Source organism: Pelecanus crispus, chromosome 3 (genome assembly GCF_030463565.1).
Source record: "Pelecanus crispus isolate bPelCri1 chromosome 3, bPelCri1.pri, whole genome shotgun sequence".
Lineage (NCBI taxonomy): Eukaryota > Metazoa > Chordata > Aves > Pelecaniformes > Pelecanidae > Pelecanus > Pelecanus crispus.
The window spans coordinates 42,852,115-42,924,203 of NC_134645.1; the positions used below are offsets into that span (position 1 = coordinate 42,852,115).

Below are 72,089 nucleotides of genomic sequence, written 5' to 3' on the forward strand. Positions count from 1 at the left end.
GCTTTTCTCCTAGGTCCACCTATTCTGGCTGACCTTTGAGCAGGGCACAGATCACGGTGCAGAAAGCAGCATTGTAGTTCAGCTTCCTTGAATCACTGGGTTTCCATGTGAAGTTTAACCTCATTATCAACGACTCTCACTGTCACACTCAAAAAAGGGCCCTTGAAATCCACAGGCTATAACTTAATCAGTGCTGCGACTCCCACAGAGCACTTAGTACTCAAACAAGGATGACTGCGTTTCTTTGGAACTTCGTCACATTTTATTCTGCAGATCAAAAAATTAAGCCATCATACATACCAAACTCACCCACTTCAGTTATTTTGCATTAAGTCTTGATTTCACTAGTTGTTCTGTATGCTGTATTCATTTTGTGCACAAAGATGAAAACCCCAGCCAGAGTCAGGTCCTGCTGAAAGTTCTGACTCATTTGTGTATTTCTCTGCTCTAGGGCCTTTCTTCCTAACCTTTATATTCCGTCTCTGTGAGAAAGAGAAAAAAAATATTTTCCCCCATTTACTGATGCTAGTGAGAGTAATGGCTTTTGTTCACAGTCTTAATATAGCATCGTCACCGTTCTCCTCCAGGTTCTCCATGAAACAGCCTACTTCATCTCATCAGTAGTCACCAAAGTCAGTTGAAACGTTTCTATGGATTCCAACAGGCACTGAAATAAGCCCTTACAAAAACCAACTCGTGCAGTTTTACTAAAATCTACTTTATACTAGGTGATACTTTTTCAGGAAAGATTTAAATACTCCAGTCGATTACATAAGTTACACAGCAACCCATAGCCCCACAGCTGCCAAAGTGAAAATAAATGAAAACAGTCATTGAAGTCACACCTGCAGCTCACACAACAGCTCTGTGTCTTCCAGTCTTCTACAACCAGGATGGGAAAGTACTTGTTGGGTTCAACAAATTAGTGACCAGCACCAAAAATCTTTAAGCATATTCAGTTAACCTGGTGGACAATCAGTCAGAAGGCAAAGGAGAAGACAGTCCTCTTATCAGTCTACTCTCTGTGGCATTTGCTGTCGTAGAGTCTAATCCTTGCCAACCTCTGACAGATGCATCAGCAGTCTTCTCCCGAGTTATGTGATGGCTCACCTTTGTTGTTCTTCACCCATTAGTCTGTTCTACGGACAATTGCGGCATTTCAGCTACAACACGCAAGAAGTACTAGGCTCACATGATGAAGTTTGTATCAGGTGAAAGCTCATGGAAAAGGGGGTTTAATTATCTCTTTTTCTTTTTTTAATACCTATTGAATTTCATCCTGTATTCTCAGGCAACACTTCTCACTCATGGTGTGCCCATGAGATGAGAACATGAACATTCGCCCTTCTTGCAAGTGTTCTGGTGCTGCTCTTCCTTCTCCCGGTTTTGAAAATCTAGTTGCCATTTGCAACACATAAACCACCTCAGCAGAGGATCAGCATTTCAAGGCAGCTCACATGTTTTTTAAATGCCGTTTCCTCACCACATCATAAAAGTACTTTTGTTCCCACTTAGCTTATCATAACTTTGGATATGGTATATGGTGGGATTGCTCACATGGCAGTGAGCGCAGAGCAAGGTGACTACATCTACTGGACTTAGTAAAACATAGCCTACTACTACGTCTAATAGAAACAAGTTTTTCTCAAGCAGGGGTTTATTTGGTTTAGCCATAGGCTCATTCATATCAGATTCTCTCATCACAGGGTCATGACGCAGCTGAGGTGACTTAATCTTGATCTACAGCTTCCAGAACCAAAATCCAAGGGAAAAAAAAAAGTCTTCAATTTCAAACTTCAATTTTCCTTCCTTCATCCCTTTTCCTCCTTCCTGGCAAGAAAACCAGCATCAGCTTCTTTGGGTGCAGCATTATGCAACCCCCACCCATAGCAGAGCCCAGGAGCCATCGTTTCTAAAGCATCAGGCTCTGTACCTCCCAACTTCACACTATTCCCCAGAGTCCCTTTCCAGAAGTTCTACCTACAAGCCCAGCCTAAGGCTGTCGGCCCTTGTTTTGTTAACAGAGCCCTCACTCAGATGTTCAGTCCTAATCCCTATGGATGTCCCATATCTCCTAGCAAGCCCATTTCCCTTCTCATGTGAGTTTGTCTGCTCCCTTCATCTAGGGTAAATAAAACAGAATTAAAGTTGAGCCCCCGTTCCTCTGAAGGGTCTAGCTCACCATATGACAGATGCTGAACATAGATCTGTACATGGGTGGTTTGGCCCGTCAGCATCGAAGTGCTTATTTCACCCGAGCTTCTGGGACATCGGCAGCAGCTCAGCAAAGCAGACTTGTTTAAACACGAGAACAGCCCCTAGGAATCAAAGTAGTGACATTGCCTACTCACCCACCTAAATGCTTAACTGCATCAGAGCTGACATGGCCTAGCTTTGGCTCTTGATTTAAATGCTGGAGGTTGAGTTTTTCACTTGCTCCTTTAAAGGAACATAGCAAGACTCCTTTTTCAGAGATACTGAACTCCAGCAGGTTTAGCTCATGTCAGGGGAAATCATGAGTCCTTTGGAAATCCCTGAAATTTAGGCACATAATGTGTAAAGGAAGATTGTACAAGCAATGTGGACAAATAAGTAAATTTTGGCAATAAACCAGCCCTTTACTGAGGAAACAGCATACAGGGAAGAGAAATTAACTGGGAAGTATTCTTTTGTAATATTATTTGCCCAATTTCCATGTAAACAAACTATCAGCAAATCTTGGAAATTACCTTGGAGATTTCCAGTCACTCAAGCACTGTTGCCAGCTCTCTATTTCCATGCCACAGACATAACGAAGACCCACTGAACAATCCTCCCTTGCTTACATACTGCTTTTAAGCAACTTTTCCACTATTTTTTACATGGTGACTTTTTTAAGCAATAAGAAAATTCCACCTGGCATGGCATGCTGTCCCTCTCCCTCTTTCAATTTCTGAAGCACTGTAGAATCTGTGATTCACCGTTACTACGTGCACAGAGAAAAGGGGCTGCAGACTGGCTCCAGAGAAAAACCCTAGACATATGAGTCCACTACTTTGAGACAAAAAGCCAACTCCACAAGCTCTGCACTGCCCCTGCAGCACACAATTCTTGGTGCAGTCATGAAGGCTTGAAGAGAGACCCTAGAAAGCTGCATTTCTGCCAGTCCTCCTAAGATTAACTGGAGCAGCATCATAAAGCTAGGTTGCTATTTATTTCTACATTAGCTCCACTGAATAGGAGTGGGCCAGGTACTAGCACTAAAACAAGAATAAGCCTGACCTTTAATACAAACCCTGAGACTTGACACAAGCATGAAAATGTAATAGTCAATATCTTTTTTTAAAAGGATCCATTTCCTTTGAATATATGGATGCACTTATCTCCAGACTTGCAGCTGCCAGCCAAAATCTATCCATCTCCAGAGATAAATAGTTAGTGAGATTATGAGATCATATCCTCTGAAATTAATTCCCTAGTATTCAGTTTGTCCAGCTTTGATTCATGAATTCTGCACAAAATGTTTCAGGGAACACAGTACATCTCAGCTAAAGATGACTTGTTAATAAACAAGATTATTTTATGAACACAAAAGTTAGAGAAGGTCAATAAACAAACCCTATTTTAATAGCATCTTTTGCATTTTTCCCCCAAGAGAACTGGAACAGCAAGTAGTGACTTTGTGTTTGTATGAAAACTCCAGCTCTACGCTCTCTGCTGCTGTTAGTCAGTGCTCTTAATTGCTCTGGGGCAAGCCTGTTTGCATGAGCTGAGGATGAGGCCTCCCCTGGATTTGATTCACCATTGGGTATCGTAAATAACTAAGCTAAAATGAGCAATAGTAATACTGATACCAAACAGAAATCAGGTGCAGGAGAATGCGTCCCTGTCCAAGAAGTGCAGAGCGCATCTTAGGCGGACAGGTTTTGTGTTTTTAGAAGTAGGTCCTAATTGAATCATCCACCAGTAAGTGGGTGAATGGTAATTTTTTTGGCTTGAGCAGTAAGCAGGATAGCTTAACAGCCTGTTAAAACATTTTATCCCCTGCATGACCATTTTCAGCCTATCTATCTATGGCCTGCCTTTTCATGCATCACTGTATTAAAAATGTTCTTCCCTGAAGGTATTTCCACACTGCAGCAGGTATCACTGACTTGGCACTCTTTGAAGGCTCTATTAAAAGTAATTACTTGGGTTGTCATCACGGCACTGCTTTTGAGATATTTCAAATGATTTATTATTGATAGCCTAATCCTGGAAAGTGCTGAGCACTCTCACACTCAACCATGGACACTGAGACAAGGGCCAGTGCAGGCTCCCCAGTCACTGGGCATCCTCGGGTCTCCTCCTGACGCTGCTGCTCTGAATGGCACCCAGCACAGGGCATGGTGCCACCACCTTTAGGAGACCGGACCCAGCAGCAGGCACTGTGGCCAGCCCTGGGTGGTTGGAGTACTGAATCCTGTATTAGTTGATGATCTGGGAAAGTGATATTGACCATAGCCTGAGGAGGACCCGCACCATAGCAGAGGACCATGACAAGAAGGGAGCAGCAGAGAGGAACTGCTAGGTGCTGACCATAAGCCCGCTCCCAGTTGCCTCACTGAAGAGACTGATCATATGTCACCTGTGGTGACAACAAGGCGGGAAGAGAGGAGTTGGGAGTGAAAGAGTAAAGTTGAGCCTGGGAAAGGGGGAAGGAAAGGTGTTTTCTCTAAGTGTTTTAGTGTTTGTCTTTTTGCTTTCCACTACCCAAATCAGTAATTAAATACATATTAATTGGCAATATATTAAGTTAATTTTCCTCAAGTCTAGCCTGTTTTGCCCATGATGGTAACTGGTAAGTGATCTCCCTGTCTTCATCTCAACACATGAACTTTCTCATTCCTGTTCTTCCTATTCTCTCTCCCCTTCCTGTTGAGGCGGGGAGTGAGAGAGCAGCGGGTGGGAGTTTGGCTGCCAGCCATGGCCATCCCACTGCACTTAGAAACCAAACATCTCATACAGACAAATGTTGAATCATGTGCAGGGAACTGAGAGCTACAGCTCTTATAGAAACCTCAGTGAAAGGTAGTGGCTCCTGGAGCCCACTGAGCACTGAACTCAGCCAGAACTAGAACACCACCTTTGCTAAACCGTCTGGCTGCATCTTATTTCTTCATGAGGAAGTGTCTCTTGGGTTCTGCTAAATTTCTGCCAACACATTTGACTTCCATCTTGGGACAGAAAACACAATATAGCAAAGCATCCTTGAAAAATTGCTGAGCTCTGCTCTGTGGCAATAATAACAGCATCTATTGCCAATAAAATGAAAAGGAACAAATTCTGGGAGGTAAAAAAAAAAAACAACTATAGGCATACAGAGGATAAGAGAAGTAAGAGTAATCTGCTGCCTGGGTCTCTAAAGCACAAATCTTTGGTTAATTTCAGTTGCTGATATTGCTGCTGTTTGTTTCATTTTAGACATAACACCAGCAAATGAAAAGGAAGTATCAGATATAGGGTTAGATTATAGAAAATAATTTACACACAGCTTCCTCTCAAAATCGGTTCATATCATCTCAGATATGAGTCAGGTCATGCAAACTAAGATCTCCCTAAACACTGTAAACAGAGTAAGAATAAATGAAATTTGAAAAGAGGGAGAAGTCCCCAGGCATCTTTCTCAGCATCCTCAATGATATGGAACACAGTCATTGGCACATTAATGACTGTCATGTACAGTATTAAACTAGAACTTTTCTCAAGCGCTACCAAGGGCTGAGAAATATTACAAGGGAAGTAATATAAGTGTGGTTAAAGTAGAAAGAAAATACAACACAAGCAGATTTAGGACCTCACCTGAAGTCTATCGAATTCAGGGTGGAAAGCCCTTGACTCAGTGATGCTTTAGATATTTCTTGAGTGGGAAGAATTCAAACTAGCATTTACTCTGCAGGAAACAAAGCTGCAGATAATCCTCTAAGACCAGAGACAAATCTGAAAAGCAAGAATAACAAAAGTGAACTAGAGTTGAAAGCCGGGAGCTAGCTAGGCACGCCTATGTCATGCAGTTTGGCAGCTATGCAAGCTAATATGTTTTCAGCTGCAAACACATACATACATGATGTGGTGCTGTGCCAAGGGACCCAGGCTAGCTCTGAAAGAGGTAGTTGTGTTACCAAGACCTCTATGGCTGCGTTTGCTTGGCACCCCATTTGATCTCAGAGGAGTAGGATGTTTTACCTCAGCAGCAGGCAGCGTCAGAGCAGCACGCGAGCGTGGCCAGCAGAACTGCATACTGGCAAAACCCAGGCTGACTAATTTTCAGCTACGATGCAGGTCTCAAATCCATGGAAGTCTTCCCAGCTGTTGAAAGAAGTGCTGTGGGGAAAAAAAACCCCAACACCCAGGAATCATCTATACAGACTGTCATGGCTGGCTGCACTCACTTGAAAAGCTGAAGTGTTCCTTGTAGCTGCTAGAAGATCTGCCAGATGCTGTCTGCTGGCCACAGCAGTGTCCCCCAATGAGGTGAACTCTCTCCTTTGGAACAGGAAAAGGCTGTACTTCATCCCAAAGTAGAGACTGTAGATGAACAGGCTAAACTTACCTCTGTTTGATCTCTGTGAAATTGCATGAGACATTCACCATTTGAGTGTCATTCTATTCTGCACTGAGTTCTTCCCCACCCCCCCTGCCCCTTCTGTGAGTTGAAAGAAATGGATTAACTGGAACTCAGTTGACCTTCTGTTGTTTAAGACTGAGTCTTACTTGTTATGCTCATACAAGGTGGCACAGAACTAAGCAGACATCTAACCTAGACAGGCAGGCTTTTATGTTATGTAAAGCATAAGCAGATTTCAAAGTAAAGCTACTATTAACCTCTGCCTAATTTCTTCTAAAAGGATTTTTTAAAGAATTTGAAAGCAGGGCAAAGTGAAAGCTGTGTTTCAGAGTAAGGCCTGTTAAACAAAGGCCAGTGAGATAATACAGGACTCAAGCATACTGCAATGCTTCCTTCACCTGTCTTTCCATTTAGGTTGAATCTCTTACCATCATGCAGCCCCTCTTGCTCTATATACTGCACACCTTGAAACAATGAACCCTTGATCCCTGGCACATCTGTGTATTTATGTAATAGTAATAATCAAAACTATTCTGAGATAGCAGAAGGTGTTACTCCAGGGAAGATTAGCTCATGGTGTAGGTCTTAAGAATCTACTCCTTAGTTTGGGAAACATCTGTTGAATATAAAGAAGCAATTGTAGTGCTACTTTCTTCTTTCTTAGTCATGTGCTAGAAGCTTCTTATTAAACACATTCAAGTGACCTGTGTGACAAATTACTGCCTCAATGCTTTTCCTTATGGGCGCTGCCACAATCGTGCTGTCACAAATCCAGCTAGTAACATTACAGTCTGTTCTCTGTAGGGACATTTCAGCACCCTGCCAGGAGCAGACCAGGGAATGAGCTGGGACACACAGTTTACTTCTTAGCAGTTAGCCCCCAAACAATGACACAGCCAGATACAGAACCCAAATTCCTCTCAATTTGTGCCCAATAGGAGGAACTGGGTGAACACTCCTGCTTTTCCCTTCCTATTTCATCACCTACCACTCTGAAGAGGGCTGACTATGGATCTCAGATGCTGGAAACCAGAAGACCTATCAGGTAACGTAGCACTTCTTTTATAACAATGAGATTATTTCCTCTAGGTTACTGTGTTCTAAGCATATATAATGAAGCTAATACCACCATATTATCTGGTCCTCAACAGTTGGGTGCTCTACTGTTGTCAAGTTCTCTTCCTTGTGTTTGGATCAATCCTGTCTTTTTTGAACCCTCTTTGAATCTTTCCTCAATTTCTGTATCAGTGACAGCTGATCAAAACTGAAGACTTCCATAACGTAGGGAAGTCCAATGATGATGGAGTCCCAAGACCCTACACTAGGATTTTTAACATTTCTAACAGTCCTCTAGTTCAGATTCAGCTACAGGCAGGCACATGAAAGCAGCCATCCATTAAAGTCTGACCAAGGTTAAAATAGACAGGCTGTACAGCTTCAAGGTGAATATTTGTTTCTAGTTTCTCTTAACTCCTGCAGTCTAACTCCTCCACCCAACTATGTAGGGTGCTGACCTCACATCTGCATAAGATACAAACCAACCTCAGGCAGTACTGACTTCAAAATAGACTTTCCACCCTTCTCTGGAAGACAAAACATTCAAATTTGCTTTATAATTAAAAATTACAAAAAATGGCAAAATAAAATACTGAAATTGCCTTTCAAAGTGCTTTGTACCAACTTACATTGTATGCAACATCTAACATTATAATTAGAATGAGATGCTTTTGGCTTGCCAAATTACAAACAGGTTTAAAAGCTTTCCTTGAAATTTTAAACAGAATGCATCTGTGTATGTGAAATGCTTCCATTTTTCTTAATCAACAGTTTCCAACACCAAACCTGTTTGCTTGAAAATTTTCAACTGTTTTGCTTTAGTAATTTTGCTCGTCCTCTGAACAGCTGATTATTTTCACCATTTTCTGTTCATAAGCAGCACTTAATTAAACATAAGCAAGGTACCACTGCACCATGACCTGATAGGAGAGGAGTTACCTCACTGGTACCATGCAACATATGCAGGGCTCTGAATTAGATAAGAATAATATGGGTTAGCTTTTCCTCCAGAGTTTTAGTGATTCTGGTCTCCCCAAAAAGACATGAACATAGCCAGTACAAGTATTCACACCAAAAAACTACATTGACAAAACAGCAAGTTCAAATTTAAATGCAAACCTTCCCTTTAATCAGCTATACTTTTTGTCTTTGTAGTCCTAGTATATTTACATGATGAATCACTCAGTCTTCTGGTGCCCCACAGAAGAAAACAGCCTTTAGACACCCATCTGCCCAAGAGGCTGGGCTGAGAACAGAGGTTCATTTCAAGCTACATTCTTCACATTTCATGGTGAAACCGTGATAAAATACCACAGAACGCCTATTTAAGGATTTCTTAAAACTGCACAAGTCTGTTTTATGCCCTTTGCTGTTCTTTCAGGTGTAAGTACTGAAATTTGGACTTAAATATATTTTCAGTACACATTTGTCTCTCCACATAGTTTTATTTTAGGGGAACAATCATTAACTAACTTCCTACACTACAATCATGTCACTGATTTTTTTGCGTGGTCAATTTTAAGTGGATTTTCTTTTTTCTTTAAATAGTTTTGCAAAAACAATCTTTATAACTATTATGCATAGTGAAACCAGTTTCTAAAAAGAATTTTTCAGGGATATTGAGCTTTGAAAGTATGGGTAGCTTGGAGAGGTGTGTGCTCTCTACCTGGTACCTAGTGGACATTTCCTGTATTAGAGCATCCTGGGCATGACTCTCAGAGAAGCAGGCAGACATTCAAGTATTCCCTGATCCCCTGCAGCACAACAGTGTGGCACAAAGGGCTCATCTGAACATACAGCTGCAATAACACAGCGCTAGATTTATGACAATGCTACAACATGAAAAGCTGCAGACATTACCAAAGCAAAAGACTTTGATAACTCATTTCCCCTGACTCCCCTCCTGACAGTTGTCTGCCCAAAATGGGACTTCACCTGGCATGGACTTAATCTGAGTAATAGGGAAAGAAGAGCACCAGAACAAGATACAGGGGATCTTTGGAAGTTGCAGCTTCCCTCTATTATTTCTTGCATTTTCCATCTTTGAATAGCTCTGAACAACCATGCAGTGAGCAGCCTTTGTCCTTTACAGATGGGACTGGTCTGGCCTCAGAAACAAACCACTTTGTGAACCGCTCTGGCACGTGGGTCCTGATTTCAACCTATTCTTTACAAGCATATAGGCAAACAAAGGAAGAAAAAACACAAAAAAGAAACCAGACTATCTAGTAAAGTCTCAGTTTAACAAATATGAGTGACTGCAAGAGCTAGGAACTTCTACAGCCAGCCACAATCCTAGCATCCCTATGCACAGTCGGTATAATTTGTAGTACATTTTATGTATCTTTCAGTAAGTCCATCTGTACGTAAGCTATAGTTACCAGAGAAAAGTTAAAAATACATCCTAGGTGTAGCAATACGTAAGGCAGATCCTCACCAGTAAGCTAGGAAATGAGCAAATCCCCCACTCTCCTGAACAATTCTTCACAATGACAACTCCCTTCTTCCCACACACGTACACTCTCACACGCCTGGAGAAGCCGGGGGTGGGGGAAAACTGAGCTTTGCAATGTTGTCTGGAAGCTCATCAGACCCAGGCTACTTCCAATTAAAGGAGGGAGCAAGTTCAAAGCCTCTACTGATCACTGCTGTGAACTGACACTATGCTTACAGACGACTGCGCTCACTGCCGAGACACGAGTCCGCTGAGCCAGAGAAGAGGGTGTATGGGCACAGCCTCCTTCAGGAAATAAAAACAGGATGGGAAGGAAACCCCAAACCTGCTGAGATGGCTTGCAGTACTGGAACACTAACTTGAACTGACAGGAGGCAATGGCAACCAAACCCAAGTGAACTGCAGTGTCTCCTGAGCACTGGCAGGAGATGCTGAGGGTGAGCAAAGACTAAAGAGAGGAGATGCACAGAGGGGAGGTAATCCTGGCGCTGTTGACATCATCATGCTGTATGGATCTGAAAGGTTCCCAGCTGAAGCTGTTTTACAGCATTAGCTTTTTCTTCCCTAAATGCACACACTTTTAAAGCCTCAGGTTTGTAGACCCTAGATATTGTACTGGGAAATTAATAAACAGCCTTCCAGAAGAAGATTAAGATATTTCAGCAACTAGCAGGAAAACGTGCTTGAGGAAGAGCTGTATAGTTTGTCACATCATTTCCCTTCTACCAACTGTTACAGGATTCCTAATTGAGATAAAAATTGCCCAGTTTCTCCCGTCAGCTTGGGCCTGGATTCTTTGCAGCATACATCAAGTCTAGAGAATCACTTCACTGACTCAAAATGGATCTACAAACATAGACCTTGCATTCACTGTGACAAGTACAGTGACAACAGTTGTGGCAGCTCCCCTCTATAAGCTTTATCTGGACCTTGAATATCATTATAGCAGGGAAGAGGAGGAGAAAACATGTACTTGCATGCTTCTGATAGAAAACAACTTTATGCAGAGGTTAGGTTCCTACTGCCCTCTGCTGTAACATGTTTATAAAACTTCTGAGAAGGAAGTACCAAGCAAGATAGCCTACTGTACACACTAGGCATTACATTCAGATGATATGAAAACTGTAAGAAGTGGAACAAGACAGCTAGAAACAATAGGCTTTGATTTCTTACTGCTTCTTTTAATTCCCCCTGAATTTTTTTCCCCCAAAATAAAACAGACATCAAAATGATGGCAGCACTACTGTAACATGGCAATTTTAGCTTGGCAACGTGCATGTGTGAAAGATTACATATATAAATCACACATGCAGAGGCTACACATAAATACAGAGGCTGAGATTCTCAATGCCATTTAGATATACGAGTACTGCCTATTAGAAGGAAGAGGAATTGGGTATTCAAATCACTCATGGATTTGAAAGCCTCTTCTGTGAAGTTTTGGATGCCAGCATTTACTCTTGCTTGTAATTTCATTCTTAAAGTCCTTTCAATACCTCTAAAAGCAGCTATATTTAAGGGGGAGTAGAATTCTAGGGCCAAGGCTGCAACACATGGACACTGCATGGGTGACGTACTGACCCACAGATAAATCCATACCTGCATGTATCTCCATCCTCATACAAGGCTAACAAGATTCCGTGCCTTTCTACCACTCTCCCTGAACTTTGGATCAAGTTTCCTGTCTGAGCTGCTATACCTTCAAAGAAAGGAAGGCACAACTACAGCTCTCAAATGGCCCAAAGCATGAACTTTTTTTTTTTAAAGGTTGCATTCAACTTTCATGCAAAGGAAAAACAGTAGCTAATGAGGTATTTGAGTTACAGGAAATCCTGGAAACAAACTGTAGAACAGAGCCTGCAGGAAACTGCACAAATGTTAGTGAGATCAGTAATGTACAGAATATATTGGAAATGGCTGGGGACACTCACCTATAGGACACAAGCACCATAAGCTTTGGAGAACATCTGATTCCTGTTCCATGTCAATTCTTAACTAGCAGTACACAAGATGAAATAGCCTACTACCCCTCTGTCACAGTATATACATGATCTTAAAACCAATGGCAAAACTTGGGGGGTGGCATAGTAGGTCAAAAGCCGCATTCTGCTTCCAAGTGCAACCATATCATTTTGCTGAGGTCAAAGAACACTGGAAAAAAGCCAGTTGTTTTGGGGTTTTTTTTTTTAATAAGAAGATATGGGTGGAATGTGTGACAAAACACTGCTTTGCTGAAACCTAAGGGACCAGGAAGCTTCTCAAGGAAGGATCAGACAGGTACAGGCTCAAATATTGACTGGAGAAAGTATACACAATCAGGATGAAGATGTGAAACAGTTAAGGAAAGATTAGGGCTGGCATTAATGTACTTTGCTGCCATGTCAAAGAGTCTCTGTTTATGATCCTGATCTGGGTAAGTGCTTGAACACTTCTGTAAAGTTCAGTATATAAGTAGTCCTAATGATTGAAAGGGAACTACTTCTGTGTTTACTTTTAGGTACACACCTAGGTGATCCACTGAATCAGTGTTTAAAAGTATTAAGGACTGCTAGTCCATATAAAGGCTTTCTTCTACCTTATTATATACCTGGAAGAACATGATTTAATAAAATTACCTGAAAGGCTAATTTATACTACTCTTCTACACTACTTTTCAATAGTGCAAAACTACCAAAAGATAATGCAAAACCAACTGAATCCTACCATGAGTAACACCTATTAGCTTTAAAAGCAGTACTCAAATTACAGCATGGTAGTACCACGTGAAGAGATGGAATGTTTCTGGTTTCACTTTCATCTTTGTTAATTCTCATGCTTGCACAAAGCCTCCTCTTTTGTAACATCTATTTTACCCACTAGAAAAGAATACATACACAGCAAAACATTTCAAATCTTAAATTATATACTATTACTCTTGGCATACAAATTATTTCATGGAGGTTGATTATCCAAGTGGAAGGAAAGGCCTGTCCTCTTCCTCCCACAAGCTATTCTGATTGATTAAAAAAGTTAGTCTTAAAAACTGATAGCTACTACTGCCTGCAGACTCTGCAAAAACAAAGTCCATTTGTAGAAAAGTCTGTAATTGGTGAAGTAGTATTGTGAAGTCCCCAAATCATGATGGGTGAAAGGCAGATGAAGCAGATCTGCTCTCAACTGGAAGCATCATAAGGAGGGAGGAAGCAGCATCACCTTATTTCTTCTTCAGCATGTCAAAGTATCTCCATGCGACAGCTCAACAACTTGAAGGTAGTCAGGTTTTTTTTTGTCAGGCTTTCTCCTCTTCAGAGAACAGTCTCACAAGAGAATGGCCAGTCGCCTGCTTGAGTGAGAATTCAATTTCTTAAAGCTGTGCTGGGGCTAGGCCCACATGGGCATAATTTTCCTCTTCCTCATACACCTTACACAGGTTCCAGCAACTAACAGAGTCCCAGGGGATGGAAGCAGCTTATCTCAGATGGATCCAAGCCACTCTACTGAGGGGTAAGGAGGCAGAGACTGCTCTTCCCATGTTTAGCAGAGGGTTCCAGAACACCACATGCATAATCTCCAAGTGCAGTTCCTACTTCCGCTAGGTCAGCTCAATTGCATGTCACCTGTCCAAAGCCACTTTCACTTCAAAGGAAACCCTTTCCTCTCAGGAGGCAGCTGGCTGCTCTCTTGTAAGGCTGTTCTCTCTCTTCCTTAGTAACAGTCTTGAGATAAACCTAGATGAAACGTCAGGATGCTGAGGTTTCCAGGTCACCTTTTCTTTCACAAATATAGGATTAGGCTTTGGGGCAACTTTCCTAGAGTTCATCCTATACAGCCATTAGATGCAGAACAGGATGACTACAACGAGAGGAGCCGTTGGTAAGGGCTTGATTGAAGTGGCAACTTAAGGGCAATTTATGACTAAACAGGTTGCATGGGTCATATCATACACGTTCCTTCTGGATGCATTTATTAGTCTTGCAGGACTCACAGCTATGTCAATATAAGTAAACTAGAGAGAGACACAGAGAATGGGGCCAAGCACTATCATACAGCTGCTGTACTATTTAATTTTTAGCATGCACCTTGACACAGTTTCACCCATGTCAAAAAGCCTTTTACAAGACAACATCTATATGTAACCTTTCCACACTACAGAAGGGACATCTTGCAGTGCACAAAGAGTTATACTGAGAGGGCAGAGGATTTTCATTATCTGGACTTGCTACATTCTTTTGTGAATAGTTGACAACATCTAAGACAATAGAAATAGACTGAGGTGAATGCTTGATCTGAAGAGACCTACTATGTACTAGGGATACCTTTTACAGGAACCAACTAGTAAGGTTAGTTTCTTATTTGATGGTTATGTAGTAAGTGCTAGAAGTTCTTCTCTTAGACATGCCATCTCACCAAAATCAATGGGGGGTGAATATATGCAAGAGGACGCTGACCTTTTCACTAGTAAGGTTATGTCTAAACTACTTTTGGTTTGCATCAGTGGAAACCTAAACAAAAAGGTGATAAGAGCAAAGAGTTAGCTGCAGCACTGGGGGATGCAACAGTACCTGCAGTAGAGAAGCAGCTCAGAAAGGAAGATGCTGTTGCCAGTGCAACAGAAGAGTGCTAAGGTTCTGGGCATCATCTCCTGAACTCCCACAGAGAGCTGGATTTTGCTCTGGCAGAGCCAGAGGAGGCACTACCACCCTCTGCTCTCCCACAGGGTGGAACTCTTCCTCTGGCAAAGAGGGCTCAGCTGGCAGAGACAGTGCAACACATCTCAGCTGAAGCCAGCTAGACCCTGTTTCTCTTTAGCAGAAGTTCCAGCTGCTTTCAGAAATCCCAATGGTAAAGTACAAGCCAAAGAAAGAAATCCAGATCCTATCTTTTAGTTTCATTCCAAATTAGCAACTGTAGCCCTTTAAATTATTGCTTTTTTGCCATCATCCAGGTGAAAAACAGTTTGTCATGCTTCAGTTAATACATGACCTGACAGGCTTTTTGTTGGGATCCAGTAAAGGCAGTTTGCAGATGATTAATCATCAGACAAGCTTCAAATGAGACTCAATAAAAAGTTGATTCCATGCAGTAGTAGATAAACCTTGAGCCCAAATAGATGGCTTTTGTACTGTGTGAGAAAGAACTTTTGCCCTCCTGTTTTTCTGGCTACTACTTGTTAATGATCCATGCAGGATTCCGGCCAGAAAGCTGACTCACTAGGCTGGCCTGCCTCAAAATACAACCATCACAGGACTGAAAGATTCACACTGGGAATGGTTAACACTGAAAATGAGCATTTTTCAGTGCCCAGGGCACTTTATGCAGCATTCACTTCAATTAGCTACTTTTTCAAGGTTTTCCATGTCCCTTCAACAGTACACTTGCTGTATGGTAGGGATCAAGGAGAGTTCACAACTTATCTCTACTGCCATGCCTTTCCATGGAAGTGAGACTAATTCCTCATAACTGCAAGACTGCTGTGCCTGGGGCTTCTGAAATGAGCTGGACACGTATGTTCCATCTGCTTAAAAAGTAATTACAAGTATCAACATAAGCTCCTTGCTTTTTATGGAACAACATTTGCTCTTATTAGTGAAATAGAATTTCAAGAGTCAATAACCTCAGAAATATATTGGTTGTGGATACAGCTATACTCTGTAACTACATGAAAGTTTTATGGTTTTGAAATCAATAAACATTTAATACATCTGACAAATTACAAAATTTTTCTCTGAAATATCTGCTATGACAGTAATGGTTTGAGTTAAAGTAGCATGTGATACAAGGAAATCTCCTAATACAAGGTATCACTTGCCTAAAAAAAATCAATTCACTGATGCTTTGTCAACAAATAGTGAAATCTCTCTACCTATCATACAATGGGCATTGACGAAGGGAATATTCAGAAACATGCTTGTATGCCCAAGAGGCAACAACAGATGATGCATGACTGCAGCTTATGTTCTAATCTATGAGAGTTTGGAGTTCTTAAAAAAAAAACAATCTTGCACTACCCCACATCATTAATAGGGTGTGAACTGTTAAAATAGAAGCATGAGGTGGTAACATCTTTAATTAGAGTTCAACTCTTCTGAAGAGGAAGTCAAGGAGGTTTAGAAATATGCTAAGTTCAGGGTACACAGACCAAACTATTTAGGTGTTTAGCCTTGTGGCTCAGTGCTCTCTTCTCCCTGCAGCATCTCCATAGTTCTTAAGCACATCACCCCAGGAGGAAGAAAAGTGTGTTTGATACACAGATGACCTGCCACTGGAAACAGCCATGTTTTTTCTGTTTCCAGATATTCTTACAGAAGTGACTATTTCTGTAGGACACGGAATTCTTGGGAAATACTAATTGTTAATAGGAGAGGTCAGCATTTCACCAGGTTAAGTCTTTCTTTGTGGAGAATAGAGAAAGAGACCCGATATAGATTCTATCAATATCTTTGCTACATATTACAGAACTCAACTGAAGAATTCCTTTTCGGCAGCAACAGAAACTTCTATATGCTATTCTCCTAAATTACTGAAGCTCAAATTTAAGTGAGTAAAGGCATATCCCTTTAACTCTTTGTGTTGAAAGGCCACTTTGTGTCTACTCTTTTGGCCAGCAGCACCACACATTTCAAAGATGTATTTGTTCTTGAGGTTGTTCGCACTGAGTTGTACTGTTTATAAAACAGCATTACCAATCATAACCACCTCCAGCTGAATATCTTTAAAAACAGGTAGCCTAGATACCAGTAAAACACTTGCTAAAGCAGCAGCAAACATGCAAACACCTCAGCTGGGTAAGTTACCTTTACCTTATGGTACTGCAATTAAACTGCTTAACACTTTTTAATGAGCTTGGGTGTCTAGTGGGATTCAGGGGTGACTGACTCTCAAACTGGAGTGAAAATTGAGGTGGCCAAAGAAAGGAGTCAGAAGATATATTTGAAAATGTATATATACATATACACCCCCCACCCCCATAAAAAGGGATGTCAGCAGAAGCCACAAACTAATAAACATGGAGCAGAGGTAACAGACAAAGGCAGATTTTTAGGCTGGAGAAAGTGGATACATAAAAATACAGAAGACCACCACAAGCAGGTAAGGAACTACACAAGCAGCTTATTTCCCACCAGGCCTACAATGCTTAGTACTCCCAGAATGGAAATACCAAAGCTGGTTGAAGTCATATGTGGACAATTTTCCTGCAAAAAACCAGCCTTACTGAAACAAGATGCAAGCATCAACTACAGCACACCACTTTTGTTTTTCCTATAGGGAAATTTATAAAAACAATTGACTTTCAAATGTTATTTCAGAGCAGGATTTTGAATAGTTTCCAGTAAAAGCTAGCAGTAGGCTCAGATGCCCGTTTCAAAGAACATGTGTATCATTCCAATGCTCTCCACTTTGAGGTTCTTGTTTCTCTAGTAGGTTGTACAGGGCAACATGTGCCATCTCCTACATGGACAGATGTACAATGACTTAATATCACAGGCTAATGCCATGTAAATTCAATTATAAATGCTGCTTTTCTAAGAAATAGGGACATATACAAAACAAATAGAAAAGTGGGTTTCAGAATTACAGTCACTTAAAAGTTTGTTGACAGGAACAGCAAGAAGCATCTCATGTAGTTTCAGGAGTCCAACTTACACCTCATGGACAACATGTTGATGTGGGATCTTCCACAGCTGCTAGCAGCCACAGGATACCAACAAATGGCTCCAAGAGGAGAATGCAGACAGATGGTTTCATCCCCAGTCTTTGTAGAAATGATCTAGCAAAGCCACATGCAAGATCACTGCAGCACACCAATCAATCAACCCAGCATAGCACAGGTCATCCTCTGGTATGTGCTAGTAAAAAAACCTGAGCAAGGATGATTTTTTTCTTGTCTCATAACGGTACTGCTTCTTTCTCTGTTGGACTGATTCTAAGAATTGCAGGCATCAGTTCAAAGTTCAAACAGAAGAGGTTATGTCTAGTAACAATCAGCATAGGAAGATGAGCAGCCAACAATCTAGGGCAATTAGAACACTGCACGCTAACCCTGCAGTAGGTCAGTGCTACTGTCAGTATGACAACACCATTGTGAAGGAGGGATTGCAGTGTTTTCTTCAGTTCCTGCTTTGAAGTGTTTTTTGTGGGTCAGCAAAAACACGAGAACAAAGCAGTATCTCCGATATGGGTGGAGACAATGTTTTTTCTTATTGCTCATTCTTTGAAAAGCTTAAAATGAAGGAAGAAATAAAAATCAGGATAAAACAAAGACTGAGAAAAAACCAAAGTTTTGGAAGAGTTCCAAGCAAAAAAATAGAACCCTTTATTAGGAAATGGTGGCCAGTGCTGCCAGTATTGTACACAGCACACAGTAATTACTGTCTTTAAGTAGGAATCTAACCCTGACTGCAGGCCTGAGTCAGGAACTCTCGCATCTTCACTCTAGTCCTCACAAGCACTCTATTGTCAGAGAGTCCTTTGATATTTTTGTTTTCTACCATGATACATGCTTAACTTGAAAGATTGTGAGGCAGATTTATTGCTTGGATACTTGTGGATTACAGACTACTTTAACATGAAAGGGGGATAGGAATGCATTACATTTGCAGCATAGAGCAAACATTTCTTGTTCATCAAGCATTAACATTATAAACTTCAGCCACTCAAGTTTTCTTCAGTTTGAAGACTAGGACACTAAAACCAGTGACTGAGGAGATCAGTGACCTACAGAAAACGTACATGCATAAATTGGTAACCACACAAACACAGTTGGAGTAATTGTGAACAAAAATAAACACATCCAATCACCCTAAAAATATCTGACCAGAACTGCCAGCAAATAATTAGTTCTTTAGATAAGTTACATAAAAATACTGCACTTCACCTACATAACAAAGCCTACTTATACAGACATGAGCAACTAACCAAGCACTGAAAAAAATACTCAGTGAACCAGTCTCCTTTAAGTACCACTTTGATACTCAAATGCTTCTTTGTGGTACACCGATGCCACCTCCTGGCCATTTTGATTCTGTACTAGTACTGAATTTTACCTTTTTTTTTTTAAAGGGAGAGACAGCAGTTTACGTGAGTGCAAAAATATTTAGTGCCATTAAAATTTCTCTATTACCAGCTAAAAAAAGAATATGCAGCACTGTATGGGAACAAACTCATGCCTGACTAGTATGTGACTGTCAAGTTCTTGCATGATTCCCAGAGGTGCCCAACAAGGTATGCTCAATCCCATCTCCACAAACTGGCCACAAGCTTCAGAGCTTCTCCATTTCCTCCCAGCCTGCTTCATAGCCTCAGGTCAACATCGCAGAGCCCTGAGGGCATAAGCCATTATTTGTTGTCAACTACCAGACACTACTATAACAGCTGAACATATATTTTATAACCAAACAGATAGATGCTACTCATCCCATGTGGATGTTTGTGCCAATAATTCAGCAGAAGGCTGAAGGCATCCATTTATTCTGAGCCTAGTCTTTGCTGAAGCACCCTTTTCAGACTTATCACACCCTTCCAGCTCGACACGTGGCTCACCCTGTACCTTAGAAAACCATAAATCAGGAAGTCAGGTAACTTGAGGTGGAAGCCCCAAAATCCGAGTGCTCAGAACACTTGAGTTGAACTGGAATTGCTCGGCAAGTGTCCAAACAAAACTGTATTCCCTGAGAAGTGGCCCATAATCCCTATGTGGATGAGCAAAGACAGGGCCCTGGGGGAGCTAGTGGGGCCTAGAACTTCAGAGATAGGAAAGATAACAGAAATGAGCAGGCCAATACAAACTCCTCCTAGGGGTTCACCATGGCCCACTAGGGACTAATAACCCAAACTTATCAGTGTGGCGTAAACAAAGGGGAAAGTATCACACCCCCAGTTTTAAGGAAGGCTAGAGGACCAGTAAGCACTCTGTATAGAGTCTGCTTCCCATGCCACATTACCTCATGCTCACCTGTGCGAGTGGAGAGGGTATCCGATCACCAGAGGTGTATGAATGTGGCTAGAAGAATCAAGCTGACCTTCACCTTCCTTTCTTCCTGCAGTTGGCCCATGACTCACTACCAAACAGCATGATGTGGGAACTCTGGAAGGAAATCAAATTCCTCCTGAAGATACTGGTCTTCCCACCACCTTCCCAGAGTCTCCTGCTCCTGGGCTTTAACATCTGGCACACAAGCTGCCCAAGAACTGCTGACAGGCCTGCTATGAGTCCTGGGTAACTCCTCAAAGGTTTTCTCTATTCCCTTCTCGCTTTTGCCTTAGACCACACAGCATGCCTTCCAGCATGTCCTCCCCTTAGCAACCAACCACCTGAAATTCTTGTGACATCCAAGCTTCTCTTCCTCCCACTAGACTGCTATGTATTTGGAACAAAATCATGCCAGCAAGCAGGACAACACATCCTTTCTCTCCTGCCACCCTGGGGGCACCTGGTCCACAACCAATCCATGACTGCATGTTGCCTACTGAAATAGCAGCTCTGTACCTTACATCCAAAGCCTCTGATCCTGAAGTGACCACAGAGTGGTATGAGGCATCTTCTCTAGGACAAACGTCACGCTGCTGCTCCCAGGGCCTGACTAAGGAAGGGCAGCCATGAAACCTTTCAGGCTTGCTGGAATGTGTTGGGGGAGAAGCATTACTGCAGTGTCAGCAGGTAACTGGCTTTCATTCCAAATAAACTGAAACCTCAACCAGTATTTGCCATGGCTACCGTTCACAGGGTTGTGTGTAGTGTCATTAGCTCATACCCTACAGCATTTATGGATGAGAAGAGACTGTATTGCCTCTTATAAGATGAGGAAGGTTACACAAGCTCATTACCCTTGTGTGCAGTTTGCTTAGTTCCTTGGACAGGCCTCACATGGCAGGAGATCAGCACTTTTGAGACAAAATTTTTTCATGGTAGATTTCTCCTACAGCTCACAGCCATATGGAATTGCTTTTAAAGGCCTAAAACAGCCCTCCTGCTCAGACTAGCTACTCACTGCCTCTCCACACACTTGAACCCATGCCCTAGTTCCACCTGAAGCCTAGCATGCCTGTCCTCCCCTGCTCCACCCTAACAACATGTATAGGAAAGCAGTACATTCACCTGGGTTGAATCTCAGTTGCTACAAGCACAGGACACTATACTTCCAAAGAGATCTCTTCAGTATCATTGTAGTAAGGACATATCCCATGACACCTCAAAATCTGGTTGTTGCCCCAGGCTTCAAGAAGACTTCTTGCACCTTCTTGAACTGTACACATACCCCAGTTGCTGGTCTTCTGGTAGTCAGTGACTATTGAGGTACACAGCCTCCTCCTACTGCCGCTAGGTTATCTAACCATCAAAAGTTTCAGCCCTCTCGTGACAGATTGAAAATTAATTATTTCCTTGCAGCCTAAGGTGCCACCATATTGGAACACCTGGGAAGCCAAGGAGACCTTGCCACTATTGGGTAGAAAAGCAGTTAGAAAAGAGACAGTAAAAAAAATAATTGGAGCAACAGAAAGTACAACAGAAAGAACAGAAAGGATACTAAGGAAAACGTTGGGTAGATTGTGGAATGGTAGCATAACAGACTTCGGTGTGACTCGACAAACAATGTCCAAAGTGCAGATGCCAGTTTACCTTTACACAGCATGGGAAGCACTGCAGTGTCACATAAACTCTTCACATTTTGATTCCATTCTATCTATTGGTGCCACCCATGTGTCACCCACCCTTGCTGGGGGACTTCACAGTGGTATGGCCCACTCAGTAGTTTAGATCATCGACACCATGGGCATACACTAGGAACAAATTTCTTTTGCATGGAACTAAACCAAAAGATCTAATTTGCATACAACAGCATGAGCTCTGCAATCCAAACCAGTACATGACAACCGTCAGGAGGATTCACTTCAAAACCACGTAATTGCTCCGAACTAACACACTAGTGTAGATACAGCTTTTCAAGAGCAACTCATCGTAGACAACTAGTGGAGACTGGATAAAGCTCATCGAATCAGGTCTAAACTCTACAAACCTCTTTTCAACAGTACATGCCTGTGATACCAATCCCATGGGTGGAGCAGAGAAAGAACTATTTATAGAATCATAGAATCGTTTAGGTTGGAAAAGATCTTTATGATCATCCAGTCCAACCATTAACCTAACACTACCAAGTCCACCACTAAACCAATTAAGGGAAGAGTAGTAATTTCATGTTTCCTGGCTTGGTAGCCGGATTATTTTTTAATGAAAGCAAAAACTAGGAATCATTAAGGTTGGAAAGGAGCTCTAAGATCATCAGTCCAACCATCAACCCAACACCACCATGCTCACTAAACCACGTCCCAAAGTGCCACATCTACACGTTTTTTGAACACTTCCAGGGATGTTGACTCCACCACCTCTCTGGGCAGCCTGTTCCAATTCTTGACCACTCTTTCCATGAAGAAATTTTTCCTAATATCCAATCCCCTGACACAGCTTGAGGCCATTTCCTCTCGTCCTATTGCTTGTTACTTGGGAGAAGAGACCAACACCCACCTCACTACAGCCTCCTTTCAGGGAGTTGTAGAGAGCAGTAAGATCTCCTCTCAGCCTCCTCTTCTCCAGACTAAACAACCCCAGTTCCCTCAGCCGCTCCTCATAAGGCCTGTGCTCCAGACCCTTCATCAGCTTCGTTACCCTTCTCTGGACACACTCCAGCAACTCAATGTCCTCCTTGTATTGAGGGGCCCAAGACTGGACACAGTATTCCAGGTGCGGCCTCACCAGCACCGAGTACAGGGGGACAATCACCTCCCTGCTCCTGCTGGCCACACTATTCCTCATACAAGCCAGGATGCTGGTGGCCTTCTTGGCCACCTGGGCACACTGCTGGCTCATGTTCAGCCGGCTGTCTACCAACACTCCCAGGTCCTTTTCAGCCAGGCAGCTTTCCAGCCACTCTTCCCCAAGCCTGTAGTGTTGCATGGGGTTCTTGTGACCCAAGTGCAGGACCTGGCACTTGGCCTTGTTAAACCTCATACAGCTGGCCTCGGCCCAGCCTGTCCAGGTCCCTCTGCAGGGCCATCCTACCCTCCAGCAGATCGACACTCCCACCCAGCTTGGTGTCATCTGCAAACTTACTGAGGGTGCACTCAATCCCTTCATCCAGATCACTGATAAAGATATTAAACAAGACCGGCCCCAAAACTGAGCCCTGAGGAACACCGCTCATGACCAGTCACCAACTGGATTTAACTCCATTCACAACTCTCTGGGCTCAGCCACCCAGTTTTTTATCTAGTGAAGAGTACGCCCGTCCAAGCCATGAGCCACCAGCTTCCTTAAGAGAATGCTGTGGGAGACAGTGTCAAAGGCTTTACTAAGTCCAGGTAGATGACGTCCACAGCCTTTCCTTCATCCACTAGGCAGGCCACCAGGTCATAGAAGGAGATCAGGCTGGTCAAGCAGGACCTGCCTTTCATGAACCCATGTTGGCTGGGCCCGATCCCCTGGCTGACCTGCACATGCCTGTTCAGCACACTCATGATGAACCGCTCCATAATCTTCCCTGGCACCGAGGTCAGGCTGACAGGCCTGTAGTTCCCCAGTTAATTAATGAACAATAATAATAATTTAATTAAGAGCAACACAAATTATGTAGTATTTGGGTAGATAAGGTACTCAAATTTAGTACCAGCCCTATTCTGACAGCATCCCCCAATTCTCCACAGCTAAGCCAGAACCAATTCTTCCCCCCCCCCCAGTAATATTGGTTTATACCAGACCTAAACATACTTTTTCTTACGTATTTTCTACCACTCCTCCTCCAGTCACTTGCAGATTTATACAAAGAATCCCACCTTACTTGGTTAGACTTGAGAACAGAAGATTCCAGAGTAGCGAAGAAACCTGGAAACCTTTGCCTAAGACAAAGCCTAACTTTTCAACGCTTTTCATTGCGGGTCTGATTTTTTTTTTCCTTCAGAATCCTCAGATAAAGTAATTTTAAGAGACCTCATGAAGTCTGCCAAATTTAAGGGAAATAAATTTGTGTATCTAACTGAGGTAAGCCTAGTTTCAATGCAGCAAGTTCTGAGTTATGAAACCATGCACTATAGATATATTTCTGTACTGAACAAGGGATAAGGTTTCCACATCAGACAAGTGCAGGATAAACATACATGCAATAAAATGCCAGTTCTGCAGTAGCAGCTTTTCATCCACTGGTCGACCACTAGATGGCATCTGCATGCTAGACCAATTCTAACATGAAGAAAACTTATGTCAACTGGATTGTGTCTTTTTCATTAAATAACTGTGTTGAATTATTGTATAGCATTAGTATAAAGACACCAGACCAAGGAAACCTTTAAAGCAACATGAACAGGCAGAACTCTCTACCAAGGGGAAAATCAGTAACAATTAATTATTTTGTTCTCTGCAAATGTGATCTACTATTTTTGAATATCAGCTATCTCTAAGACAGCAGAAAGACTGTAATCATAGAATCATAGAACGTTTTGGGTTGGAAGGGACCTTTAGAGGTCATCTAGCCCAACACCCCTGCAGTGACCAGGGACAGCTTTAACTAGATCAGGTTGGTCAGAGCCCCATCCAACCTGCCTATTTGCTTTACTTCCTCCATTTAACAGTAACTCGGGTTAAGTTAAAACACTGAAACTTAACATCTGGGAATGTCTATCATATTTTAAGAGGATTTTCAAGTGGTGCTTGTTTCCAGAGCTCTGCCTGGGAGCTCTCCTCATCTTTAATATAAAGCTTACATCTCCACCTCAAGACACTGAATAGCTTTTGCTGATCTTTACTAGCAGCTGGATCTAGTTAGCACCTGCTTTCTGATATGGTTGCTTCTAAGACTAAGTCTGCAGTAGGCTAAACAGGAAGCTTGGGCTGCAGATTCTGTTAACTAAAGCAGCAGGACCCAGGAAAGGGTCTGTGCTAGGCCACATGCAGTGCATATACTGTGTTTAAAGCTCCATCTGTTCTGACTGTTTCAGGCAGCAATAAGAGTTTTCCTTGTAAAGATTACTATAGCCATGTACTGGCAAGGGCTTGCGGCAAACAGTTATTTTGAATTATGTTTTTAAATTCTCATTTCTTGGGACATACAGGTGCAGAGATTAACATGAGCTCAAACAGGACACTGGGAAACAGAATGAAATTCTGTCCTTATTACTAATTAATATGTTGAGATCATTATTATTTATTTTAACAACGCACACTAAGATACAGAACAAGTAATCAGACAGCTTTGCTGCTTTCCCAACAACTTGAGGGATTTGCAAGGAAGATGCTCAGGCACTACTAGTTCCAGAAATCCATGGAAGACAAGAACCTGCCAGGCCCATAACACACGGTCCCCAAACTTGTGTCTTATCTTGGTAACTTACTTACTGTCCCAACATTGACTTACTTTCACATGGTTTCCCAGTGTTCAGTCCAACATGGCCTGACATTCCTTCAGCTTTGATCATCTGATACATGCAGTGAGAAGAATGCTTGGTTATAATCCCATGAGTTGCATGCAGCCACGTGGTTACATGCTGTCAGAAAAACCTTGATCAACCTTTGGAACAAAGCAAGCAAAATCAGTGTATGATCCAGGAGAAAAAAGGATACAGCTGCACAGAGAGCAAGCTTGAAAACTGCTGCTGCTAATCAGCAGAAGCAAACAGATGACAGCAGAGAAAAAAATCCAGGGCTATGCCTAGATATCCCAAGCCTGGCATTGATTCATTGAGTTCCTTTTTACTGACATGAATGACTATGTGCTTAGTGTGCAATTCTTGTGACAGTCCAGGGCTCTTCACATACACATGAAGAACTGGAATTTAAATATACACCAGAACACGAACTTCATCGGAACTCTTGTATTAAAAAAAACACACCGGTCTCTAAAGCATATTATTAGCCCATATGGACTTGGAGACACAGACATTTGACTATGCTGTGGTCATCTCTGCTCCAGCATCAGGAGACATTCTCTTACCCTTGCTTTTTCACCAGTTAATGTGAAGCCAAATATCCACATTTATCCTCATGTACATCACAAAGCAGATGGATGCCAATCAAGAGTCAAGTTACAACTCAAACAAATTCAAAAGCAATACAATATTGACAGTATCACTTCACTTCTGCTCTTTGCTAACTGTAACATTACCTGCTAGGTTTGTATAAAGCGTCTTCTTCTGAAACAAACCTGAGAGCACGGAAAGTCCCAGAAACACCAGCCATGGATACAACATTGACAGTTTGCCAGGAAGAAATTCAACACTCAGTTAAAGGCTAGGTTTTTACAACTATTATCTACATAAGCCTCTACAAAGCAGGTACCCTCTTCTGTTAACCTTTGAGCTTTACACCAAAGGCCACACGTGGGGTATTTGTGTTTGTCATCTACATATTCCAAAAGTTCCAGCTATCCAAAGCAGAGTTACTCTCAGGTCACCCTCAGTTCAACCCTATTTGATAGCAGTAGTGTCTTTTATAGTTCCATTACTACAGAGCAAAAAACATGTTTGCCAACCCCAAACTAACGACATACAGCTCCAGTAATTTCATCTGACAGCTTCCATGGTATGATGGCAATGTCCTCTTGGACTTACCAAAAGATAAGCCACAGACAGGAACACTTCCTCATACAGAAAAATACCTTGCTGCTCATCCAACTCCTATCACCTTTTGGCAGAAACACAGCAGAGAGATCTCCATCTTCAAACAACCTTACAACAGGGATGTAGGCTGTTAACAATAAAAACAACTTCCTTCCACAGATCTGAAGAACTTCCATCAGAGTGTCCCAGGCAAGTAAGTACACAGCAGTGCACTGCACTGGGATACTATAAACTGTCATACATACCTATTAGCTCCTCTTTTAACAGAAAATACAGTACAAATGCAAACTGCCTTCATAACAGGATCATGAAGCTTGGTGACACCTAGCAGCAGTACACTTGCAGTTAATCACACTAAGAAGCAAAAAAACCAACTCAGACTTCAGCAGCCACAAGTACTTCTGTATGTCCAGACGTAGCAAACTGAATATAATCCACTAGTGTAAGACCCGTTACGGTGTTTTCAGTGAATCTATTTCTACAGCATTTTTTAGAAATTGTACTGATCAGTACAAACAAGTCAACCTAAACAAAACAGTGTTCAAGGTATTAGAGCAGCACAATAACCACAACTATATGAAACACTTCTCTCCTTTAAAGCAGCAAGCAATTATGAATATTCCATGCATAGAAAACACTGACTACTATGAAGCATACCAAAAAGAAGTGATGTAAAACAAGAATCTCACAATCAACACAAAAGAGACCAAAGAAGCACTCCTTGCAGCAGTATTTTAAATTAGATTAAAGCAGGCATTTCTCTAGTGTTTGAGAATCACAAAATTCCTGTCAACCAAAAAGGAACAAAACAAGAGGTTATGTGCCATGTTGTACTCTATAATGAAATCAGGAATGGATATTACTGTCAGATAAAAGGGGGTGAGGGGAGAACATGCAAAAATATCCCTCAAATGGTGTAACATTTTATATGCCTCTTAACAGTTCACTTGAGAATCCTCCTGTTACTTCCCAGCACGCTAACACCGTGCTATTTAACAGCATTTTAGGCTTGCTTGGACAAGATGTTTACATGGAAAAATTTATTAGCAATTAGACCACTAGCAATTTCCATGGAAGAAAGAGTAGTTTTATCTGAGTATAATTAGATTCAGGTTCTCTCTTCTACCTCTTCCAGAACAGACAGTAGTAAAAATACTAAAGATCTATATTAACATTGTAAACATAAACTGAAGTGGTATGTCAAGTTCTGTTACGTATCTGATGCTCCTGACTCGCTTCTAGTATGGAATATCAATCATATCTGTAGGGGTAAGGTTATTAAATCATGTATTTTTTCCCCAGCATAGGATAATGAGGAATGTTAGCAGACATCCCAACTCCCCCGAAGTCAAAACAGCACTCAAACCCTTTGCAAGTGATTGCTGCTATATAAAAATAGCAATTCTTCAGAACACCACTGCCAGATCTGGCTTTCTAGTGCCGTAAAATAAACTAAGAATTTCCTGTTTCTTTAGGACACAAGGCGGCCTGAAGACTTTATTTTCCTTTTGACATAGCATCTGTAATACAAGCAAGCATGTTAGGTACTCACATAACATACAGCTTTACACCTGGACATTTCATGATACAGAAGACACTGTTCCAGAAACTAAGGAAAAAATGGAAAAGCATTAATCCAGATGTTTGGTAACATGATGCTTCTTATAATAGAGGCTGGCACTTGGTAAAACCCAGCATTTTCAAAACTCATAAAACTAAACCTCAGGTAAGCAATAACTTAGAGCAGGGAGTTACCCCGTCAAGGCTTACAGAATAGATTTCATCAATTATCTTGTCACAAACTGAAGTTACTCTCACTTACACAGCTCTCATCACTGACTTTCAAGAACAAGTGTCTTTGAGCAGAATCAGAAGAAATCTACTTCTACATTTTATTCTATGTATTGAAACTCTGCTGCTTGCTTCGAAGTTGGGTAAATTAAACCACTGTTCAAAACCACAGACCAATCCAATATAAATCAATAACAGATATATATGCTGTACGGTTTCATTGGATTTTTTGTTTGCGGGCTTTTTTTGGTTGGTTGGTTGTGGGTTTTTTTTTTCCCCAAAACCAAACTCCACACTTCTTGAGTAACAGTAAGGTATGTTAAAATAACCAGTCAGACTTCATTCAAATGAATTAGACAACTTTTACTAAATGAAAAAACCTACATTTAAAATATGCATTTAAAACAAAATGGAATTAGAAAAGAGACTTAAATCCATTTTAAAGAACTTGCTCACTGTGTCAGAAATCAATATAATCTCTTGCATTATATAATGTGCCAGTTCATAAAACGTAAGTTAACAGAATCCTCAGTTTAACATTTTCAAAGACAATACTGAAGTCAAGAGTTTTACATCTACTGATGCACATTTAGAATGGTATAAATCTGAAGCCTTCCCCCAAAGAATCTTATAAATTTGACAATATTCAGTAAAAGTTTTTGTAGTTATATCCAGTAAGTATTGCATCCTACAGCATCACAAATCTGTGCCTTTCATTTATCCCACTACAAATTTTGTATCTTCTCTGTATCTTGCCATTTGCCAATGTTAACTCTTAAGAAAGGAGAGAACTGAGAAGAAATACTGCATAACTCTTGATCATGTACAGAAATTATTGCTACTATAGTACACTACAAAGCAGAAGTCTATACAATAGTATATGAAATTTGATCATGAAAATCCAAAGGATATAATCTTTAGTGACATAAGCCTTATAATCATACTGGACATTCATATAGCAGTTTCAGCTCACCACTTGTTAGCTAGCCTATTGTCCGTTGATGAACATCCATTTAAACACACCCTCTTATGAAAAAGAATGTCAGCTTTCAAAGGCTTAGCAAATAAGGATCTTCATGTTCTGTGGAACTATGCAAGATGAATTTTGATGCAGGTAGGGAGTTACCTGGAAGCTAAGCATGCCAAAGGTGTTTCATGCTAATAAAACTAAAGCCAAGGTACCACAATCAAGTTACCAACTAATAGGCAATACCATTTTTGTCCTAAGTTAAATGAAGTGCCATAGCACAGTGTAACGTCAATAATTTAAAACAGTGTAGTGCACAAATTCATTGTGTGGCAGTTTAAGTTTAAAAAGTCAAGACAGGTTTTTCTGTCTCAATTTATGTTAGCTGTCAAGCTGTCCCATCTGGGCATTCTGGACTTCGTTTGCCTTTTAATCACTACCATACTATAAACTTTGCATTATAATGGGGCACACATGTGGGCGGCATTATTATGAACAAAGGGGGCTAGGGGGAGGATAAGAGAACAATGGCTGTTCTAAAAAGCCCCTTCCTCATTTTAATTTCAGAGAGAGAGCTGGGAAATAAGACTAGATACCACATGTGCATCATTCTAACTACAAAATAACCAAAGTAAAAGCAATCAAGCAACAATAAGACCACATTACACAAATGGAACATCATGCTCTCATCTGGTTTAACTATTACATCAAGTTTTAACTGGGATGTTGGTCAACTTTAAAAACCGTGGTAAATGTGAATATGTAGTTGCAATAGTTTTTTTCCTAATACTTTTTTTAGTCTATGCTGGATATTAGAACTTGGAGCTATACTTGTTACAATACAGTGTCGAACATCTTTCTACTAGAAAAAATTAATAAAGATCCTTTACCCGTCTCTTTAAGTTAAACGTGTGACATCATAAAGGGTGTCAAATGGCTGGATGGTTTTACAGTGCACACTTATTATATACTGTAATATGGAGTTTTGTCCTTGACAGATCTGATGGTGTTTCTACGTTATTCCTTTCTTCACCTCTTCTTCGGTGGATTAGCTGTGCGAGGTGGAGTGACTGGACGCCCAGAATTCAGTCCACCATACTGGTACTTGGCTTTCTTTTCAGATGGTTTCAGTATCTTAGAGAAAATAAAGAAGTTCTTTTGAGTCACTGACAGCTAAGAACATTTCAAATACTGTTAAGCCAACGTGAAATCTCATTCAGCCAGAACAAGAGGGGTGAAGGTGGTGGTGGTGGTAAGTCACATTACAATCCTACAAATTTCTTAATGTAGGAAGGGGAAAGAAAAGGGGCTTTAAACACATCCAAGGAGGAGTAGGGATTAAAATCTGATCAGAGTAACCACACTAAAAGGGTCCCAATAGTCCATTAGGCTTGCATAATTAGGTACTCTGATTGCTAGGTATGACTAAAAAGAATCACCAAACTGAACTTTCAAAAGAGCATCTGAATAGATGGAATAACTTAATATGCAGGAGTTTGGAAAATAGACAATCCCACATAGTTCTCTGGAAAACAGTTGGTTTGCAGTTCTAATTGTCCACAGACACCAGCCTGCTGTGCAGTCCTTTCTGTAGCTCAGGTATATTACCCTAGACTAACCGCAAGCATGTCAACAAGCAGACTCAACAAGCAGACTCAGTCTACACAGCTGAACACCTAAAGGAATACTTAATGTACAAATGTATCATACCTGAAATGAACACATCAGAGTTTCATCCACGCTCATCATGCCCCCTGCATTGTCAAACTCTCCACAGTAATTTGGAGCTGAGAATAGGGTGACCAACTGCCGTTTAGCAAAGAATTCATATCCATCTTCAACCACCTGTCAGCACCAGAGAAATCAATACAGCTCACATTTAAAAAAAAAAAAAGAAAAAAAGAAAAAAGCCAGTCTTGAGGCAAACAGGATTTCTATTAAAGAGATGACAAGAACTCATTAAAAAGGTATGTTATGTCTTGGCTTTCAGACAGGACAGGTTCAGTCATTTTGTCTTATCTGGACACTGCATGCCAAATCAGGTAGCTGAACCTGTCTGACACTTCCAATGTTAAATATGCATCACCCTGACTGTTTTTCATACTTGAAGTCTGATTATGCACTGCCAGTTTAAGGATTCCCAGCATTTTATGGTTTATACACAGAATTTGGATGTTTGACCCATTAGTTCGGGGCACATAAGGTTTGGATACCATCTTCATTACAGCTGTAACTGTTAAGTTTCATTTACACTGGTGTTAATCATACAAACCTCAAGTGCAGGCTTTTTTATAATTTTGATGCTCTAAAAGCAAAGTGGTTCTGCTGTATTTTCCTCTAAGAGCACAATTCACCTTTAAAATACTGCAAGTAGTATGATGCATCAGCTAAGGATGTTCCCTCTTCCCCAAAATAGAAGCCTCACATTATAATGTAGTGAAACCAGTGCACAAACTTCTCACTTCGGTCCAATCACCATGGTCTTTTAAAAGATGTCATACTACTTTTATAGAAGTTACTATGAACACAGGAAATTGGTAGCAATCTTGATCAGCAGTTAAGAAATCTTAATATCCATTCCACACAGACTAATATTCTCTGACATTTTAGCAGAAAAATTGCACAGAGAAATATTTAAGTGTTCTGATAGTATACCCAAGCCTAACGGTGACACAGAATAAAAAGCCTGTTTTTATTTCACAGCAGAAGAGCACTTTTAAAACTGACTAAATAATGAAACTTAAATGTTATACAGGAAATAGAAACCCAACGTCCACCTAACTACAACTCTTGCTTAAAGTAACTTAGTAAAAATTGCAAAAAAGTATACTTAAAGACTGACAATGCCAAAAATAACCTTGCTTTCTGCACATTTCAGTAAGTCAAATAATCTATGCCAAAGTACTCTAGATAGCTGAACCAAAATGAAGGCAATGGTGAAAGCTTTTACATACAGACTTCTTTGTAGAAACATTCAAAATGCATTTAATACTTCCATGAACTGAAGCAGAGAGTTTAAGCCACAACCACCAGAGAAATGACTACTACTGAAATAGAATAACTCAAACTTCAGTGTAAATCTTGAATTCAAGTCACTTTGCCACTTTAAACCTGGACACTTTACCTCTAATGTTCATATACAACAGCCTAACAGTAAACAGACAATACAAAAGAAAGATCAATGGCAAAATCTAGTGTTAGTATTTTACTTCACTGACATTAGACACTCAGTTCAATATGAGTCAACAGAAGGACACAGCCTTATAGTCCCTTTATTAGGAAGATCTTTCTTCCTAAAAGCAACATAATGCAAAGTGAATTCCAAATATATCCTGCTGATAATCAGCACCAGAGAGGCACAAGGTCTAGAGGGAGAGGTTTTAAGAAGCAACAGCAACATAATTCGTACCTGGTGAGCTCGACAGATCAAGTCCAGATCATGACGATTCAGAAATTTACTGACCACATCAGCACCAAAAGTGAAAGAGACCCCACGATCATTTTCACCCCAACCTTGCACATCTTTGTCTGGGTCAGACCACAGCAGGTCACACAGCAAGCCTTTGAAAGATAATACAAGTGAACATGCTAGTTTTAGGAGGTATAATTCTATAATGTAAAATAGTTTTATTGTAAATACCAGAGCAGCTCTCCTAAAGAAAATAAGCCTTAGCAGCAAATACAGCAATACTTAAAACTGCAACTCAGACAAAAGATACAGTCTGCGTAAGTCTTGAGATTCCCCCCACCACCACCACCGATAGTACCTTGAGATGAAACAAGTCAGAGCCAAATGGTTCTCTGAGATAATGTGTAATTGTAATATTCAGCATGTTTACAGGGAGCATTTGAGTAGTTTAAAAATACTGCAGTGGGTGCATTTTAAAAGGCAACCATCAATTTCACAGCTAACCAAGAAAGCTTCATTTGAAAGCTGCAGTACATTTTAAAATCCTATGCAAGGCCAGTTAAATATGGCAAATAAACTTATACCATGACCTTCTGAACACAGAACTGGTTTGATTCTTACCTTTGTTACCATACATGAAGAACCTTACGTGACTAATTCAGAATTTTGCCATGTTAAATTTAGATATATTGTTTCAGGTAGCACCTTCAGTTTGCTTGGACTACTTTGACTTTTGAAAAAGCCTAGTGCCAATCAGTCTGGAATCTAAATTAGAACCATAAACTTCTCTGGTGTTTTAGCACTGGTCAAGATCTTTTTTCTGCTCTCAACAAAAGGTCAGCTAACTCTGGAGTAAAACTGGATACTAAAAAAAATTCTCTACATCAACTGCAATGCCCTTATACATAGAACTTTCAAAGTGTTTTCACATGAGAAAAAACAGGCCAATTCAACTACAACACAAACAAAGCAAAAACATTCAAAATGTATTTCATAGTTTTCCATGACATTGTACTTTCTTTACCTGTGATGACTAACCCTTAAGCATTTAAATACTTAAGAGCATTGTTTCACAATCTGAAAGAGATGCCAGCAGGCGCCTTTATCTGGCACTCAGAAGTTTGATTTACAATTACATCTTGCTAAACAAAATATTGAAGATGCTATTTCTTTGATCCTTCAAGCTGTAATCAAGCAAAACTAATGTCTGAAACCTATTGTACAACTAAATCATTTTGTATTTACATACAGCTGTTGAATGGTCTTTGGTGTCAGTCACAGTTCCTCTCTAGCAGATGTTAAGATTTTATTTGCTTTTAGAAGACAATGAACAGAACAAGTACAACTGCATTTTAGATAAAATACCTGTCTAGAAATAAACTACTGAAGATAGATAGTATATGACAAAAATTTACTTTACTGAAATTTAGTTCTATATTGAATAACATGTTTTTCAAAACTTAATAGTTGCACTGCAATCCCTAATGGTTTCTTATTGTGAATTTCCAACAAGTGACAGAAGATGCTTAGGAAGCGCTTTCTCTTACATTCTCTCCCCAAAATCATAGAATCGTTTAGGTTGGAAAAGACCTTTAAGATTATACAGTCCAACCATTAACCTAACACTACCAAGTCCACCACTAAACCAATTAAGGGTATAGTAGCAATTTCATGTTTCCTGATGATCTTTAAGCTTATAAACAGCAATAGGCAAATCTGTCCTATAATCTTCAGCAGTGGTGTAACAGAACCCTGCAACAAGTTTGTCTAAACTAAGCTGCCCAAGTAGGTTTATATTTTAACATGCAACATCTACCATTGCAATAGCTTAGGTTGACCAGGAGCATACCATAACACAGGTGATACAAGGCATTCAAGTTTACACAAGAGGGAATTACAATTTTCTAATAACCAAATGGTTGGCAATGATGACCAAAACGCATCATTTACACTCTGACCTCACGAAATGCAAATACTTTAACAGTTACCAAAGGTAAGTGATTTAAGTTGGAATAGAGTCAGATTTGAGTGAACAGCTTCCAAACCCCATAAAAATGCCACCAAAACAAGAGGTCTTTAAATTGCAGTTGGGTTTGAAAAGGTTTTATTTCATCAGGCTAGAAGAAACCATCATAATGATCTAATCTTCTCAGCACAAGCCACACAAATCTACCAAGAATTTCTGTATCAACACAAACATTCACCAAGTGACATCCCTCCACAAAGGGATAGCTTTTAAGGACTTGTAACTTTCACAGAAGTGAGACCACTTCAGCTTATTTTTCATTTTTCCACAAGATTTACTTCCATTCTGTAATACTGGTTGCCTTAAGTAGGTGTAAAAGGCTAAGACCTTCTATGTCCCTGTACCATATGCACACGTGCCTCTGATGGGACATTTCATTTTACCTCTGCCGGTAAACATCCAGCTATTGCTTCTGAAAGCAAAATTAAGACTGCAAACGACTCCGTAGATCAAAAGCTTTTTTTTAAAAAAAAAACCTCTATACTTATTTTTAGGAGATACTAAGAATACATATGATTTCAGTGGAGTGTCCATGGAAACCAGAACTACATTCTGCAAGCACATTCCTGAAGTGGGTGTAGCTCAAGCAGTAGTATTAGCCTGTTGAATAGCACTACCTTTTCTGAGCACGCTAATAAATGTAAAGATTGATTCGTTTGTACTGACATTTATTTGGTTATGCACTGAGTGAATTACCAGTAGCATAAAAGGAAGAACAATGTAGTAATTTGTACTACAAAACCACCCATTTACCAGTCTAGTAATGCTTCTGAGTGTCAAGTGTGTATATACCAGCTTGCACAGAAATGTTGTTGTTTAAGGGACAGTAGGTATGTTAATATTAGTCCCTGAATTACTCCTATGCATCACCACTGTGGAACATTACAGAAAGTAGAATTCTTCTATTCCAAGGTTTACCTGTAATTGTAATTTGAGTTTCAAAAAAGGTTTAGATGTATTATCTCCTCTGAAAGTTAATTTCAGACCACTGTTGAGATCAACACTTTAAAAAATATCCCACTGTACTGCTTGACAGTCTTTTCAATCCACTAGTAACAAAATTTGGAATAAACGGAACACTGAGGAAGACGACTAATTAAACCATTCAAAAGAATATTGTACAGAAATCACTGGCAATTTGCACCCAACATCTATATACGAAGTATTAATAGAAGAAAAATTCAGGAGTAGCACATTCATACAAGCAATTGAAATCCCAACTGCAGTGAAGCAAGAGCTACACTTTACAGAGGAAGGAGACATGGCCCCAAGTAGAGAGAAGCCCAGATACTTTAAATAGTACTCATCAAGCTTTAAACAGTTATGTTCTTTGACAGACTACAAGGTTTGGGTGTGCCTAATCAAGGCAAGAAAAATAATTAGCTGTTTAGTTTCATTTGATCTTTCATTAGATTTCTAAGTTTGTTTTAGGGCAAACTTGTGGATAATGTATCCAAACTTGGATAACATATCCTACTCTTATGACAAGCAATAATAACATGGGCAATAGCCTCTAACATATCAGATAACTTAGCCATCATGAGGAACAAGACTCACGCCCTGCACAGACATCAAGGAATACTGTACAAGGAATACAGAACAGATGTTGCATGAAGTCACTGCATTGCCTCTACAGAAATTGATTAAACCTGTTTCATTATTAGAACCTATTTACAGTAAATTCCATGTCACTCACCTGTGTCAGGAACATCTGTAGGTCTCATAATTCTCCGGATCTGCTCCATTGACTGGAGATCCGGAGACAGGCCTGTAAGTACAAGAAAACAAATGACTTATCTCCATATTTTACCTGTAAAAAGGGTTCCAGAGAACACACAATTAGAGGTTCAAAGTCATACAGCATCCATTGTTTCCACTGTAATACAAACAAGAAAGTTTGCTGTAAGACAAGTTCCTGAACAGAGGGACAGAGAGTAACACAAGTGAAATTAGCAAGGGGTTTTAATTGTTTTTCTACCATCCTTTTAGCCACACAGCACAGAACTCTACAGTTAAGTATGTTCTCTTAAACAGCTTACTAGAGACAACCAGTGAAGGATGGCATTCCTATTATCTAAGACAATTAAACTGGATGCAGATGACCTTTACAACCACCTTACTTTAAAAGCTAAAAGAAAATCCCCTATCCAGCTTTAAAAGACTACAAGCCACAGCAGCCTGCAGATATGACTGGAATCATAAGTCACATCACTATTTCAGTGTTTTATCACACATCAGCTCAGCAGCAGTCACTGGATGCTGTAAATGAATAGATAAGGAGTACACAGGTGCTCATCTACTACAGCTCAGCTGCTTAGCCATTTATAAAACCATAGTACCTCAATTACTCAAAAAATAATTCACCAGACACACAGCTCTTTTTGTACAGCTTTGCCATATTAACACGTAATTACAGCCAAAGCACAGGATTCCAAAGCCCAAAGTATGATTCCAAAGTATGCACTCTAGAGCTTTTCTACTTGAGGCATACAGGCATGAAAGAGAGCCTACTAGATGCTCTAGCATCTTAACATGTCCTTAAATAAGGGTCCTAACATGATTTAAATTACTTAGACAAAGATTACCTAATTAAGAAAGCTGCAAATTTGGATATAGAGCATGAAAGCCTAGTTTGTGATGAAACATATTTCATATTAACAAGCCATATCTATTTGACTCAGTCCAGAACTTTGAACATGACACAAGAAACCCTGTCACTGGATAGGAGTCACTGCATAAAATAATTTCAGCTGACATCAGTTTGCACAGTGGCAATGTACGTGTTACAGAAACAATGACTCCAATGCATTTGATATGAAGACTTGAGGAACTTTTCTTCAAGTGTGAAGATTTTAGAGTATTTTTGTTGAAGCAGTCTTATGATAAAAGCCTTCTATCCTCATCACCTTGTTAAAGCTGCCTTCATGATATTACCTTGACATTGTGAAGGACGGCAGAAATTTTACATTAAATAGCATATCAAAGGGGTTTTAGTCAGTTCTACTTACACAACAATACAGGGATACTAATATAAATTCAGGCAGATAATCAGCTTTTAAACTCTGACCAACCTACCTCTTCCCCTTCCCCAGAACTCATCTATTTGCATGCAGATTACATTAGCACAAAGGCATGCAGATTCTACTCTGATTCTACTCAGCACCACACCCCAAGATAGTAATGGACAATCTCAGTGAAATAAGCACAACCATTCTGTGACCTTCTATGAGGTTAAAGCTCTCACCATTTCAAGTTGCACCCAAAACATGAAGTTCTTTAAAAGAAAATATGTTATTACAAACCATGTCTCAACCCTATAGCTGTTAATTTTTGTGCTATTTTACACCACTGTAAAATGGCAAAACCCCATAAATCTGCCCGCGTGTTTGTAACCACCCAAGAGGTCGTCTTTTCCCACATATCTTCCTAACTCCCCCTGCACAAAAAGAAATAGCTAATGTCTCAAATTCAGATCTACAGACAAAAATTGTGTATGACCAGCATTAAATGAAGAAAATAAGAATGCAAACACAGGCTACTGAAGTTCACTGGCAAGCTGCTGCCACTACAGCAATTGCCACAACCTACTGTGTACTGAAAGAAAACTGACAAGTATGCAATTGAATTAAGTTGTCTTGTCACATAATGACAACTAAGCACAGGAAAAGTATCTTTCAGTGTACTATCTTCTTGAAGCAGAAGAGCACCCTTCCCTAAGAGAAAACAGAAAATGAATTGTCATTACTCCTGGCAGACTCATCAAATCCAGACTCTAGATCTGAACCACTCCCTGATCAGGTGGAATTGGTAGAGTCACACTTATGATTACTTATTTTTATAGTGTAACCCAGGAAGCTCAGGAGGTCTCTTTGGATTCTACACAAGATTGTCAAGTACACTTCACCTTCAACGTACATTTCATCATCATCAATGCCACAAGAAAAACAGAATTCCAGAGCTTGAAAACATTACATAAATCCAGTACTCTACTACACTAACATGACTCCCACCTCAGAGCTTAAATCCAATGTGATAAGACCAATGTGTTCCATCAACATGACACTACAACATGGACTTAATTTATAGAAACTTGAAAGTAATCACATAAGGTTTCTAAAGATTAGAACCAGAGAGTGGTCTCAGATAACAGGACAATACTGTACAGAATACAAAGCAGAGCAAAAGGGAGAAGTCGGGAATGGTTATGGAACAAGCCTGAATGAAGTGAGATAAAAGAGCAAAGTCAGAAGTAAGTCAAAAGGACAGCCTTAAGAAAAGGCCAAAATATGACTTGTATGAGCAATGTGGAAAGACAGGGAAGAGAGGGAGGTGATGGGAAGGATACAGTGAAAGATCCTTTCAGCAGCATCAACATTTGGAGACAGGGATAGCGAGAGAGGTTTGATTTCTATTGTGAGAGAGAGAACTCAAAACAGCAGATGCCCAGAAAAGTCTAGGTAAAAAAAGCTGACTCCAGATTTTAAGCTATTGTAGATAGCCTACTGGGGTAAGTTAGGTGCCTTTTGTTTTACTATGTTATGCGGTTTTGCAAAGTTTTATTATATATCCCAGAGGACAATATTTTTAAAATAAACTATGCAAAAATGCGCAATATAGTAAAAAGGCACCTACCTTATATCTACATGCTAGCTTCAACCTCCAGCAGAGTTGGATGGTTTGTGTTGCTGCCTCAGTGTTTATTATAGTAGTAACATCATGAAAAGGCGTTGACAGTCCATGACTTCATGGGATCTGGAATGCAGTTTGGATAGGATTGGAAAAGAGCAGAAAAAGGGCAAAACTTATTTATGTGCTGAATGTCCACTTTCATTTATTAGGAGCACACAGCACATTTAGTAATCTTTTCACTTTATTTCACAGCCACATATCAGTTGTGAGTGACAGTAATTTCAGTTACAGATGAAGACTGTACAAGTTTAAGGGACAATTAGCATTCCATAAAGAAGTAAATACTGCTTTTCGTAAGAGGATCCTTAAACCTTAAATAAATCCTATGCACAAAATAGAAGTTTTCTTACTTGATTAAACAAGACGTTAATCTCCCCAATACATTTATAATAAACCTTTACTTTTTTCCCTTGAAAAATAGCTTTCTAGGCTTCTTGCTCATAACTCAGGTCTCAAGGGCATATACACACGAAACTATCAGTTCTGTCACAGAACACAGCATTCTACTCTACCTGCTTCCTCGATTACCTTCTACGACCCGCCTAAGCTTAATGGTTTGCCTGAAACACCACCACATTATTTTGTCACCATTCATTCTCTACTGTTTCCCAAATAAAACAAAATTCAGAGAAGTGTAATGGTAGTAAAAGAATAATTCCTTCACCACCTTTTTTGGAAACAAATTTATTACATGGTTTTAGCCACTGATAATTGCCTACACCTCAGTGCAGCAGTGATTTTGTATCTCACATTCTTAAAATTATGAGATCTAGCTTGTAAGATAGGTACCAGTTCTTAAAAAACAGGAAAAAAGACACCACACCACACCGATTGAGGAGATGAAAAGATGACCTGTGAAAAAACAAGTACTTTCTCTAACATGTCAATGCTACTTGGAGATTGGCAGACTCAACTGTATCACTGCATGAATTCTGTATTTACAGAGACATGACAATACATCAGAACGTATTATGTATAAGACTGGTAACTTATACTAGCAGGCACTGAAGGCAGAAGCTTTCAATACCAGCTACAGGAAGAGCCAGGATCATTTTTACAGCACATTCCATACAGGCAGAGCTCTTGCAGAGGTACCTGTAATTAATAAAGGCAGGACGACAGCCATCAATACAACTTCACAAAGTCTGGAAGAGTCTGCTCATGAATTTTGGGTGCACACTACTTCTAATTCCAAGTGGAGCTGTTCAGTCAAGCTAGAGGTTTCTGCAGTGCTCCCACTTCCACTGATCTCTAATTATCTCACTGACAATGCAGGTATGACACGTACCAGACCATCTCTGGATCGCTCAGTGCAAGGCAACAAGTTGCTTATTAATGGAGGTAGTTGCAAAGACAGCTGTAAAAAGGCAGCATGGCTCTTACTACAAGTAATTTGAAATTGTTGTCAATTGTTTGACTCTGCAAGGTCCCGAAAACCTGTAAGCATCATTGCCTGTTAAAATATGCAGAGTCCCCTTCTACAAAGAAGAGTGCCCAAGTAAGTTCCAATATTCAGAGAAGTCACAAGCCTCGGTCAGATCAACACCAAACACTTTCTCTACAAGAACAGGGCAGCACTGGCACAGGTGCCCAAAGAACATGTATCTTCCAACAGCAAAGGTTTTATGGAATCAGAGCTGACGATGGTTGACCTGCTTTCATGTTAGCAAATGTCTGTCTTCAAGCAGCAGACCTGAATATGTGACCTCAGAGGTTCCTTCCACCAACATCTTATGAAACTGGCTAAAGAGGCCAAGACTACAGAGCTGGTGTTCCTTGTGAAAGTTATTCTTTCACTTCACTGCTAGGGATGCCAATGTTAGCTAAGGCTGCGCTGATAGATGGTAACAACAAGAAGTCGTGTAGTGAATTAGGCAAGAATTCTAGCATTCAGTATCCTTCAGAGAGGGACACACTGATAGGAACACTTAAGAGACATGCTTGCCCCTCAGGCACAGAGGGCCATATGTATCAGGTAAGAATGACATCTCTCTGCTGCCAGGTGCACAGAAAAGCACAAGGCACAGCAGTGACCTTTACAGACAATATAAGGTTAAACATCTCCAGCTAAACATCAGGTATGCACATTCACACTCCATTTGGTAGAGCATTAATGTAAAGATCAGTTTAGACACAGCCTTTAAAAGCAGTCATCAGCTTACCTCCATGACAACAGAAGATCTTCTCATCCACAATGGCTGCAATAGGCAGACAGTTAAAACAGTCTGTGAAGGTCTTCCACAGCTTAATGTTAAATCTCCGCTTGCCTACAAGAACAGTGTGTGACATTAGGAAGAGAAGGCTGTTTTCTTAAAGCCAACCTGCAATATGTATCACAACCTGACCAAAAATGTTAGCAAACTGTCTTCACAAGGCTTTATTTCTGTTACTGTACTTAGGTTTCAATCTCATGCAACAGCATTTCAGGCACAGCAGAAGAACAAATAATAATTCTCTAGAGTGACTTTAACCTTGGTTTAAAATGTACTTTTAGAAAGTTTCAAAGCTGGTTCACAAAATATTGAAATCCTTGCAGTATTAAGGATCACTATTAGACATGTCTCCAAAACACAGTATTAGTCTGTAACAGTCTTTCAAAAGAAATAGGTTTTGCTTACATTCATCATAGAATCCATAGATCCGATTGATGCTAGCACACTCATGGTTTCCTCTTAAGAGAAAGAAGTTTTCCGGGTACTTGATTTTATATGCCAGTAATAGGCAAATTGTTTCCAGAGACTGTTTGCCTCTGTCTACATAATCTCCAAGGAAAAGATAATTAGCTTCTGGTGGGAATCCTCCATATTCAAATAATCGAAGCAAGTCTGTATACTGACCATGAATATCACCTGAATAAGACAATGTTCACCGAGGATTAGTGCAACAACGTAAAGAGTACACAGATCAAGAACTTAAGTCAGCTAATCACTTTTTATTAATTGATCTTAAAAAAGCATTAATATTTCATTTTAAAACAGACTGGCAATAGGTATCAGAAAAGTGAGAACCATGTTCATATTACAAACTGAAGTACCCACTAAATGTAAATAACCCACAGTATTTGCAGAACTGCTGTGTCAGTTATGAAACCAATCTGAAAACCAAAAGCTACAGAAGTCTTCACAATTAAGCTTAAGCTTTCTAACCAAGCTCTAATTTTTTCAAATTACAACCAGGTCAGAAAGACAACCTCTAACTGAAGACTTACATGGCCAGGAAGTCCATGTATTAAGAAAAAGTTAAGTCACATTATTTACCACAAAAACAGATCACTACAGAATCTAGATTGTCAGCACAATGTTCAGTTCTTCTCCAGTCTGAGAGCACTTCAAAGGTCAACTGCTTTTCCTCCCATAACACTGCTATACTAAGATTCCCATCCCTCAGCATTTAGGGCAGCTCCTCCTTTGATGCAATTATTCATATGAAAACAGTACAGAGACTCAAAGACTGATAGCCCTTACAAGATATTCAACCCTGCAGGTATTCTTCAGAAAAATAATTGTCATGTTACTCATCACACTGCCCGCTTTAAAATTAAGCGGGCTTTCCATGAAACAGCTCTGTGTGGCAATTACACCACCACAGCATATCATATCAGACTAGCCAAAGCTAACTATCTGTGAGCTGCCCATAAGGTCAAAGAAGATACCAAAGCTGCTCTACAGTAACTTGTACAATACATGCGATGTACTCCAGCTGACTAAAATTCATTACCAAAGTGACTGAATGCAAAAAAGCTATGCAAGAAGCCTTCAGTACAAGCTGTATACTGTTTAAATTCAGCACCTCTTCATCCCTTACACTAAGCATTCCATAAATGCATTTTCACTTTTGCTCCTTGTTCAGTGGCAAAATCTCAACTTTGTTAAGCACAGATATTCTCCAGTAGAGCACTAGCTAGTGTGACCTTAAAAAACCAAAAAGGCAAAAAACCCAACACACACATCTCTCTACAACCTTTTCCCTAACCTTAAGAAGAAAAAAGGTTCCTAAACCTGTATGCTCTCCAGTTCAATTCTTAAAGCATACAGTGGTAAGAAGAGTACATAGCTATATTCCTCTTTACTCTTTCCAGGAGAAATGCAATACTTCCTCCTTTAGGCAGCATTCTTCCATAACTATTTCTCATTCAGGGAGACGAATCACTTCCCAATTTTCTTCTAACAACAGGGCACATTATCCACTACCCAATTCCAGACACCATGTGAAGTTCCACTGGCTAAAATAATTTTCACATATGTTGCAAGAAGAACAATTCCTATTCTACTTGATATTTAGAAATCCCCAGGTCACAACCAGAAGAAAATATAGAAGCCTCCTCAACAAGTCATTGCTATGCTGAGTCTAGTACTCCAGAACTACACTATCAATACACTCCCCAGACTCTGCCACCACCAGAATTAACTACCAAGTAAACATACTACAGAAAGAATATTATAATTGTGTTCATTGTCTATAACTGCTTTCAGTTACACACGAGCCAGAGGGACCAAAGCACTTAAAGGGTAAAGAAACATTTCATAGGAAAAAAATTTGTAAAGGGACCAAAGCATTTACTATTCCATTCAAGGCACTTGGCATTTTAAAATACAGCCTCATATGGGCACAAGTTGAATTGAAGTCTACCAGATACAAAGCCTTAGAGTAAAAACCGCACCTATTTTAAAATGGACATTTACATAAGAATATCTTTCATCTTACATTAAAACACAGCCATGCAAGATGTAAAAGCTTATTTTGAACTGACTTGATTACAAGACAAGACAATCCTATAATGATTCCTCAGGCATTGCCTGAGCACACCAAAATAGTAGTTCAAAGCAGTACAGCTGCGTATTTTGCTTTTGGTGAAAGTGATCCTCTTTCTTTCACTTTTATCTAAATGTATCTTTGACAATTGCTCTAATATTAAATTTAGATGCACCTGACACTTCTTGGTGCTATCACTGTGTTTGGAATCCAATTTAAAAATAACAAATGCCTTATTTAACTGTGCATTTGCTACCCTATTATTGTGCATCTAATAGTCCTTTCAACTGCCTCAGTTTAAGCAAATAAAAAACTAACTTTGAAGGAGACTAATTATACTTTGCAGACCTTGACTTATATACAACTTAAATATTTTAATTTGAGTTTTCATTTTTTCTTTATCTAGGAATACGATGAGACTACTGTAGTCTTTTCAGAGTAGAACTGGATTTTACCTTCAACTTTATGTCAGTAGGCAAGCCGGTCCTTTCTTTCCTCCCCACCCTACCAAGTGCTTTTTTTTTTTTTTTAATTGGTAATATCCTCTTACATGAAGAGAAAGATTGCTATATTAGGTCTGCCAGGAAGAAGCCTAGGAAGAAGCTAATCTATCTTTGAGCATGTTAGTAACAACAAATTCAAAGACTGCTTCAATTTTAATAGTATGACACTTTACGAAGCCTAATTCACGAATATTTTATGCTTTCTAAGACTGTGCCTGATGTTAATAACTTGAAGGATGATTACAAGCCAGTATGTACAATACTTTTGTAACAGTTTTTAACAAGCCTGCATACCTATTATCAACAGCGTACTTTTGAAGAAGTCTAGCATCTTATAAAGGCTTAGAGGTAAAGAACGCACGTGGTTTAGTTTTACCCATATTTGACATAATAACCATGCTTGTTAAAACTTGCTATAAACTCAAGGAATTTATTACATGGTAACTAAGCCTAATTTAACAGTCTGCATCCAGTTTTATTTTTTCAGTTGAAAGCCTAACAATGCTTTCTTCAACACTATTTTTGAAGTGTTCCATTTCACAACATGTAAAGATCTTTGTTTTGCTTATGCTTTGAAGATAGCAACTACAACATTAAACATTTGCTTTTAAAGCAGCTAACTGCTTTTTGAGACAGTGATCCAAAGAGTAGCAGCTCTGTGCCAGCAGTCCCTAAGGAAGTACAAGGGACAGGTTGCAAAATTTGCACTAGACGAGGGCACAAGCAGCTCTTACTGCCAATAGAACTTGCTCCTAAATAGTACTGGGAGCACCAGCAATCTACCAACTGCTAGCTGCCTTTTCTCAGCTTAATCCAATCTAAGTTGAAAATTACATTTAAGACTGAAGACCTCACTCTAATCCGTACCACCCAAGTCAAGGTTGCTTGCCTATCTCAGTATGCTTCCAACCAACCTAGCATACAACTAGACTAAAACACCCAAATACAACACACACATATGAAGTTTACATACCACAAATTTTCAGAGGTGCCTCTAGTTCCAGGAGAATAGGCTGGCTAAGAAATATTTCCCGTGATTTTATGCACAAACCCCGAACTTCTGCTTCAGTCATCTGAACGATCTTCCCAGGACGACATCCTCGTACTGAAATGAGATGTTTAACAATTGAAGGTTAACTATCACACAGATACACAGCAATAGGTAAGGGCAGATGACATTTGTATTTGAAAGCATCTGTATTTGACAAAAAGCCAGCAGCACACTCCAACATATCTATGAAATGTGTAGGAATTATGTATTCCAACGAATTCTAAAATTAATCTCTCACACCGTAGTAACCTGTGCTTAAAGATCTGTATGCATTCCTGTTAAATCAGGTTCTTAGAAGAACAATTTAAGCCTTGCATTCATCCACATTGGATAAATACTTTAAAAAGTATTTAAATTAACAATCCCATTATGCTAGAATATTCACAATAGGAAAAAAAAATCCTGAGAATGGAAGTCCTGAAAACACTTTCACATCAGTACAAAATAAACTTCTTTAGGACTGTTGAGTTCAACATGGCTAGCTAAATACAAAGAAAAAAACACAGGCATGTTTACATTTTTGGAAGCTGAAATTGCCATTATCAGGAACATCACACTGAAAACTATGAAAGTTTATGAAGCCTTCGTTCATATACAATGGCTCTTGAGTTATTGGACACTTTACATCCAAACAATGACATTCTAATTAGAAGGAAATGGAATTCCTAAACCAGTAAGTCAGTACTCAGACCTGTATTTAGCACTAAGTTTTCAAAAGCATTCACATGTCATTGTGCTCCAACCAACTTCTTTCTACAAATATCTATACAATTCCTCTGTCAGAGGCTTTAATGTGTCTTTAATGAGGCAGTGAAATAGAACAAATGCATCTGCACTTTGGCTGATCCAGTTCAGTCTTGCATCTCAGCATAAACCAAACTTCAGAGTTCAAACTAATAAGCCAGAAATGTATTCGTGTCTACAACATGCAAAAATCCTGTTCTGCCATCTGCTTTAGATAGAAGCAACATTCAGCATTAAACCACTGTAGTATCTACAACAGAAGATGGTACGAAACTTTGGCAGTTCAAATCCAAATGCTTTCAAACTCAAAGACATTACTTCATAAGAATTTCACCTGCAACTTCAGGAAGTCTAATAAGGTAGATTTGCAAAAGGTAGAATAAGGTATAATAGCAAAAACTAGTTCTTCACACACAAAACAAGTTCCTGGCTTGCCTGCTTCCCCTCTCCAAAACAGAGGACTAAGCTTGCAACTTTTTTTTTTTTTTAAAAGTAATGTGACCTCCCTTTTCCTTTTATTTCCACTTAGATCCTAGAAAATATACCTTACAGAGATCAGTATCATTATCTACATTGTGCAATGGGGAAAAAAGGATGAGGGGCAACAGTTTGCCCTAGGACACCTAGTACTACAGTCCAAAGCGTTAAGCTCAAAAAGCTCTGCTCTGGTTATCACTGCATACTTCCCCCAGTGTAATTGCGTATCTGACCATTCCAACACCATGCTATGAATTTTTGTTTTTAATAAACACCAGACACATTTGTTAAACTGAGGTCAGGAAGCAGCCACAGGAACATGGAAAAAGGCAGAAATCAAGAATGGTTTTCTCAAGCAGGGAAGAGAAGATGTGAAACTAGATCCTGGGACAGCCACTTTGAGTGCCAAAACAGCAGGAGGGCTAGTCTATCTGCAGTGACAATACACCTGAAATACTTGCTGCATTAGACTCCCACAAGAACAACACTGTGGCATACAGGACTTCGAGTGAAACTGAATCAGTACCAGGTGACATTTACCATATGGTAAGTCATATTCCTTTTGCTAATTAAGATTTCAACTACACTTGAGAAAGCAATCAGCTTTTTAGTAACACTTTTCTCTTGTTAATTCTTCACACATTAAGATGTTGGCTTATACATTAAAAGAATACAAAGGCAGACATTAGACACAATCAAGGTGACTAGAAAACAATAAATGCCTACAGACTTCCATTTCACCACATCTCTAATGTCTACTAAATGATGCACTTATAGATACATCTTCAGTCCCATGGGGATTATTAGCAAAAAAAATTTCAGGCTTGACAGCTTCGCACAGGACGCGACCATCGAATTTGTGAGGCACCAAAATGCTCCAATCTCCACCTTTTCAAATGCTTGCATTCTGGTAGCTTGTAATGAGCCCTTTCATAGACCAGAAACTCATTTTGATAGGCACAATAAACTGTTGCTGTACATAAGAAAGCTCCCACCTGAAAGAGCAGAGTCTTAGTAATACAATGGCTATAATTTCATTGGAGCAATTGTTATATTTTAAATGCATGGCTTGTAACATCAAGGTCATGCCAAAGAAGCATGCAGCACAACTAGCTTTTCGGTCAATTTTTCCCCTCTACCAGCTGTGCGTTATTTTGACCTGTTTTGATAAGCAATGAAAATCTCCTCTGTAACTACTTTCATAATGTTTCGCAATACCAGAATTAAGCCATTTCATGTAGATTAAAACCAAGAATGACTTAACTGCACACTTTTTACATCTACTCTGGTTTTGGAACTCAAACCCAGGAAAGCCCACCATACACAACATTTATGTTACTGTAAGTAGCACCAGACCAAGCACAGAGTCCAAAATTGAGATAGCAGTTCAAGGAGGGCACTCACAATACTTAAGGTAACTTTGATCCAATCAGTATTTCTTAGAACACCAGCCTTTAGCTCCCTTTGAAACTCACACAGGGGTTTAAACTTGGAACAATTGCTTTATAGGATTGAGGCTTTAAGTGCTGCTGGATTTTTGCACTGGAAGACACAGTGAACATGCAACTCCTGACTTCAAGATTAACTGCCACAGTCAGTGCATCCAGTGCCTTGATGTTAGTTCTTTATTTTTTACAGTAGAGCCTTAAACTTTGCAAGCCTTTAACAGACAAACCAACAAACAGGGCAGTAAGTTATTACCAGACTTCGGATTCTCCAGGTAAAAAGTTCCTACAACTATGGCAAGTATGTCACTCTCAGAGGAGACAACACACACCTAATGACTGCAGTTACTGCCAGCCCTTGGGACGGGTACAAATCTGGGCCACCGCACCTTTACAAAGGCATCCCCCCAATCCAAACAGTCAGCAGCTCCACACAGCAAACATATAAGCTCAGTTACATCTGAAGAAGTACAAAGCCTGAGGTTTCATGAGGAATAATCATCAATAATATAGCTAAGAGAGAAGAAGTTTCCCCCACAATCCCCTGATCATCAATAAGGGTACTAAACATCAAAAAATGAGAAGCGACAGTGACCCTGGAAGCCTCAGCCCTTCACTGGATTCACAAAGGCACTGTAAAGGTTTGCCAAGTAGTCATCTGAAACAGCTGTGCCACAGCTGTGGTACAAGTACACAAGCAAGACTAAGCACATCTTTCACCAGCTTACACTACAACTGGAATTTTGTTCAAGTTTCCTTGACTCCAGCTGAGCACTGTACGGATTGTAAACAAGAGCAACTCTCACCATATTTACTTTTTCAAAAGCCAAATCCCAAAGAACAGACTTAAGAGGAGGTTACAAGAATGAGATCAAGAGTGTAAGTGACATTTTTCAGAGTCATTTACAAATTACTACAGCTAGCCATTCTTAAAACATGGTGGAGTCATCACCCCTGGAAGTGTTCAAAAAACAGGTAGACATGGCACTCTGGGACATGGTTTAGTGGGCATAGTGGTGATGGGTTGATGAGTGGACTGATGATCTTAGAGGTCCTTTCCAATCTTAATGACTCCTAGTTTTTACTTTCATTATAAATAATCCAGCCAGCCACCAAGCCAGGAAACATGAAATTGCTACTATACCCTTAACTGGTTTAGTGGTGGACTTGGTAATGTTAGGTTAACGGTTGGACTGGATGATCTTAAAGGCCTTTTCCAACCTAAACGATACTATGATTCTATAAGCCATAGCTGCATGCATTGTAAAATTTGTAGCTCACAAAAAGCCTTTAACAGTATTGGGAAAACCATCGTTTTTAATGGCTGTCATCTACCCAGAGCAGAAACAGCATCTCAACATTAGATACAAATTAATTCTCTTTAATCTAAGATGCAGATGCTGTAAACAAGCTTTGATTTACATTAAAGTCTTTGGTAGGGACAGCAATTTCTGTTGTAACACACAATCCCACATGCACAGTGCTATGTCAGAACAGGCTTTTGCTGCAAGGAGCTTAAAGCAGAGTGACATAGCAGGGAATAAAGAGAATTAAAAGCAGCTATATGCATTGTACTGTCAGGCTATTATTTTAGCACAACAGATCCTATAGTAATCCAAAAGCTGCTCTAATCAATATTAAAACAGTCTCTGCATGTACACAACCTTTGATAAGCAACCTTAGCAAGGCTACTAACAGCAATTAGTAATCTGAGACATGAGTTGCATAGTGGCAGGAAAGAAAAACTTCAGCAAAACATTACTTTTTTAATCCTCCTAAATTCATGCCAGTGAGTAGCAGATTGCATAAGGCAAGGCAATACTGGAGAGGAAGAAAATAAATAACACTAAGGAAAACAGGTCAAGAACTGGCTGTTGGAAGTTCTATGAGCACTACTTTTTGCCATACTCTTTCATGAACTGAAGAAAATACATTTAACCTATTCTGTCACACTGTTTCTAGTGTGCCTCTCGCACTAGGTAACTAAGCTGCTCATTTTGTGGCATCACTAATAGAAGTTTCTTCAATTACTAAATCAGCTGTGGTATGCACAGCTGTCCTAAGCATTTATACTGTGTTCTCCAATACCACGGTGTCCTGTTTACTGGACAAAACATTCATGGTTTTAGCATAACATTAAAACCCAGACAGACTTCTCCTACGTCGCACAAAAAATTGGGCCAGCATTATCACTAAGAAGTAGCCTCCTTTCCTCACACTCTGCTTTTTTTTGCAAGTATATGCATTTGTGTGGCCACACAGTAAACTGCATCAGTGAACTGATCTTTTCTTTCTAGTACAAACACAAGAAAACAAAAGTGTAATCTAGATAGCTCCCCAAGCTGGTGAATACATCCACTGTGAACCTGGGCTAGGACTAGTGAAGGAATAAGCAGCTGGTTCTGCTACTTTTCACAGTAGCTCCAGCCAAGCTTATTTCTGAAATTATTGCTTTAGAGATCTATTTTGCCAGAGTATAGCTAAAAAAACCCCAAAACTACAACACAAGACTGCAAGCATGCAATTTTACAAATTGCACACAAGCAATTCCCACAAGCTTACACTCCCTCCCACCCCCCTTCTGTGGAATGTTTAATGATTGGTGATTAACAACTACAACATTTAACTATTTATTTTTTTGTACTTTCAAAGTACTTCGGACTATTTGATGAATCCTGAAGAGCCTCTCAATAGTAGGAGCAGAATGGATTTGGAAGCCAAAGGTGGCACTACCTACTACTTGGAAAAAACAAACAGTTCTTACACTGATTTAGGAAACATGTTCTGAAGTTTTCTCCTCTCAGCATTTTTAAAACCCAAGTTATATATTTTCACGGTTTTAAGTCAGGAATCCTACACTGGATTTAAAGTGTCTTTCATTTTGGAAAGCAAAACTGCTACTCCCTCAAAATATTTTCTGTTATTTAAATTGTTCAGCTGTCATCCAGAAGACACTCCCTATCTCGCAGAAAAACACAGAGTTAAGCCAGCAACACAAGTTTCCAAAGTTTTAGAACTGCTGCTGTAACAGAACTTCAGAACGGCTTTCATTCATGTGTTACACTGGTGGACAACAATAATACAAATGAAGCCCTGCCAAAGCTCTGCTCAATTCAGTAAGAAGCATATTGCTGAATATACAGCTACTCTGGATGGTGCAGGCAGCAAAGCCCTGTACCTTTCCTAGGGTACACCATCCAAACTCCCCACTAAAAAAATAGAAAAATCAGCCTTCTAAGGAGTTTTTTCCTGAAGAACTGTGCTTTCATATCCAAGTACTCTTAAAATCTTAATACATTTTCCTTTACTGGATGCCCTTGATATTAAGTATTTTGCTTGAAGAACACAGTGATTGCTTGTGAACTCATTTTAGTAGGACTCATTTAACATCAACACAAATTCACTGCAGAGTAAGAGACTGCCCAAGCCTTTAATTTCCAACCAGGAAAATAACCAAACAGTGAAGAAAATACATTTAACCTATTCTGTCACACTGTTTCTAGTGTGCCTCTCGCACTAACTAACTAAGCTGCTCATTTTGTGGCATCACTAATAGAAGTTTCTTCAATTACTAAATCAGCTGTGGTATGCACAGCTGTCCTAAGCAAGTTCTTCTACCCAAACTTGCATTTACATTCTTAAAATACATACTATCCAGGAGAATTAATGTTCATGGAGAAGGCACTTTATTGGAAACTGGTATCTTAAATTGCTTCAGGGGATACAGAAATAAGCCCGTAAAAACACGCAAGTGTCCCTACACCAACCTCCACCCATTATATTTGCTTTTCATGGACCACCTGCTTCCTTACACAGAGGTTCCATAAACTGACAGTCTCAATCACTCTGTATCATGCACAGTTCCAAGAATTGCTGAATTCAAGGTTGACGGACAAGATCACATTAGTTACTCCATTCTGTAAGCAAAATGCGTAACCCTAATGCTTGTTATTTGTCTATTTTTACTGTTCATTTAATTACACTTGAACCTAAAACTCATGCAACTAGCAAAACATAAGGTAGAAGCCTCTCACCATGCTGTACTATACAAAGTGGTGGCAATTCCTGTTCTAGTCCACTTGGAAGGCTAACCTAGCAAAAAACCTCAAAAAATTCAACTTCTTTCTCAAAGTTTAACTTTCTTTTTCTATAAAGCAGTGCTAATGAAATTCCTAAAATGTGAGGAAGGCAGAGGCAAATTACCAAGTTACTTCATAACTCCTGAGAAACACCAAGGAGAGACATTACTTAAGTTGTAATACAAAAAGCTAGGGTTTAACATGACTTTTGCACCTCTTCAATTTCTCAGGTATTTAACTAATATGGTTATGCATGATACAAAGCTTTTGTGTGTATATCAAGCTTGATATTTAAAAAACCCAGGAAACACACAGAAGATGGTGCTGTGAAACTAAGATGACCTAGCCTATGTACTAAGACAAATCACACAACAGTAAGAGAAGGCAGTAAACAGGTTCATTTCTATGTCCAAATTATGAACCAGAAACATATCGCATTAGAGGCGCCTCAGGTTGTAGTTAAGAATAGATTCCCCTATACACACACGCTCTTCACCAAGTACAGCATCTGACCTTACTGAGTAATAGCCAAGTATAGTATGCTTGACTTCACAGTGCTAAACCATATATATATTGTGTTTTGGGTCGGGTTCCCCCCCACACTTTAAAAAAGTTACATACCTACTTTCGTAGTAGTCACTAGTGAGCATTTAATTGCAACTATCAAGTATTAAAAATCTTATCTACATTAAATAAAAACAGTGATTTTTTTTTTCCTTTTATACAATGATTGAGCTGTACTCTGAGCAAGACACTGAATGAGTCAAGTAAAAACTGTGCTGCAGAATATCTAAATGAAAGAGTTACTGAAACATGTAGGCTTCAAGTGGCAAAATAACCAGCCAGAATAAAGGAATACCAGCACACATTGCCTGATGCTGGGCTCTTGGCCTTCAGTGCCATTTTTCAAGCCAACTATCCCATTCGTCATGCACTTATAAAGCTAAAGGTGAACTGGCTGATATCTGCACTGTTGTACAAACCCAGAAACAAACAACATTCCTCTTTCTATCTCTTCTCCTCAATTAACACAATACCTACCCCTCCTCAAAATGTATGAAAACTGCTTATTTTCCTTCTCTAAAGACTAGAATATTTCAAAAATACATCTTTTCAAGAAACTCCTTAAGTTTTCCTTGTTTATTTTTCTAATATCTATCCAGTGATTTCACACCAAACTGGGTAACAACCCCTGTTTATTCAAGGTTCACCTCCATGGTTTATATATATCGTTCAGCAACAGATCACTAAGGCCTATTTTTCTTCTCTACAACTGCCTCTTTTTCAGTATCAGTTACGTAGCCTGTGGAACTGCAAGCAGTACTACTGTATCATACCACACCATCAGGCTGGCTGGATATGTTAATTAGTTAAGACATTGACCAACCAAGACAGACATTATTGACCATAACACATTAGCCCAGCAGCTCTATGGCATTTAAAACTAATAAAGAAACTCTCAATTATTCCGTCAGCATTTAAAATCCCACTTCCATTTGAAAAATTGAACAATACTCAAATTTATCTTTATCACAACCTGCAAGACCTCTGAAATCAGAAACTGAAGGTTGCAGCTTTCTTAGAAGATATCACATGACATGGCAAGAACACTGCACAACCAGCTTTTATTAAGGCAATCGTAAAAATCACACTTTGAGCTGAACATTGAAGCAATAACCATTCTCCACGTTTACTGGAAGCCTGACAACTCTCTTCTTGAAGAAGTACTTCCCCGCTTTCTTGGTGGATCAGTACCATCAGAACTAGTAGCACTCCTAGCCTCACAAAAAAATAATTTTGTTTTAGAGCAGACCCACATTAAATTCCATCAAATGAATTTAAGTTGTTCATTTGAAACAGGTTAGCTGTATTTAGGCAAGCAAAGGGTCTTGCCTAAACAAGGTAGATTTCTTTGTACAGCTATATAAATAAACCCTCTTCACAGAAATCCAGCTTGTATTTAAGGCTACTGTATGTCTGGGTTTCCCCAAGTACATCCTCTCTTCCATATGGTAAACTCCTTAGCATTCACCAAGACAGATACCTAAATATTTGAGAGTGCAGAAAGTCCAGTCCAGCTGGGCTGCCTTATATCCAGAAATTGAGACACATTTACAGTACAGAAACAGGAAACCCAACACCCGGAGAGAAATATGGCAGCCTTACTTAACACCATCCACAGCACTCTTTGCAAGTAAGGTCACACCTATTCCAGCATCCTTGGTTTGAAACAGCGGGAACTTTTCCACACATCACCAAAGTTTTAAGTTTCCTTAGAACCTGGCTTAAATGTAAGCCTGGTGTATCAGTTTAGCTCAGCATTTCTGCAAATTTCAGAGCATTTCCCACAGAGGGATACATGGTGCACTTAGATGGGGCAGAACACAACATATTCTACATCTGCTGTACTCATGACAGCCTCGTGTGGGTGCATACTCCTGTGCTGTCCACAGCAAGAATGGACTGGGAAAATCTATCCACCAGATGGCATAGCTGGGAAGGTAGGAAGAAAAAGACAAAACACAACAAAAAAAAGTAAGCACACTGAAGCAAAAATGAGGTCATCATCTTTTTGTGTACCATAGCACAACTAAGCCTGACCCATGGCTAGAATTCGGAACACCAGTGCAAGAAACAGTTTTAAGACTAATTTGGCTTATTCACTTTCATGTCACTTACCAGTCCAAAAGTGTTTTAACAAAGCTATGGAATTTTGCATTCACATGACCTATAAATCTTTGCAGATTCACTTAAGTGGTTTCTTTATCAGAAGAAATCTTACAATAAAGCTCAAAGTATCTCCAAGATCAGTCAGGCACACAACCAAGAGCACTAGTATCTCCACCACTCTTCTAGCAAAGAAACAGGAATGGGAATTTAAGTCTGGAGGTAGAAGTAGTAAGGGAAAGCATTCCTACATTCAGACTTTATGCATACAGTATACACTTAAGTTTTACTTTCCTCCAAATAGACATTATTTATAAGGTATCACTAACTAGTAACCAAGTACTAGACACATTCCAAGAGAAAGTCAATTCAAAACAAGCTCTTAGCACTCCTAAATTTACCACTTAACCAATGAATAAAGAGGATAAGAACCTGGTATATGCAAAAGAACACAGAAATTAAAAGCTAATGTCCTAGAAGACTATCACCATACATTACACTGTGGTTGAGTCTTTCTGAAAACTTTACCAAATTTAACTCAAGAGTTAATCCACCTGGCTTTCAGCACTCAAAAGATCTCTAAAATAGGTACACATTCAAGATAAGCATGCATGCACATGCGTTGAGGGTTGGGAAGATGTTCTTGATGAATTCTCCCAAGCAGCCTGGCCACCTCATATTGGTATCTCAGGAAAAAGAAAAAAAAACACATGGAGGGTAAGACAATCTAAGTAGGTAATTCCAATAAAAAGACAAGTTAGTGTGTTATATAACCCAAAAGAAACATAGTCTTGAGCAACAAGGGTAAAAACAGTTAGAGCAACCTAATTAAAGTAAGAGCAAGAACTCATGACAGCTAATACCATAGCCGAGAAACAGGTGTCAGCAACCAGCAACCCAATGACAGCAGGGAAGTTTCCTGTTGCTGTAGCTTTTGATATGTATTTGCTACTGTTTAAAATTTATATGCAGCAGCAACTGAAAGACAATTGTAGACTGCTATTCAAACTTAAAGCCATCCATTTCACTTAAAGTAACCAAAAGCACTAAATATGTACGGCATGACAACATTTCATAAAACTATCTTTTTATTATTTCAATGTGCATTTTTACAGCTCAAAAGCCACATTTCCTTATCCTTTAAGACAAAGTTGAAGTGTGAGTAATGGAGCAAAAAAATTGCTTTAAACAAATTATTTGCTCCAGAGATAAGAGTCAATAGAAATTTTTCTGCGCAAGCAGCTTGCTGAGGGATTCATAGTCACTGTACCAGAACAGGTCAGCTAAGCAACAGCATGAGCTCCAGAATGTGAGCTGCCAATTGTACAAAGAAAAAGCTTCACTGTGAAACACTACTATTCAAACCACAGCTTAAAATATTATATACTAGCTGTACAACAAAGTATGTTAATGGAAACAAAAATAATTCATACACAATGCATAATTTTTAATAGTTCCCCCCTCCCCCCACATCTGCAAGAATCTATTCCCTTTCAGATACAAGATGTTGTACAAGGTACTCCTACTACTGTTAGTAGGTAACAAGCAGAGAAAAAACACCCCATTTCCCTTAAGGATCTTCCTAATCTCTGCTCAGAGGGAGAAACAGACATGAAAAATTATAAGCAAAGCTTGGTTCAGAAGTTGCACATACATATCCCTAAAGATTAAAGTACTATGGAACACAGAGCACAGATTAGGTTGCTTGGACACAAGGCGCCCAATCATAACCCAAAAAGCTAGAAAGTTGCAACACAAGTATTTACTGTGTATGTAAAAGTTATGGAGCATGTATTTTAAAAGTCTTGAGTTAAAAAAAAGATAACGATTCGCATACCAAAACACTGCAGAATCCCCTGCTCTTAAAGCAATCCATATTTAAGTAACTACACTGATGAGCAAAGAGGAAAAGTACCTTTCAAATATATTTTTAAAGTGTATCTCAGAAAAAAACACCACCATGCATATACATGCATTTTGACGTCCCAAAAAAATGTGCACTGTTAAGTCAATGTTTACTAGGTTACTATTTGATTTGTCTTAGAAACGTACCTACTAACCTGGGTTTCAACATCCAGAAAAAGGGAGTTTTATCTGCATTAGTGATCAAAGATAAACTTCAACTGATGATACCTGCAGGTTTCTTCATACTATACTACACTGCATACCTTAAGTCACAAACATGAGCACAGTTGCCCAAAGCCTTTATGTATTTTAAAATATTGATTTTATTGTTCATAGCTAAGCTTCACATCTAAAAAGAACAGTAACTACTAAAAAAAAATCCTCAAAGCCCTAAAAACTCTTTGTAGTAACTCAGCTGAACAAAACTTTCAGACTTACAAGACTTGTTTCACTTCCAGAACTGTACATACCCCAGAAATTCCTTTCCATAAGCCTCCTGCAAAGTGATCCAACTATCCAAGGAGTACAGCAACCAAGTACGTGAACAGCACATACCCGTGCATGTACTCTCATCTCCAACATACCAGGTATTTGTTGAATGTGGAATGAAAGATTAATGGGAGAAGAGGCCTAAGAAGACTAAACATTCAAGACATAACTTAAATAAAAAGTAAATGCTAGGAATAATTCCTCAGCTTCTCCAAAAGCAGGGAGTAAGTCAGTTTCGTCCTTATTTTAAAGGATAGGGTCACTCTTTAATACACACAAACCCCTTCGTAGCTTTTATTCGCCCTCCATGAGACCCGCTTTTGGAGACTGCCCCGTAGGCAGGCAGAGGAGTGTCAGCGCACTAAATCCCTCTGCTTCCACTGACACGTACGTACAACTCCATACCTAACGCAGCTTTTACACATAATTTTAAACACGTAAGACTGCGACTAACCCAAGCGGAGGAAGGGATAAGGCCGCCCCTAGCTCAGCTAGCGAGTCTTCCCTCACCCAGGCAGCTGCAGCGGCGGGGGGGAAAGGGAAGAAGGAAAGCGAGGCCGCTCGCTTTATTTATTTTTTGTTTTAAATAGGAAAGCAGCCACTTCACCTAGACAGGGCGGGCAGACCGCCGCGCACGCCAGCGCCCACAGGACGCTTACGAGCGCCCCTCCTCCCTCCGAGGGGCTCCGCAGGGCCGGGCCCGCGGCTGGGGGCACCGGCGAGGGGCGCGAAGCCCCCTCCCGGCCGCCAGCCCGGGGGAAGCGCTGCCCCCGCTCCCCCGGCCGCAGCGCAGGACGAGCCCGCCCCGCCCGCTCCCCCCCACCGCGCCGGCAGCCCCGGCGGGAGGCGGCGGCGCCCGCTCGCCCTCCCCGCTACGCCCGTGGGGGGCGGCGGGCAGGCGGGGCTGCCCGGCGCCTCGCTCACCTTCCAGCAGCCGGGTGATGAGGCTGTCCACGTTCAGCTCCCCATCCGCCATTTTGTGGCCACCAGACTCGGTCCCGGGCGGGGAGAGGGCGGGGTGGAGGGCGCTTCACGGAGGAGGAGGAGCAGCAGGGAGCAGTGGCCGCGGCTACAGTGGCTCCCCCCACCCCCCTCCGACGGTCCCCTGCGGCCGCCCGGCTTCTCCCGCGCTGGCAGCCGAAAGCACCGCGCCCGCTCCCTCACCGCTAAATGGGGGGAAGCGGCCACCCCTCCTCCCTGCGCCTCCTCCCCGCCTCAGGAGCCGCCAGGGCGCATGCGCCCCCTCACCCCGCCCGCCTCGCCCGCCGCCGCGGCTCCGCGCACCGCGCAGGCGCCGAAGGTGCTGGCGGGCTCCGGCGCGCATGCGCAGAGCGCCGCCGGCCCGCCCTCGTCCCCAGCGGGCTGCTGCGGGCGTTGCTCGGCGGGCCGGGCCGGGCCCTCATAGAATCATAGAAAGCTTTGGGTTGGAAGGGACCTTTAGAGGTCATCTAGCCCAGCCCCCCTGCCGTGAGCAGGGACATCCTTAACCAGATCAGGTTGCTCAGAGCCCCGTCCAACCTGACCTTGAATGTTTCCAGGGATGGGGCCTCCACTGCCCCTCTGGGCAACCTGTGCCAGTGCTTCATCACCCTCATTGTGAAAAATTTCTTTCTTATATCTATTCTAAATCTATTCTTCTTTAGTTTAAATCCATTATTCCTTGGCCTGTCACAACAGGCCTTGCTAAAAACATTCTCCCCATCCTTCCTGTAGGCCCCCTTTAAGTACTGAAAGGCCGCAATCAGGTCTCCCCGCAGCCTTCTCCTCTCCAGGCTGAACAACCCCAACTCTCTCAGCCTGGCCTCATAGGAGAGGTGCTCCAGCCCTCGGATCATTTTTGGGGGCCTCCTCTGGACCCGCTCCAACAGGTCCATTGTTGCTGAGGGCCCCAGAGCTGGACGCAGTGCTCCGGTGGGGTCTCACCAGAGCAGAGTAGAGGGGCAGAATCACCTCCCTCAACCTGCTGGCCACGCTTCTTTTGATGCAGCCCAGGGTACGGTTGGCTGCCGGCCTGCGGGTTGGGCAGGCGGGAGCGGCCCAGCCCCTGCGGCCCCAGCCGGGTTGCCCTGGCCTGCTTTCTGCCCGGCCTGGGCCTCAGAGCCGGGGGCACGCAAGCCAGGCCCCCGCGGGGCTTCCTCTGGGTCTGCCTCCCGGTCAGCCCCTCAGGCCTCTGCAGAGCGCAGGGTGAGGAAGGCTTTCCTGTCACGACGCCTGCAGCAGCCAGCTCTGAGGGGTTGGGCAGCTCCGCCAGCTGTCTCTGTAACTCCGGGAGCAGCTCCGAGGGCTTCATCGTGGATGTGGGGATACTTGGCACTTCTCATGGTGCCCCACCTCCTTATAACGCCTTACTGCCGGAGAGCGGTGGCTTTACCTTAAGAACAGGTTACGTTGGCATCAATTACGGACAAAAGGCAAGAAAATGAGTCCTAGTAGGCTGCATGTAACCTGTGTGTCACCCCTTCTTCTGCTGAAACTGTGCCTGTGAAAGCTCACAGTTTATTAAAATCTGTCAGAACTGGAAAGGCAAGTTGTGCTCTTTATAGCCCTCTTCTAACACAGTTGTCAGAAAAACCTCGTAACCGATGTGGTTTATGTGTCATTGCGGCTGGACCTTCTCAGAGTACTTTTTTGGTGATTTCTGAAACTTGTTTTTTTTTTTTTAAGATGAGCTCTCTAAAGACATGTTAGTTTACATACTTCTGTCAACAGATGCTTGCCTTAGATGGACAGAGAAGCGCTTTAAAATGTAGATGGTGAAAACTTCTTGTGAACTGTGACAGCAGACACATACATGTATGTTGACAAAATTGTTAACAAAGTGCAGATGTTCTAGAAAAACCATGCCACTTATTATACACCTAAATAGAGACGTTGATGTAGAAACTTATCTCTGTGAGCTTGAAATTGAATTTTTCCATCAGTCTGTACAAGCCAGCAAAATCTTGTCACCGTAATTTCAAAACCCAGTTTTTTTATCTCTTGACTAGGAGAAAATGAGTATGAGCAAAACAAAAGCAATTAGGACAAGGCGGGGCAATGATTAGGCATCAGATGATGCTAGGTGTCCACTCAGGTAAAAGAACACTTTTGAAATACCTACGCAATAATAATAAAGTTTCACTTGATATGCTGAAGGAAGAGGAAGAAACTCCAGAAAAGAAAATTGATTTTGTATCTCTGTAGGCAGCATATATAGAAATGTAATTCCAACTCATCTGCTGAAGGCATATACAGCTATTCTTTCTTACTTTTCAAATTCTGCTATTAGTGAAAAATCTAAATAAAAAAATATTTTTCTTTTTTTGTCAAACTAGGAAAAATAATTATGCAGCTTTTAAAAGGTTCTTCCTTATCCCAGCTACTTTATTGCTGCCAAAACTAATAGCTCCGCAGTCCCTCTTGAGCTTTTAGGAATTGGCCCAGTTTCATTTCACACAGCTGAACTGCCCTGAAGGTTATTTTAAGCCATCGCAACATCAGGTTCAGACAAAATAATATTACACTATCACAGAACATTCTGCATTGACAACAAAATGGGGATATGAAATTATGCCACATAAAGATACAATTAATTTGTCTTCCAAAACTCCAGGAGATACTCAACTTTCAGATACACTGAGCAAAACATAATTCCATAACAACTGTTTTTACTAGGCATGTCAGTATGTTCCAGCAACAATTCAGCAGCATATCATAATAACAAAATAATTTAATAAGCGAAGATGCTATGGAACAGAACAAGCTGCAAAAAATTCTTTCTCTCACTTCTTTCCTTGTAGACGCTGTGCCAGTGTCTTCCTTTATTTTACCACATCACATCTAAACCCACACTGACCTGTATAACTCGTGCCATTGCATTTTTGAGGATCACTGGTAAATACGTGAAGCTTGGGTTTTTTTACTCCATTTCACTACTTCTCTGTTTTCTCAGTTTTCTGAAGGATAGCATCACACTGGGTCATAAGATTAGGAAAGCCCGCTTGTGCTGCCCTTGACGTCAGAAGTGCAACACCTCACAGGTGCCTCTCCGTTCCTGTCACGGCTGCATCCCAGCTCGCGCACCACGGCACGCCTTCCCTCCTTCTCCATCAGCCTATGCGGTGGGAGCACAGCTGGGTGAGAGTCACCCCCCGCCTGTACGTGGGTTGTCAGACGGGAGGATGGTCACCTCGCTGCACTGCACAACCCTGTAAAGTTTGCCCCTCGCCGCCTGGCTTCATAGTTTGAGCAGGGAAATGAGTACGTGAGTTTCTGCCTCAGTGGGTAAAACTTGACAGGTCCCGTGGTTTATGTTGGCGTAATCCCAGTACAGCAAATAGAATTAAAAGATCAGAGAATGAGGCCTGTTGTCTTCTGTGATTCAGAAAGAAATAGTTAATGTGGACCAAATGTGGGTTTTTTGATCAAGGGGAGATGTTTGGTAATTTTTGGCATTACAGCATACACAGATACAGGGCAAAGATGCCTTACTGGTGATTTAAGTAGCAGGAGGAGCTGAACGTTGCTGATGCCTGTGGCAAATTCTCATTAATAACGTTCAACTTTCTAAACTTCCTTTCAGTTATTTTGAAATTTCCTCTTATGTCAACCAACATGGCTTTGCTTCTAACTTTCCCCTACTTGGTTTCAGTGTTATTTACCCTAAATACCCTGTGCGTCAACTTTCCTCTCCTTATCCACATGCCATCTCAAGGTGTCCTTTAATTTGCACTGCTCTTCTGCCGAGTTTAGCAGATTTGAAGGACAGACATTTCCAAAGAAGGTGGCAAAAAATTGTATGTTAGTGTCATTCCCTAAACAGGGGCTCTCTAGACATGAGTTCTCACTTGCGCTGTTGGTGTGAATTTGAGCCCGTTGCGTCCCCAGCTACAGAGCACTGTCTCAGCATCTCTGATGTTACCTACTCTTTCCTAGTAACCTTGCATTGGTTCAGCCAGCACTTCTGCTACTCACTGCACTTTAAAGTTAGTGCACTACATGCGTTAAGTTACTTACTACGCCATTGTAACTGCTGCTTTCAAAAACCACGGCCCCAGCTGCACTGCTCTCCTAGGTCTGTCATCAGTTACCTGCTAGACAGCACATGGCAGTATTTTACAGCCTTATCCTATCACTATAGCTTGTTTCTAGTGTACTCTGTCACCTTTGCCGACTGTAACTCCGGGCTGACTGCAGCTGTTATGTCAGTGGGAGGAGGAAGCCGGGAGGAGCTATGTGGTTAGTTTTCTAGCATGTAATTAGGAGCATATTCTCCCTGGGCAGCGATAGCTGAAGCACCACTGCCTCCTCAGTGGCCTTCTTCAGTTTCGGACTTGAAACAGAAATTAGGGATCCAAATCAGCAATGTATTTTCTTAGGATAATTTGTTTACAAAATATTCACAGGTCCTGTTTCTTTAGTCAGAAATGGCAAGAAACTGTATCGAGGTAATCTCAAAATATACAAAGACTGTGGAAAAATTACTCCTGTTTTGTCCCAAAAGTTTAGATTCAGAGACAGGTGCAGAAAACCAAACAGATCTCGCTCCATAGCACTTTATGACCCTTTTTCATTTCTCAGTATTTGCACTAAAGCTGGGTGTATAGTAGATTTCGTTATAGCCTTTTAAGTTTAAAAAAACAGAACAAAACAAAACAAAACCCAATACTTTTCTACACTGAGGTAAAACCAAGCCTTTCTCAACTTTCCTGAGAAATTAGAGAAGAAGGACAGTCCCAAAATAGCCAGTGATTTGGGTTTGGAGACACGTACCTAGGATGTGAAAAACTCTTCTCTGAACTGCAGCACCCAAGGCGGGTCCCTTGGTATCACTATTTGGAACTGCAACACTTTGTATAAATAATTAAATGTCCACTGGGGCAGGGACTTGAGCCTGGATCTGTGTCGGGTGAATGCCCCAATCATTCAGCAATAGAGCTGGTCCATCTCTCTTGATGTAACTATTACAGTTTGTAGAAATAGTTAAATATTAATCCAACCAAAGAGGCAGGCTATTATTAAAGTAACACCGTAAATATTCAACATACATTTACACTTATTCTTTCCACTTCAAAGAGCTAATAGGTAAGTCAGACTCAGCCTCCCCAGATTCTCGTCATACATTTGCTCGTCATTACCTGGGCAACTTTAGTGAGCTCTCAGTTTTAATTCCCACATTTATAAAGTGGGAATAATAACGTATGTGAACCTTTCCAGGGAGTGAACAGACATAACTGAAATATTTGAAACACACAATGAGATCTTTAGTTGATACAGAAATGTGTTTGCTATAATCACCAAAGCTTTAGTTACAGTATTTTTTGAAGAACAAGGTCTGTTTGTAGATTAATACTGACCCTCAATTCCTGTGAATGCGTTTATGCCCTCATTGCCTTTTATGCTTACTTAAAAGGCAGGTCAGGTCTAGATGTTCCCTTATTTTCCTCTGGAATTAAAACAAGAAAACAGATTGTTGATGTCAAGAACCAGTGTTGAAACAGTTCAAAAAAATAGCATAGAAATTTCTATCCAGTACGAGTGACTTGAAAGTACTCTTTTGAAAAGAGCAGCTGCCCTTGCCCTATCCCGATAGCTCCAAGCTGGGTTAGAGAGCGCAGACAAGATAAGCACAGCCTTGAAGGCACCAGAGAGAGCCTCCCGGGAGCCGCATGCAAAACAAGGACAAGGTGAGGCATACCCAGTGGTACCTATCACAGATTACTTCATCTCTTGGTGTCAGAACTATTTAAAAGTGCGAGGAGCTTTTTTTTAATTGTATTTATTAGCATATGACACAATCTCAGTTCCCCTGGCAGCCTGTCCTACTGCCCACAAACTATCAGAAATACACAACACCTGCTGTGGCGTTTTCCCCAAGCGAGGAAAGGGGAAGGACTTCTGAAGCAAAACAAGGCAAATAATTTGGGCCTGCAGGATCTGCAGTTTGGGGAATGTCAATCAAGCTTACTATTCCCCTACTTTGGAGAGAAAAATGTTCTTCTCCTCCTGTTTCCCAGGAAGGAACAGCTGCGAGAACTGAAAACGTCTGCATCCATTTTCCTAAGTAAACACAGGAATATTTAGTTTCAGCAAAACCAGATGGTTTATGCCCTGTGAATATGCTGGCATTTGACACTAACAGCCGGAGTTTCACAAAATGTGTGCAGAGCATTAGAAAGAACTCCTTTAAACTCAGGGACCCAACACAAGAAATGAAAGCCATGAAGGTAGTAATAATAGACTTACAAAAAACCCCCTGACCTTTATCCAGGGATCTCCAAGTGCTCTCTGATATTATTAATCAGTCTACCTAACAGTCCATGAAGTAATTAAATTTTGATACACATTTCTCACAGAGGGTTACACGAAAGACGAGAAGGTAAATGAGTTCCTCCGGATTATGCAGTGAGTCACGGTCTAGTCTCCTGCGTGCTCTGACCATCCACGTCTCTTTTCTTGCTAATGCCTCTCCAGCGTGCTGTGTCCTCAGCCATATTCCCAGGACACGATTTTTAAATGTGAAACCATTACTGTTAATAGCACAGGGACAGGATTGCGGTGTATGCAGCATGCATCGCCATAGCTGGGACATCTGAGTGCTCTATGGGGAATTTATAATATGCTAAAGAGGTTTGTGAACAGCCCTCAAACCTCTTGCTAATGGCAGTTGCAATGGGTGTTAAGTGTCTGAAGATGCTTAATTATTTGGTGATTTTTATTGATTTGTGTTGTTATTGCTTAAAATATCTCTGTAGTAACAAGGCATCTCTTTTCTACCAGTCTGAAAGTGGTTTTCAACCACCCAGTAATTACACTATGCGATTCTGATAGGTACACCATTTTTTGGACTACTGGGAGGCTGATGCGGTTTGCTCAAGATTACTTATAGCTTGAAGGGTGAGGCTCAGGGGGCTTCGGGCCTCATGGTCACTGACGGCTGCAGCACATGTTCCTGAGCCAAATCCAACTCTGCTGACTCCCTGTTGTCTGCTGCATGTAAAAATAGGCTTGGGAAGGATTTCTTTTTACTTGCAATTTCAGAGTGAACCTGCCCGCAAAAGGGTGTCTGTTTTCTGGCTCACTTAGTGCAATGCATATTTATTGTGAATCACTAGGTCCTGCTTCACTGCTACAGCTGTGAACCCTAAAGCATGTCCTGGTTGCAGGACACAGCAGAGGTCTAAAATGTCTCCTTAGGTGTTGGTTTCCTTCGTTTTCCAGGAGAGAAGCTGTGTTGTGCTCTGGTTTATCCCATCGTCTGCATGGCAGAGGGTGTGCCACTGAGCACACCTGCCCTGCAGTTGAGGCAACGCTATAATTTAATATACTTCATGATCAGCATTTTAAGACTTTGATTTTGCTATTTCTCCATTATGTAATTACATAATAATAATAATAATAATAATTTAACTAACACAATGTACGTGGAGTTTTGCTGTTGCTTCTTATGTAAATCAGGGATATTTAGCAATATGTTACAAAACGGGTACATGTATTTCAGAGTGAGAGGTAAGAGGTTACTTTGATTCAGAAAAAATAAAAAGGAGCTGTTGGGAAAACCTATTTTATGAAGAACGAACTATTTAGTTATAAATCTTCATCCCATGGCTCATTCACTAACATGGAAACTGCAGCGCTTCAAGGTGTTTAAATTAAAACAAACAAATAAACCCCACAGTATTTTCTGCCTTTTTAGAGAAAGTCAGATACTTAATTTAGATGCAAAAACTGAACTGATACACCAGTGAGGAATTTGAGGCTGAATTTAGATAAAATAACACGAACCACTAACAACATTGAGGAAATAGCTAATCTTTAGGTACAAAAGAACATTTATTTTAGTTGTTAACCTGCTCATAAGAAGCAGATACTCTCTGTATTTAAAGTACACTCCGAAGAATTAAAAAGAAATTTAAAGTCAAATTTAGATATCAAAATGTGTCAGATACCTTGACTTCCACTAAATTGTAACACATCCTGCTCATTCCTATTAACTTATGTGGTATTTTTATTATCTATCAAGTAATCTAATTTATCCTCGTTGTTCCAAAAAGAGTTCACCTGCATACAGTATGGCTCAGAAGAGCAGGAGCTGGGAGAGACCACGTCACTGTGACTAGTAGCGATGGGCCACACTGACAGATTCAAGCCTGGAGTCAGCAAAACCTACGCTTACTCTGAAAGCCTGGGTGGACTTGACTAAGAGAGGACCATTAGCTGTTGTAAGTGGGTTTTGAGGGGTGTACACTCTGCCCCCCGCCCCCCCCAAAGCGTATCCTGGGTCCATGGAAATACACGCGGCCAGGGCTGGATACGCAGCACGTTCTTGGTGGTGGCGACGCTGGCTGAAGGTGGTCTTTCCAAGCTCCTGCTGTCCCTCCCCGCTGTGATTCGCCGTCCCTCCAGCTGTGCTGGTGTGTTTGTGGGACTGCGCTCCAAGCCCGATGTCTGCAGTGATCCAGATGAATAACAACTCCCTCTGGCTCCCAGGAAAGCACTAGCTTTAACCCGCATTGCTTTGAGTGATCTGGTGTACAGCGCATCTCCCAAACACGCGTGTCTCGGCCCAGCTGAGAAGACCGAGGACCGTGGTATGAGGATGAAACGGGCAGCGGCAAACCCTGGAGGAGGACTGGCCGAGCAGCCTCCCCGAGCGATGGTGTGGCGTAGCTGTACCTGGCGGCCGGCTAGCGGGGAGGCTGCAGCCCCGAGCTGCTGCTCTCGCATCCTACTGAGTCATCGTATGACTTCAGACAAGCCACGTGCTTTATCGTGCCTCAGCCTGCCATCTGCAAATCAGTGATAACAACATTTAAATAATTCAGAAGAATGTAGCAAGGCTTAATTGAGGTTTGTAATATGTTTTGGACTCCTTCCATGCTACAGTAGTGCAGCGCTTAAGGTGTCGTTGTTACGGAGCGTGTTGCTAGTAGTGCCGTCTTTAATATTCTCTGCAAACTCGCTCTCTTCCTACTTTCATTATCAGCGCTTGGCTTTAGTGTCATTGTGTTGCTTGGACACCTTCTAATTTAAATTTCATATTTTGATTCCTGGGTGATAACTTCAAACACCAATTTTCTTCTGCTACGCTATACAGCCTTTTTCTCTTTTTAATGAAACCTAGCAACCATAATGTAAATTGGAAATAACTACAGCCCATTAGACTATTGAAATCCCTGAAGATTTGAATTATTCACTATTAACAGAACTTGTATAATTATAGGTTAAGATATCACTTAGGCATTTAGCATACATCAGCTCCACTGTTAATTTTTAGCTCTTGATCTGTATTAGTAACCTCATCTTGCTAAATTAAAGGATATGCCTCCAATTAGCCTAAATTTAACATTCAAGAACACATCTCTGGTGGGATGATGCTTATAAGTTTAGAACATCCAGGCAATTTCAGCTGAGCTACTGAGGCTCTATCACAAGTGGAAGAGAAAACATTTTCTTATAAACACTTCCATGACTTTCACAGGGGCAGAAGTAAAAGGACAAAGCTGCATTTTGCGTAAGGCCCAAAGCCAAAAGGGACACAGGTGCTGCGGTGCTCTGCTCCTGTAGGGACCCCCAAAAAAGCCTGTACCCGGGGCAGAGGCAGTTGGGTCATTGAATGAGACCCCCAGAAACTAAAATACTGAGTCTGGAGCTGTCTGACTCAGGCAACAAGAAAATAGTGAGATACATATGGAGAGAGAGAAAGGGAGAGAGTGCTGATATAGTTAGTGAAAAAAACCCACCACAAAACAACCAACAATAACAATAAAATCTTACTTTCCTGAAGAACCTTGCCCGTGTTTAACACAGTAGGCCTGGGTAGGACACTTCTGTTTGTACACAGTACATGTTGGGCATGTACTACAGTGCAGAAAATGAGGGCACCTGTGTGATGGCGTGGTCCTTTCAGAGTTTGGTGACTTAGAAACAACATTCTTCACAAGACAAGTTACAGAATTAAGCAGTGTAAATCCCTCATTTGAAGCTGAGCTCCTTTTTGGGGCTGTCCCCAGGAATTTAAAAAATTAATGACTTTTTAGCATCTTCTTTATAATTAAATGACCAGAAAAGTTAGTGTGACAGATAGTTAAAATTTTATATACTCATCCATTAAAATATGAGCACTTCCTAACCAGAATAAACTTTAACTGGCCAGTTAGTGATCTTGACAACAGGCTTTCCGCAACCACTGGACCATTTTAACTTTCCTGGGGGTCAGAAATACTGCTGCCCTACCTTTGGTAAAGACTCAGCATTTGTCATTTTCTTCTGATTTTCTGTTTGCCAAAATACAAATTAGCTCTTCTGTTTTCTCTCCTATTCCCCTAGGAAGAAAAGATTCCCAGGAATCATCTGGATGTTTTTTATACTGTTTGCTACCTGCCTTAGATGATTAGCTCACTCTGCATAATCCTAGGTAATCCCACTTCCACTTGTAGCAAGCCCTTTTAAAATAGGTAGCTAGGAAATGGTTTAGGCTTTTGTGCAGATGATTATGAGTCCATTCCCACATGCTGGTCAGAAGTTGGGCTATAAACTTAAAGCTTTTTGGTCTTGGCCAGCACTGAGGAAAGATACAGCTTTTGACAGTGTTCTCTTGTATATGCGTAAATTCAATAAAATAAATTTCAGTAAACATCAGTGAGCTTGTTAATGAAGAGAAATGCAGTACACTTGGTAGTCATATAATTGTGTCATAAGTCTAATTAAAAAACCAGTTGCTAATATTGCTGAGTGTCTCCATAGGAAAGCTTTCGGGGGTAAGAAATCCTCTTGCTGGGAAATCTTCTTATAAACTTACAGTGGCAACCATTACAGAGAAGGGAAAAAGCACTAAACTGCAAAATGCTATTAAAAATTGTAGTAGAATCCAAATTATTCAAAGCTTAGTCATGACTCTCATACAGCAAAGCTCGTTGCAAAGTATGGATTTTATTGGAAACAATTGGAATTGAAAGATTACATAACTAATACCTGACTTTGTTGTACCTAGAACAAATAACAGAAAGAGAAACATTTTCAGTTCACAGCGTACTGAGGACTTTTCCAGTTTTCTTTCATCTAGGAGATTGAACTCTATCATATAAAACCTTTTGTCATGTAAAACAGTCACTGTAGTGTGTATATCTTTATAGTCAGACCTCCAAAAATACATAGGTGCCTCAGTCTTAAACAGTTCCTTCTTGTGATGCCAAATTCCAAACCCATGATGCCCATAGTCGCCCTATCATCCTTTGAGTGAAGGCTTTGGTTAGTAAATCTTAGATTTGTTACGTCCTCCGTGTGCTTGCAGTCCTGTTTCGGAACATGTCCAGAGATGTTGCAGCACGGGCAGTACTGATACTGAACATCGCCATTTCTTGAGGATCCGTGAAATTACTGTTCCTTTGTCTGTATTGCTTGTCCCTGATGCCAGGATTATTTGTGTCCTATATAAAGAATATAATCTAAAATAATCTAATCTAATCTAAAATCCATTTGCAGCTCTGAGAGTAAGGACCAAAGCTTAGGTGCCTTACTGCATGGCGGGTTGCCCTAACCTCTTGTCCGAGCCCCACGACTGCAGCCCAGCTGCCTGCAGGCCGGTTTTTCTAGCAGGAGGAAATGTTTTCCTCTTTCTCAGACTATGCCATAGGTTGGGGATTACAGCATGCCTTCACCGATGTCATATGTCTTGATCCCAAATCCCATTTCCGGGGGGCATGCGTTAGCTGATAGGTCATTCAGCAAAACTGGCCATCACCACCACAGCCTTGTTTTAAAGAGTAAATCCTCCTCCTGCTAAATATTTAGGTAAGGCCAGGAGCCTATAACCACCATGCAAAAGGACTGAGACCCCTCATTCTCCTGAGCTGGACTAGAGTTCAGCAAGGTGCCAAGTACCTGATTTCAACTGGCCCTGTTTTGAGCTGGGTGGATGGACGCAATGACCCCCAGACCCCATCCAGCCTATATTGCTCTCTGTACACCTCTGCACAGTACTACCTACAGCCTAATTCAAGGCAGCTCTCTGGTTAGCATGTGGGATTTTTTATCATTCTTTGGAGGATGCTTATTCTACTCCTTGGTTGTAGGGAATGTCCGTATGCTTGTCTCTGGTGCTTTGAATCATCCTACATGGGCAGGACCCTTTGCAATGCCTCGGTAGAGCTGCATAAGCAGGCAATCTGGCTTCATCCTCTGCTTCTCCTTGTTTATCTCTGAACCCTTGCAGATTTCTCTTTAAAGGTGTAAAATGTTTAAGGAGTTTGGATTTCTCTCATCTACTCTGGAATTTTGCCTTTAATTACTTAGAACAAAGACTTTTCCCACTCTAATTAAACACCTTTTGCCTCAAGTGTTGACTGTCTGTGTCTTTGCATGATCATTTACTTTAAAGATTTTAAAACCATTTTCCCTTGCACGCTCCAGATGACTTGCTAGTGACGCCAGTCATGCATGTAGCTCTTTTCTCTCATTAAGCCTGTGGATTTCCAAAATACTCATGGAACGTGATCTTACTGATTTCTCTTTTTTCCCCTTGCCCTTTTCAACCCAAATACCAGAAGAATTACAAAATAGGTGTTTCCATGTCTGACTTGCATTTTTTTTTGGGTGGGGGGAGAGTGGAAGGGAAGCTCATTAAAATAGCGATGGCAACAGTCAGAAAAACAATAGGCAGGTACTGTGCAAGCTCTATTGCCCAGTTGCTGTAATCCTTTAAATTTGACCTTCTGCCCGCAGTCTCCCTGCGGGCATAAGGTCCTTCCTACGCCTGCGCTGTGAATTGGAGGAATGAGCCAAGCTATCAATAACCCGAGCCGGTAACGCATCCTCACACAGCATCACACAGATGCAGTTTAGCCATGCCAGCCTGGCCTCAATGAGAAAAAATGTTTCCTGTGGCTGGTCATGGCAGCCAGGGCCAGCAGCTCTATTGCGCAAAGGAGAACCTGCTCTGTGCAGGGCACAGCCTGCCTGGTGCCCACTTAGCATCTCACGCTCTTTTCTTAAATCTCTTTTGTCCATGCTGCACCCATACACTGATTAACGAGGAGGTTAGAGCTGGCACAAGTTACATGGGGAAGTGTGAGAAGTCGTACGAATATGTAAGTAGGACAAGGACTAATTGTTTTGCATTTTTTTGTACTTCCCAGGGCGTTGCTTTTCTCGTTATACCACTCTCCACTAGTGGGTGAATCGCATCAGTGCAGTCTTTCTCTAAAGGAGCAGGACTGATTCTCCCTCTCCGATGGGCTGGTGTCCTGCTGCTGACTTCTGAACTGGGTGAGAATCAGACCCAGTGTGTGGCTGGGGAAGGGGAGGTTTTGGAAAACAAATTATACTTTAAGTGGTTAGAAGACATACTGACTTAAATAAGCACCTAGCTCCTGATTACACTTGAAAGTTTTGTCATGCTAGTCTAGTTATGCCAGTAAACTCCTCCTACATAATTAGAGTGC

General features: G+C 40.8%; 1 protein-coding gene across 2 annotated transcripts; it reads right to left on the minus strand.

The window, feature by feature from the left end:
- Positions 1-25,499: 25,499 nt before the first annotated feature.
- On the minus strand, positions 25,500-58,742 carry PPP1CB (protein phosphatase 1 catalytic subunit beta). 2 transcript variants are annotated; one of them, XR_012830928.1, is made up of 10 exons: positions 58,594-58,742; positions 45,786-45,917; positions 42,176-42,406; positions 41,720-41,824; positions 36,565-36,636; positions 32,843-32,994; positions 31,144-31,278; positions 30,324-30,567; positions 28,228-28,284; positions 25,500-25,627 (listed from the first exon to the last, which is right to left on the minus strand). XR_012830928.1 is itself a non-coding variant. In XM_075707205.1 (8 exons), exons 1-8 carry the CDS (start codon positions 58,643-58,645, stop codon positions 30,463-30,465), a joined length of 984 nt encoding a protein of 327 aa, XP_075563320.1. In that variant the 5' UTR covers positions 58,646-58,742; the 3' UTR covers positions 28,809-30,462. The 2 variants fall into 2 exon arrangements, 1 of the variants encoding a protein (XP_075563320.1); XM_075707205.1 differs by lacking the exons at positions 25,500-25,627; positions 28,228-28,284 and having other exon boundaries at positions 28,809-30,567.
- Positions 58,743-72,089: the final 13,347 nt, after the last annotated feature.

Bases quoted from the DNA above. Each gene is read 5' to 3' on its own strand.
- PPP1CB (XM_075707205.1), bottom strand. From the start codon at position 58,645: ATGGCGGATGGGGAGCTGAACGTGGACAGCCTCATCACCCGGCTGCTG. The intron at 36,637-41,719 runs GTAAGCTGATGA...TTGTACTTACAG, and splicing joins GATCTTCTGTTGTCATGGAG to GCCTGTCTCCGGATCTCCAG. The intron at 32,995-36,564 runs GTGAGTGACATG...TATCTTTCAAAG, and splicing joins TACAGATGTTCCTGACACAG to GCTTGCTGTGTGACCTGCTG.